Source organism: Schistocerca serialis, chromosome 6, assembly GCF_023864345.2.
Source record: "Schistocerca serialis cubense isolate TAMUIC-IGC-003099 chromosome 6, iqSchSeri2.2, whole genome shotgun sequence".
NCBI lineage: Eukaryota > Metazoa > Arthropoda > Insecta > Orthoptera > Acrididae > Schistocerca > Schistocerca serialis.
The window spans coordinates 668,757,346-668,829,434 of record NC_064643.1 but is presented as its reverse complement, the minus strand read 5'-3'; the positions used below and the strand labels follow the sequence as shown (position 1 = coordinate 668,829,434).

Sequence of the window (72,089 nt, the reverse complement as noted above, 5' to 3'; positions counted from 1 at the left end):
TTCCCTTGCCGGTCTAGGAATGGTAGAACGATGGGTTCGATGACGGTTTGGATGTACCGTGCACTATTCAGTGTCCCCTCGACGATCACCAGTGGTGTACTGCCAGTGTAGGAGATCGCTCCCCACACCATGATGCCGGGTGTTGGCCCTGTGTGCCTCGGTCGTATGCAGTCCTGATTGTGGCGCTCACCTGCACGGCGCCAAACATGCATACAACCAGCATTGGCACCAAGGCAGAAGCGACTCTCAGTGCTGAAGGCGACACGTCTCCATTCGTCCCTCCATTCACGCCTGTCGCGACACCACTGGAGGCGGGCTGCACGATGTTGGGGCGTGAGCGGAAGACGGCCTAACGGTGTGCGGGACCGTAGCCCAGCTTCATGGAGACGGTTGCGAATGGTCCTCGCCGATACCCCAGGAGCAACAGTGTCCCTAATTTGCTGGGAAGTGGCGGTGCGGTCCCCTACGGCACTGCGTAGGATCCTACGCTCTTGGCGTGCATCTGCGCGTCGCTGCGGTCCGGTCCCAGGTCGACGGGCACGTGCACCTTCCGCCGACCACTGGCGACAACATCGATGTACTGTGGAGACCTCACGCCCCACATGTTGAGCAATTCGGCGGTACGTCCACCCGGCCACCCGCATGCCCACTATACGCCCTCGCTGAAAGTCCATCAACTGCACATACGGTTCACGTCCACGCTGTCGCGGCATGCTACCAGTGTTAAAGACTGCGATGGAGCTCCGTATGCCACGGCAAACTGGCTGACACTGACGGCGGCGGTGCACAAATGCTGCACAGCTAGCGCCATTCGACGGCCAACACCGCGGTTCCTGGTGTGTCCGCTGTGTCGTGCGTGTGATCATTGCTTGTACAGCCCTCTCGCAGTGTTCGGAGCAAGTATGGTGGGTCTGACACACCGGTGTCAATGTGTTCTTCTTTCCATTTCCAGGAGTGTATTTTGGGGTAACTCCACAAACCGAGAAAAAGTTTTTTGTATACAGAAGGGTATAATAAGAGTAATGTGTAGTGTAAATCCAAGTACATCATGTCAAAGCCTATTCAAAGACTAACCACAGCTTCTCTGTATATTTATTCATTAATGAAGTTTGTTGTAAACAGTACTTCTCTATTTCTAACTATCTGCTTAGTACACAGTATCAATACTACGAATAAGAACAGTACACATGAAGATTTAAAATCATTCAGAAAGAAGTCCACTATTCATCAACGCATATTTTCAGTCAGTTACCAGCAACCATTAAAAGTCTAACTTCGTACAAAGCAAAATTTAAACAAAATTTATAAGAATTTTTGGTGGCCACTTTCATCCAAGAATTTCTCAACAAGTGCAGTGGCCATATTAATGAAAATTTATTGTACTTTAATTTGTAGCAGTACTTGGTCGTAACAGCCAAGTAACTACCTAATGTGTGAATGATGGATGCATGGAAATAAGATGTAAGTCTTAAGTCTGTAAATAGTGGAAGTTTAATTTTAAATCTTGTGCATAATTTAACTGTTCCTAACTGATGATCATGGAATGAATAATTTACTTTAATTTTTGACAATACTTGGTTGAAATAGCCAAGTAACTAGCTACTGTGTGAATGAAGGATTTAATGAAAGCAGATGTAAGTATTAAACATGTAAATATTGGAAGTTTAATTTTAATTCATGTTCATAAGTTTACTGTTAATGACTGAGGATCATTAAAATTAATGAAACTTAAATTTGTAATTACATTTTCGTAATGAGTTTATCTGACTTGTTCCACAACTGGGAGGATCCTCTCTTTTGTAGGTTTATGAAATGAATAATTATCTGATCTAATATAAATCTATACAGCTATGTAATCAAGTGACTGATAAAAAATTGAACTTTCTGGCTAATTAAAAATCGTAAAGTTTTCCACTTCTTTAACATTGTAGCAGTAATAGAAACATATTCTGGGTCCCTCTCAGGTCCTAAGAACTTTGTAACGACTTGCTTGAATGATACTCAATCTTTCTTTATCGTTTAAGGTCAATGTGGATTCAAAGTTAATATCAGACATCAGTTTTCTAATGTCAGGTCCGACAAAGACGCCTTCTTTTAGTTTAGCTTCTGAAAAGTGTGGAAATTTTTGGGAAAGATATTTGAAACATGGTCCATCTCTCGGCAAAGCCTTTGCAAACAGTTTCATTAGGCCTAACTTTAAATGTAGAGGTGGTAGGAGTATGTTTTTTTTATCTACATTGATTTTGGGTAGAATGTTCTTATCACCAGGTTTTAAAGACTCCCTCACAGGCCAGTTCCTTCTACATCAGAGCTGATTCCTGGCCCTACTATCCCATTTACAAATGAAACATGGAAATTGTGTAAAAACACCTTGCCACATATTATCTAACCATGAGCAGAATAACCTACTTTATTTGGCATTATTTCATAGCTTTCTTTCATATGTACAGAATGTCCAACAGGTATAGATGCATACATGTACCATTATGTAATAAAACAGCCTTTAGACTACTTTCAGAATAATCAATAAACAACCTCCAGTCTTCCTTATTGTATTCAATATCAAACTCATTCATCAGACCATGAATGTCTGAGCAGTACACTAAATCACCTTCTTATTGAAAAGACTTGGAAAAATGCTGCTCTCTCTTTCTATACATGTATATGATGGTTCCAAATGCCAATAAGTTCATTTGTTTTAATCAGAGCCAAGCAATTCAGCTTTTTAATTTGTTAAGCCTAGATTCCTAACCAAATCGTTAAGCCAGTTCCGAGTAAACAATTTCGGTTCTAGACTTTCTGTATTAAAATGAAATTCTCGATCATCTGGCTCATCTAAATCACACTGTACATCAGAAAATACTTGCTCTGAAATAGAATTTAAATCATCTGGTGGTTAAGGAACTGGCAAATTTACACCATGCCCTACAGGTAGGATGGTGGACGGAAGGTTAGGGTACCCTACTACCTTCTTGTTTTTCGAATTATGACCAATAACATCAACACTGCAAGTGTAGCAATCATCAGAGCGATTTCTTGGCTCCCTCCATGTCATAGGAACAGCAAATCTAAAGGCTTTTTTTCTCCTTTTTGGACCATTTTCTCAGATCTTCAACACACCGACAACATACCTTATGCAGTGCACACAATTTATCTTGGTCACCAAGTTTAGATCCCAATCATGATAGGCAAACCTTTTTCACAAAGCCTGTAATATTTCTTTGGAGTTTTTTAATCACAAATTCACCACAGAAATAACAAAAACTGTCAGCAGAGTTTTTACAACCACGTTAGACACTGTACAGAGCACATGTACAGGAAATGGGAAAGCGAGTTTGGGTTGACAGTAAACAAAACGCCATCTCTTAACACAAACATAGAATCAACCTTTCTTTGCCAGCAAATATTTTTCAGCACTGCTACCAACGTCATCTACATTCATTACACATCCGTTTTAAATTGCTTTAGCTATATAAAAGCTTTAAAATTTTTTACGAAATTGCTTAATTTAATATATTTAACTGTAAAACGTGAAGAAATGGTTTGTGATACGGTTTTTAAGTATCACATTCGGATTTCCCACCCTAAAATCATATGAATGAAGTATTTTGAGCTAAAAGTTTATTCATCGTTGGCCTGTGTCATCTCCACCACGCAAATCCGACTGAGGTGAGGCCCAAATTCGTTCACCTTGCTATATACATTCTCAGGCACCATGTCTCTAACAATATGGCCATGTTGTTCTTTCTAAGTATATTATTAACTTAGTAGTAAATTTATTTGGCATGATTTCTCCTGCTGACAACCTCAAAGATTGCTTCCTAGTTCTGCAGTATGTAGTACATTCATCGTTCGTTGAAGGACTGGTTTTCATTCATTGTGCGGGAATCAAATTTCCATCCATGATTTGGACATTAGAACTGACAGAAGGCAGTGTACTGCCATAACTGTGCACACGTTCAAGCTTGTAGTTAATAAATTATACAACTATGAATAATAATTCGGAAATGTAATTGGTGGAAAAATCTGTTAACTGATGCAGGAATTTATTACAATAAGAATGGCATGAACTGCATCATGATCGGATTGTGTGAAGTGAAGGTATTTTAACTTTAATTTAGAGATACTGTCAGAATTGGCTCAGAGCTTGCTGGAGTGCTGGGGGTCGTACAGCATGTTCAGATGCAGGCATGGTATGTTTCCCCGGTATCACCAGTTTTTGTGGCGGAACCGCCAGCAGGCCTGAAAAATGTGGGAGCAGATGCAGGGACACAGAGGAGGAGCCAAACATATATGTTAAGAGGCAGTTATTGGGGGCAGACATCTTTTCACTTCGATCCCTATGTACAAGGTTTTCAGCAGACCAACCAGGAAGGTTAAATAGTCCTAACTACATTTTATGGTGGTGGACAGAAGAGAAGTTGACATGTTAACACAAGAAATCTTTAGATCATGTCTCCATGCACGTAATTCGAAGAGAATGGTGTAACTGCAACCGGAAGTATTATTGTGCTAAATGTAATGTCTGATGTCACTACCACAAAGTCTCGTAGCAGTGGGTAGACGCATCATTTTAAGTGGAGATGCGGTCAGGCTGTTAAACAGGACAGTCGTGCGACGAGTTTCACTTCATCTTGATGGCATGATAACTTTTCTTTTGACATATACTACGCCAGTATCGTCATCTAAATGATGTCACACTGACAGTTGACTTTAATAATGTGCTTGGAGTATATTCCTACTGGTGACGAACTGTCGAGGCTTTGACGTGGATAGTTAATGCACAAATCGACACAGATGCCCTGTGTGAAGGTAAGTGACCACAGAGTAAAGATAAGCTCTTATCTACTCAAATATATTGGTGTAATAGGCGCTGATGACCCTGTGGTAGCGACTAGTAGTACATGTTATTGAGTGACTGGGAGAATACCAGATTGTCTAATTGTGGTTGTCCTAACGATCCTGGCGAGCTGTGAGAAGTCACGCGTGGCAAAAGTGTTCATTACATCTTCCTAACATACGATAGCTGTTGTGTGTTGTTTATAAAATTAGCTATTACGAGAGTGGAGTTCCTTGTGTTGAATTTGTATCACTGATAGCGGAAAACTCGCGTTTGGGCAACTTTTGTGGATTATAGCAGGCACCATCTTCGAATTGGTTTCGATATAATGGCGAATGTACACCCACATAAATTGAGGACACTAGAATTCCACAACATAATTTATTCCTACCAGAACTGTTTTCTCTATGTTCGAAACTTTAATCAAAAGCCTAACTGTACTTGTGTTAAAAGATTCATTAATTACTTGTATTCAAAATCCCAAAGTGTGGTTGACTTGAAAGATTTGTTAAGAATTCACTTGTTGGACTGCAGAACACTGGCAACTGCACTAGAGATTAAGACAGGTGAGTTCCATGGCTCCTGGTCACCAAGAATGCAGCAGTTTCAGATAGGTCAAGCACTCCTATAAAATGCCGCCTACTCTAACAGAAAGTTACATCCAACAGTACATTGTCAAGTAGGGCTTTGTCGTTCCATGTTCTCTCAGGGTTTTGCCAATCGAATTTTGTTGTGTTCTGCATCATGGCAATGGTCCGGTTTACAGTGAAAATTAACCTGCCAGGTAGGGGATATCACAAATTAGACCAAATTATGCATGTACATCTGGGAGTAGGTATGGAATACGGCCGAATGAATTGTGAAAGTCTGTGTCAAAATGGTGTACATAGGTGCCCAATAATTTTTAAGGAATTAGGCATAAGCAACTCTTAGGTGAAACAGCTGTGTTAAAGATGCAACCTACTTTTCACCCACAGGTGTAGTGTTGTGATACGTCAAACAGTTTAGTGAGCACATATATGATCAACTGTCACTTATAAAACTTATGCTGCAGATGGCTGCATGGTGCTTTGGGACCATATGAAAAACTTCATTGAGAGTGCAGTAGGGTTCAAGTAGCCGATCAGCAGGTTCTATGCAGTATGGTAATACAGTTGGCGGTTTAGCGGCAGACGACCCACCAACAACCACAACAAAAGCTAACTCTCATATTCTTTAGCAACAGTAGGGTACGGTAGTAACTCTTGAGCGCAAAATGTGAGATCAAATTAAAGACCAGTTACGGGATTATGAGCTGACTGCTATGGGTACTGTTAAGAAGTAGTTGCATAGTAGAGAAATTTTTAATTCAGATACACTCCTGGAAATTGAAATAAGAACACCGTGAATTCATTGTCCCAGGAAGAGGAAACTTTATTGACACATTCCTGGGGACAGATACATCACATGATCACACTGACAGAACCACAGGCACATAGACACAGGCAACAGAGCATTCACAATGTCGGCACTAGTACAGTGTATATCCACCTTTCGCAGCAATGCAGGCTGCTATTCTCCCATGGAGACGATCGTAGAGATGCTGGATGTAGTCCTGTGGAACGGCTTGCCATGCCATTTCCACCTGGTGCCTCAGTTGGACCAGCGTTCGTGCTGGACGTGCAGACCGCGTGAGACAACGCTTCATCCAGTCCCAAACATGCTCAAAGGGGGACAGATCCGGAGATCTTGCTGGCCATGGTAGTTGACTTACAACTTCTAGAGCACGTTGGGTGGCACGGGATACATGCGGACGTGCATTGTCCTGTTGGAACAGCAAGTTCCCTTGCCGGTCTAGGAATGGTAGAACGATGGGTTCGATGACGGTTTGGATGTACCGCGCACTATTTAGTGTCCCCTCGACGATCACCAGTGGTGTACGGCCAGTGTAGGAGATCGCTCCCCACACCATGATGCCGGGTGTTGGCCCTGTGTGCCTCGGTCGTATGCAGTCCTGATTGTGGCGCTCACCTGCACGGCGCCAAACACGCATACGACCATCATTGGCACCAAGGCAGAAGCGACTCTCATCGCTGAAGACGACACGTCTCCATTCGTGCCTCCATTCACGCCTGTCGCGACACCACTGGAGGCGGGCTGCACGATGTTGGGGCGTGAGCGGAAGACGGCCTAACGGTGTGCGGGACCGTAGCCCAGCTTCATGGAGACGGTTGCGAATGGTCCTCGCCGATACCCCAGGAGCAACAGTGTCCCTAATTTGCTGGGAAGTGGCGGTGCGGTCCCCTACGGCACTGCGTAGGATCCTACGGTCTTGGCGTGCATCCGTGCGTCGCTGCGGTCCGGTCGCTGGTCGACGGGCACGTGCACCTTCCGCCGACCAATGGCGACAACATCGATGTACTGTGGAGACCTCACGCCCCACGTGTTGAGCAATTCGGCGGTACGTCCACCCGGCCTCCCGCATGCCCACTATACGCCCTCGCTCAAAGTCCGTCAACTGCACATACGGTTCACGTCCACGCTGTCGCGGCATGCTACCAGTGTTAAAGACTGCGATGGAGCTCCGTATGCCACGGCAAACTGGCTGACACTGACGGCGGCGGTGCACAAATGCTGCGCAGCTAGCGCCATTCGACGGCCAACACCGCGTTTCCTGGTGTGTCCGCTGTGCCGTGCGTGTGATCATTGCTTGTACAGCCCTCTCGCAGTGTCCGGAGCAAGTATGGTGGGTCTGACACACCGGTGTCAATGTGTTCTTTTTTCCATTTCCAGGAGTGTATATACTACGACCAACTGTGAACGTTGTGGGCACTTACCTTATAGCTAGTATGTCCACATTTAGCTCGGATAAATGTGGGGGAGCATTGTGGCATGTAAGGAATGAAGCCTTGGGATGTCGCTGGAGGGAGTTGGCTCCACACTTGCACACCCACATCATCAAATCCTCTCAAATTCAGAGAAGTGCGATCAGATCGGATGCCACTTTCAGTCATATGCCAGATGTGTTCCATCAGGATCAGAGTTTGCGAGTTGGGGGGCCAACAGGTCCATCGGAATTCGACACTGTGTTCCTCTACCCACTTCATTGCATACCTGGCCTTGTGACATGGGGCATTATCTTTCTGAAAAATTCCACTGCACTTGGGAAATATGACCACTGGATGGGGTGTACGTCGTCTGAAACCAGTGTCAGATAATCCTGGACTATCAGGGTGCCTTGAACGAGACCCAATGAGTCACGGATGCCCACGTGAATGTTCCCCAGAGCTCAATAGAGCTACCACCAGCTTGTTTCTGCCCCACAGCGTAGGTGTCAAGGAGCTGTTTTCCCGTCGGCATGATGATCAAGTTACCAGGATTAATGATACCATTTAATACTCTGCCACTGTGCCAGCGTCCGGTACTGATGGTCACTTGCTCACTTCAGTCATTGTTACCGACGTCATGGTGTTAACATTGCCACATGCAATGTTCGTCGCCTGCGGACGCCCTGTGTTAAGAGTATTCGGTGCACTGCGTGTTCAGACGTACTTACGCTCTGGCCAGCATTAAAGACTGACGTTAGTTCCTCCACAGTTTTCCGCCAGTAATGTTTTACCAGTCTTGCCAGCCTACATCCTCCAACATCTGTAGTTGGAGTGGCAGCCGAACCCCACTACGTCAGGATGTAGTTTCACCTTGGTTTCGCCACGTGTTGAAGACACTCGCCTAGCGCTCTTCGAACACCCGACAAGTTATGCAGTTTCCGATACGCTCGCACCGAGCGTCTGAGACATCATAAGCTGCCCTTGGTCAAACTCAGACATTGTATACACGGACAGCAGTTTCACTGATACTACATACAGCGTCTGTATTCCTGACCAGCAGTCATTCCTCACCATGTGATGCCGCTATCGCCTGGACTATATATCGATAGCAAGTCGCTGGGCTTTATAACCATTATGTTCCAGCTGACCAGTTTATTCAAGGAGAGTATAGACTGGCAAGGAGAAGGAAGTAGAATCTCCAAGTATTGTAGATTTAACACAGTGAAAGTGTAACCGCTTTAAATTAATTTCAGTGATCCATTGAAGTGGCAAGCACTAGTGACACTCAAGTAATGACAGACGAAGTAGTGAAGCAGTTTGGACTAGAGGTAAAGCCTGATGGGAAAAATGGAACTCACTGACGAAATTAACTAAGTAATGAAAACTGATATCAAGGAAGTAACTGACAATGTACAACCAGTAATTGTCAAATGATGAGATGAAGTACAGAAGTGAAGCACGATACTGATAAACGGTTTACAAAACACTTTCGGTTATCCAATTGAAAAATACAGCTACTGGGGTCGAATCAGATATGGTTACAATATGCAGTAACTGTGATGAACGTCACAAAACAGTGTCAAAAACCTCTAAAATGTTAGAAGAGAATGGGGCTACTTATGACACATTTACAGAAGCAATAGAGTTAAGGAAGATAGAGTATGAAACTAAGATTAACGACAGTGTGAGTGCATAAGTAAGGAAAAGTGTGATAATTTAAGGACATGTGGATAAGACGATTCAAGCTCAGGCTGCAGATCGAACAGAGCGTTAATCATTTCAAAGAGAACTTGTTGAGCAGTGGATGCACAAAATTTCAAAAACGGACAAGCGGTCCTAAGTTGTTAGGAATACTTAGCCAGCTTTCATCTAGTGCTTCAGCAGGTGCAGCGGTCATTCATTGCTCGAAATTTAATTTCTTCGATGCACATGGAAATTTAAACAATAAATAGTCCATACAAGAATTCTTGAATGTGTTGCTCATTTCCTGATCACAGTAAGAAAAAAATTCTTCTGTGTAAGGGTATTTACGAGGTTTAGCCGTTAGATGGTCTAAGGAGGTGCCTAGGACGTGTACTGATGTATCAGAATTTTAGGATAGGCTTTTAAGGTAGTACTGGTACATAGAAGTGAAGGGGAATTTTTAGTGGATTTCAGGAGGCGTGGAACCTATGAAAGATGGAGATTTTATTTTAGTGGAAGAGAATGAAATATGTTGACTCTGGTATGGCCATTCTATTGTTCACCACTTGCAAAAAATGTAATTAGCCATACTGCAGCGGCAACAAGTGACAATTGAGAGAGATGTGGTAGGTTCCTGGAACTGGTTGAATCCTTGTATATCAGATACAGTGGTCAACAAAACATTCCAGCCTAACGAGACGATGCGTGGCAGGTACAGATTAAGCATGGCAGCTGGCGCTCTAGTAACACAAGTAGACGTCGACAGAATATGGAACCATTTGAAGGAGGGTTGGAAGAGGGTTATCAGGCTGTTCTTGATGACTATTTAAACGAAGCGATGTCTCAGTAAGGGGTCCATTAAAGTTAGAACACTCGGAGGTCCCATTAGGCATCGAGTATTTGGCAAGGACTCACATTATGGAAGAAGACTGTACACAAGTCAGGTCAACCTGCAGCAGCAGCACGTGAAATTGACGGCAAGGTGCAGATGTTGGTTATGGTAGTAGACACTGTATCAAATCTGCTGCTGCAATTAGCAGGTCATGTCTGCAACTGGTCCAAAGAAGTGGGGAGACGTAGTGTTAACAAGTGTTGCCATGAAACAAAAGAAAAGAGTGCCGGAGAAATGTATAAGGCTTTGCTAACACAAACAGCTTGCATAATTCTGTAAAACAGCGCGAGTGTGTTTGGAATCGTAAGGCTATCTAAAGATCAAACACTGAGGCCACTGGAAACGGGAAGCCATAAAAGGTTACTAAATCAGAAGGTATCCGATTTATGGCGGTCTAAAGGCTGATATACAAAACTAGCATTAAGAAGTATATGAAATGGTACCAGAAGCACAAATAGAAAATTCCGAATTGCGGAGTACACAAGGCGACGTTACGCTTAAATCTGTGTTCGACGAAAATTCCGAATTTGAATTGTTTTTTAAAGTAGGCAAGTACTAATTTAGCTGTTACACTCAGGTTGAGTGGGCGAATTCCCAGCGCATATGTCATCTGTCATTTCACAACAGGCTGCTCAACGAATTCCATTGCTTGCCATTAGAAACAGTGAATCAAAAACTGATCTAAGTAGCCTAGATTTTGACCTAAGGGCCAAAGTTAACGATCTGATAGTGCAAGAAGAGCCGGATCCCCTTGCAGCTGATGTAGAATCTGCAGTTGTGACAAGTATAGTTCTATGGAAACTAAATTATTAAAAAACAGTTATTCTGAGATTTCTGTCACTGCGCATGAATATTTTGCTGTTTTCCAAATAAAAATAAATGGCACGTCAGATTTCTCGGGCTACTGGAAAATTATCCAAGGCTATTCGCCATGCCGCGCGGGATTAGCCGAGCGGTCTGGGCGCTGCAGTCATTGACTGTGCGGCTGGTCCCGGTGGAGGTTCGAGTCCTCCTCGGGCATGGATGTGTGTTTGTTCTTAGGCTAATTTAGGATAAGTAGTGTGTAAGCTTTGGGACTGATGATCTTATCAGTTAAGTCCCGTAAGATATGACACACATTTGAACATTTTTTGCTATTCGTCATGAGATCATCTTAGCAGTGCGAAATGTGGATGTTTCAAGTGCATCACACATTCCTAATAATGCCTAAGCTCAGTGTAAGCTTCCTTGTTTGCATCGATTTCCTGAATGCGTATAGCTGAGAAAAAAGCATTTATAATAGGTTCCAAGAAGATATGTAGTGAGGTTAAGGTAGTAGATGTATTTTTCTTGCAGGAAAAGATACCAGGTTTGAGAACCAATGAACATAAGAGAAGGACCCTGTGTAATTATGACAAAGAGATGCGAAGCAGGAAGTTGTACGGATTGAGAGTCCAAACAGCAGCATTGTGTCGGCTTTATGGTAGTGGGAGCGAACTTTGAACAGGATAGGGACTATAAGTTGTGCTAAACACGAAGTGTAGGGGCCTGGCAGCCTTTGAGAAACTCCGCAACACTACACCTTTGCACACCTCAGCTGGCTAGAGCCATGCTTCCTTTCTGATTCTAATCTCTTCTGTGATCTGTTTTCTGCCTTTTGATCTTTGTAACCGATTCTGACTTAAGGCAAAAATAAGAGACAAGGGCGATGTGATCAGTTTGTTAGTGTAAGACACCTTGATATACCCCAAATATCTCTAAGAGTAAAGAGGTGGGCAACAATTGGTTGCCTGAATGCTGAAGTACAGCACCATAAATCTAGCTAAAGTAATATACGAACTGCACAAACAGAATAAGTGAATGTACGAAAAAGTTTGAGCATATTAGATACGTGATGGTACTGTAGTGATGTGAGAAATATGTGAACGCTGAAGTAGGAAGCGAGGTGTTGCAAAGGTGTAATCACTGTAATCATTATGAACTTAGAAGTTAAAAGTGCCTAAGCTGTCTAATAAATGGCTTCTACATTGTGTGAAGCAACTAGGTAACAGAAAGTGAATATGACAATAGGCCAGACGACATTAGATTTAGTAGCTGCATAAAGAACTGTGCGATTTTTATTAAGATACCTTGCATACCAGAGTATTGGACAAGTTGCAAGGATAGAGGAGTTAATAATTCGGGTTACAATGTGTGTTGCGCCGGCCAGAGTGGCCGAGCGGTTAAAGACGCTACATTCTGGAACCGCACGGCCGCTACGGTCGCAGGTTCGAATCCTGCCTCGGGCATGGATGTGTGTGATGTCCTTAGGTCGGTTAGGTTTAAGTAGTTCTAAGTTCTAGGGGACTTATGACCACAGCAGTTGAGTCCCATAGTGCTCAGAGCCATTTGAACCATTTTTGAACAATGTGTGTTGCCAAAGGCTGAGTGGCCATGAGTGCCATTGTAGTAAGAGGAGTACAATCGTAACGAACTGCATGAGTGCCAGTGGAATAATTACGAGTACAATAGTAACGAAGTGAAGAAATCGTGGTCATGGATACGGCGTAAATTAGACCCTTTGTGCAAATAATACGAATGATGTATAAAAACCTTGCAACTTTTTCCAGATAAGGAGGAAGGTGAGCATTAAGGTTTAGGTTGCCAAATAAGTTTAGACGATGTGTCTGTGTCAAGATTATTGAACTTGGTGAAAGGTTAAGAAGATAGGTGGTGGTCAGATATCATGCCAAAAGTGATTCAGACATAGTAATGCCCATAACTCGGAAATAGAGTCAACAAGCAGGAATTGCCGTGGCAGGCCGCGACTGGGTGTCAACGCATAGATCACCATTGTCCTCCCATATCGCGTAAGTATGGTAGACCTCAACGTGAATAAACAGACATCCTCTCTAATTACGTTCACTGTGAAAAGTGTTGGTGCATGTGAGGAAACGAACAGAAATTAATTTACGAAAACGGAAAAATTAAACGATGATATCCAGATGTCATGCATCAGATGTAGATTTTGAAGGTAATTAGACGAATCGAGTCTGAAAACTGGTTGCAGTGAATAAGCGCTTTGACTGGATGTCGAGGGATAACATTTGTATTTAACGGCAAAATGAAAGCGCAAATTGCACAAGTGATGAAAAAGCCAGAATGGCTTTATGCTATCATAGCACTGTACTCACCCAATCTGATACTTAAGAAATTATACGATTAAGACCAATTATTAGTGGGAAAGAATTATCAGAAGATGCCGGATTTTGTCACAATAAGAAAGGCTGAAAGCAGCATAATTATCAGAGGTTTTAGAGTGGAGATATTTAATTTTTAACTAAGAGAGCTATTCAGAATTGACTCAGACTTGGCCTGAGCACGGGTAGGCCGTATAGCGCGTTCGGATGTAGGCGCGGCCGGCGGCCCCCAGATCGCATGTCATCATGGTGGGCGCTGCCAACAGCAAGGCCAAGAAAGGGAAGGGCCAGGTGCCAGGATGTAGAGGAAGGGCCAAATGTGCAAGGTGAGACGTTCTCGTGGATGGACCACCCTTGACACCAGTCCTTGTGGATGAGACCATCAGCAGACCCAGCCGGAAGGCTAAACAGTCCACCATACATTTTATGGTGGCAGCTGCATTTATCCAAGTACTGGTTAGAGCTTGTCTCCAGGTATATGAATTGGAGAGACTCATGTAACTGCAAGCTGAAGTACAGGGTGTTCCACAAAAACCCAGTACGCTTCGCGCCCAAGATTCAAGCACCTAGGAAGTAACTAAAAAAACAAATAATAGTAACCTTAAAGAACATATAGTTATCTGTTCGTAAGACGTGCGGGTAGATGTGGCCAAAGGAATCCAGGGATCACTGACTTCGTTTGATGACGTTACCAGCAACACACTATAACTCCGCTGGTGTGATGTTAAATTCTCCAGTAATGTACCATTTAAAATCGTCTGCTGCGCGAGGATTCTCACACGTTGCTGTTTAGTATGCCGTATAAATAAAAATCGCATGATCTTAAGTCTGTAGGTTTACACTGTAACGTATATGAGACTTATCGTAAAAGTATCCCAGTACTCTGTCAAAGATTTTATAAAACAATATGTGAAAAATATCATTTTCAACGTAATATTGGCCTTAGCGCAGTCAGGCTTATAGACGGTGCACATACCTATTTTGAAATTCAGCGTTTCGTAAAATGATCCTATTAGCCGTCAATAAACGTAACGGTGCGTTTCCAGAAAGTGAATAGAAACAAAAACTGCGCCGTAATTTGAACCACATCAGTCAAACTCATGTAGAATATTTTCCAATGTGTCACCGGAATTAATACTCTTACGTGAAAACGTATCTCGCACTCTAATAGCACATCAAATAAACCTGAAATAAACAATAGCGGCTCTTTAGAGAGGATTCATTTCATGTAATATTCGAAGATAAAACAACAGTTACTCAATCGTCTCTTATTTTCACGTAGCCCATTCGCCACAGCTCTGCTTGACTGAAGAATGTACACTTTTTCCCTCTGTTTGCAAATGATTTCATGTACACCAGCCTGTGTCAAAGGTTGCAGTTTGTCTAGACTTCAGCGTTTTGCAATACCTGTATGAAATGCTGCCAATATATGGAATTTAGCACCAGGCTTTGTAATTAGAGAGTAACTGCTCTGGCCCAGTGTGCAGGTGGTTAGATTTTATTCATTTTCTTTTTCGTAGGAATATTATCCATCAGGCCGGAACTACAGCCATTATTTGAAGAGATTTGTTTGCTGCTTTGTAGTTCTGTTTGAAAGACTCCTCTGGATATTAGAACAGATATTAGACGATGTGCCACTGGACTGAAAGTAGCGTGTTTGTGGATGCTGGAAGCTTGCAAGGTTTAAAGTATCTGTAGCTCTGTTTTTTCTTTAAATGCTAAATACGTGTTCTCTTGCAGTAATATCTGTATTAATGTCCAAGAAATTTACAGAAAAGTCTCCCAGCTGGATTGTAAAGTTAATTTTCTTATGTTATGAGTTTACAAACTGTGGTATTATATCTAATTGTCTAGCGGTACTGGCTCACAAATCTTTCTCATCAATAGCTACAACTCAATCCTGGTAGATAATATACTACAAAAAAGAAAATGAATAAAATTTCGCCACTTCTTTACGCTGGCCAACAGCACTCGCCGTAATTACAAACGCTAATGCAAAATTCCATACATTGGAATCATTTCACACAATCATGAAAAGTCTCGCAATTACAGACCTATATTTTGTAATACCGATATCGTATTAAACATTCCATTCAACAATAAAGAGAGACTGCAACCCTTCGCACAGTGTACTGTACATAAAGTCAATTGAAAACTACGAAAAAGCGTATATTGGTCAGTCAGGAAGAGCTGCAGCAATTAGCCTATGTGATCAATAGAGAAACCGGAGATTAAGGATGAAAGATTCGAACTTTGCTGATCGTCTTTCAGCAGACGACTATTCGTATGATGTAGAGCACGGAGCTTTACCTTCTGTAAAGAAAAGCAGAAATATTACCGTTCTGGAAACACTGGAAGTCAACAAACACATGACATAGAATGCCAGTCTAGTGCTAAATGATCTGACTGAATTTCCATTTTTCCCTTTGTTAAATTAAGTTTTCGTTAGATGTACTACATTCAGACTATAAATTCTCTTATTTATCATAATTTGTTGCATGTACCTCCACAAAAAAACTATGTATACTCCAATTTTTATTTAATATAATCATTATAATATTTCTTACGTGAAAGCTGTATTATTTTTGTACTCGCGTCTTCCGTGCAAGTAATATCTATATAAGTCGCACGACATGTCTGTCTGTAATTCCGACATTCAGTTGCCCCTGAAAATGGTGTGAGAAGCCGAAAGCAGTTTCGTGACCAAGACCTGTTTTCCTTTTTAGTCTCATAACGGGCTTTTACTTAAATTTCAACGAGTGATCTGTGAGCGACCTAAATCTCTGAAGTCAGCTGGCTCTAAATGTAAATTAATGCAGACGAGCAGGAAAATCAAATCTGTAACTTTGTGGTGCAGCATTTGTTGTGTCCTGCATGTAACGTGGCCAGTGAACATCAACAAAAGCAAAACGGGGATAATGGAATGTAGTGGAATTAAATCAGGTGATGCTGATGGAATTAGATTAGGAAATGAGACACTTAAAGAAGTCGATCAGTTTTGTTATTTGGGGAGCAAAATAACTGATTATGATCGAAGTAGAGAGGATATAAAATGCAGACTGGCAATAACAAGGAATGCGTTTCTGAAGAAGAGAAGTTTGTTAACATCGAGTATAGATTTAAGTGTCAGGAAGCCTTTCCTGAAAGTACTTATATAGAGCGTAGGCATGTATAGAAGTGAAAAATGGACGATAAATAGTTTAGACAAGAAGAGAATAGAAGCTTTCTAAATATGGTGCTACAGAAGAATGCTGAAGATTAGATGGATAGAGCGCGTAACTAACGAAGAGGTACTGAATAAAATTGAGGAGATGAGGAATTTGTGGCTCAACTTGACTACAAGAAGCGATCGGTTGGTAGGACATGTACTGTCACGTAAGGGGATCACCAATTTAGCATTGGAGGGCAGCGGGCGGGGGAGGGGGTAAAACTCTTAGAGGGAGACCAAGAGATGAATACACTAAACAGATTCAGAAGGATGTAGGTTGCAGTAGGTATTTGGAGATGAAGAAGCTTGCACAGGATAGAGTAGCAATGAGAGCTGCATCTGACTGGTCTCTGAATTGAAGATCAGAACAACAACAACGTTACAAAGCGATATGAAGTGGAAAGGTCATGTGAAGATTACTGAAGGGACGGCGAATGGTCGACTTCAGTTTATTGAGAGGATGTAAAGTGATCCATCTGTACATGAGACCGCATATACGGCGCTAATGTGACCTATTCATAAGTACTGCTCGAGTGTCTGGGATCTGCACCAGGTGTTACTGAAGAATAACACCTATGCAGTTCAGAGGTGGGCTGCTAGATTTGCAACTGACATGTTCGAACAACACGCAAGTATTACGGATATTCTTTGGGGACTGAAATGGGATGGTGATGCTCTTTGTGAGGAACACTACTGAAAAACATTTTGAACAACAGCATTTCATGCTGACTGCTAAACGAGTCCGCTGCTGCCAGCACACACCCATCGTGTGGGCCAAGACGGTAAGAGAAAGTAGGGCTCCTACGGACTCGTAGATAGTAGTTTTCTCCTCGCTGTATTTTTGGTTTGAACAGGAAAGGAAATGGTACCCTGTGCCACCCACTGTGCTGTGGCATGTGGAATATTCATGTACATGTATATGTAGACTATTCCCTAAATATATGAAATACACCCCTGGAAAAAGAGTTGCATAGTGAAATTAACAGAGTCTACCCTAAAATAAATTTCATCATTGAGACCAAAGTATATAAGAGACTACATTTCCTATACATCAACATACAGATAAACTACATTTCCTATACATCAACATACAGATAAACTACATTTCCTATACATCAACATACAGATAATCAACTGCCAACTTATTTTATAGAATGCATAGGAAACAGAATAACAACAGAACAGTTATTCACAACCAGTCCCCTTGCCTTCTGACACACAAACGGTCAAGTATGACATACAGGCAACACAGACATGAGATAACGCCCCTAGATACAGTCAACAATAGACGACGGCTGAAAAAACTAAATCAGTTAACAAAAGACAGTGGACACTTCTCACAAAAAATAAAAGAACTAACCAAAAAATATATAAAATACGACGATGTTTGTTTTGTGGGGTTCTCAACTTCGCGGTCATCAGCGCCTGCACAAAGTCCCAATTTTTACAAAGTCCAACTTGTGCACAGACCAATCTAGCCACTGACACGAATGATGATGATGAAATGATGCAGACAACAAAAACACCCAGTCCCCAGGGAAATAAAGTCCACAAGCGGGAATCGTACACGGGACCCGGTGATCAAGAAACCGAGAGACTAGCCACTACACCACAAGCTGCCAACGACAAAATAAGAAGAGAGTACTAGTTACAATAAAGAGGCTAAGACTTGAGCGCACGACAAACACAGAGACCACAAGAGGACAAGAACGGCTTCCTATAAGCTGTGAATCGAAAACGCTTACACACAGTAGTACATGGAGTTAGAATGTTGCTATCATTAATAAGTGGCATACATTTGGAGAGCATCTGGTATACGGTAACTAATACTTAACTAAAATGGAAACTTATTTGAAGATTACCAAAGAAAGTAGCAATGTGTACCAAAAATTCAAAACAGGGGAAAATATCCTTATGCAAAAATCATTAATTCGCGAAAATAAAATTTCAACGAGTACATAACACCATGCCCCAAAGGACTGCCACATTTAACGAATTAATACTGAAATACTTCATCAACGAAAACCAAGTAATACAAAATCCTCTGTTGACCTTAAGCACCTGCTTCCAAATCCCCTGCCCCCTCTCTAAAAAATGGCTCTGAGCACTATGGGACTCAACTGCTGTGGTCATTAGTCCGCTAGAACTTAGAACTACTTAAACCTAACTAACCTAAGGATAGCACACACATCCATGCCCGAGGCAGGATTCGAACCTGCGACCGTATCGGTCACGCGGTTCCAGACTGTAGCGCCGAGAACCACTTGGCCACTCCGGCCGGCCACCCACTCTCCCAATATGTCTCTGTCTCTCTCTCTCTCTCTCTCTCTCTCTCACACACACACACACACACACACACACACACACACACACACACACACATACACACATATAAAATATGATTCAACTCATACTCCTATCAAACTGTCAGAATTAGCCCCTCGACGGGCTATAAGAGAACATTTTTCTATTAGTGAGGTAAAATAAGTTTTCCGGAATTTCGTATTAGAAGGAAACCTATCGCACCTAGATGAGCCTGAAGTGAAAAACAGTGTGCATAATTACAACTCGCAGAGAGAAACTACGAAGCTATGCCATACAGTACAATACATCCGCTAAAGTAAGTCTCACTTACATGTTTTTTTCACGATTGTTTTGCTGGTAACACGTTGTAAAGCCACCAATTGCAGTTTAGGACGTCTCAAGTTGCCATGTCAACAACAACACAAAAATGAATTGCAAGTTTTGTTTTGTTTTTTTTCTTTTTTAAAACTAAAATAGAGAACTGATCAAAAGTTTGCGTAAAATGTTACACATGTAAAACGTTACACGCTACGACCCGTTGGTGTTCAAAAAAATGGTTCAAGAGGCTCTGAGCACTATTGGACTCAACTGCTGTGGTCATCAGTCCCGTAGAACTTAGAACTAATTAAACCTAACTAACCTAAGGACATCACACACATCCATGCCCGAGGCAGGATTCGAACCTGCGACCGCAGCAGCTGCGCGGCTCAGGACTGGATCGCCTAGAACCGCACGACCATGTTTGGGTAAAGAATAAGAAAGACCAAAAAAATTAGTTCGTCACAAGGAGTAGTTTTAAAAATAAAATTGATGTGGTCCCAAATAAGTTTTTACCATAGTTAAGAAACTATTTACATGAATGTTTCTCCACAGGGCATCTCCAAGATCCATGTGACAACTTGTCTCACAATGACGGAGACAAGCAGTTCTTTCCTGACGTGAAATTCAAATACCGTAGGGGGAGTTCTGTGACATCTGTTGTGGACTTTGACCTAGAAGAGTTGGCTGAACGTCATACCAGGGGAGGAGCTGAGTCAGCAGGTACATGATATCCTGTAATGTCAACCAAAGATTTGCCTCCTCAGCAAAAATTCTGTCTCACCAGCAGAAATTGTAATTTGTTGTCAATAATTTGGTATCACATTTACACATACACACACGCACACACAACGAGTGATTATATCGAGCGCCACACTATAATTTCCACATCTACAATAACTAACAAAATTAATGCCTGAAACATGGCACTTTTCTCTTCATTTAAGTGCACTAAAGCTGTTTTCGTGCCTAAACTGTTACAAAACACATTTGGCTAAAACTGTCATTTTAAGCAGGAAATTGGTATTTCATCTTAGGCCCTGACCGTACATAGCATTACGTAAAACACATGCTTGCTAAAGTACTATAATAAGTAGGGAAGTTTGATAGCTGACAAAAAGTCTTACGCGGGCTGAACTACTGTTCTATAACTGTCAGCTTCTGTAAGAGTGCAATTAATGTCTAACTTGCCGTTGGTGCTGAAAAGACCACTGTGTATTTTCAGATTACATTATGACATTATGCAAATTCACACCTGAATTGTCAGAAAACGAATGTGAATCAAATAGTATGCTAAGTATGCGGCTGAAATTTCATTTTAAGTCTAAATAAGAATATGTCCAACAGCGACTCTCATCAAAACTTTAAAAATACAACACACGTGTTGGCTAGAATATTGTGCAAGCAGCAACCAGTGACAGTTGACACAAACAAATATTCTGTATGAATAGTTGTTATACGTCAGCTACTAAAAGAATGGAGTGTCATAATAGTATTGCTTTACAAGAGTATCAGATGAAGTACATCATTCCCATGAGGCGGCTACCATACAAGTTGTCTCCACCCTGAACAAAGTCGTTAGGGGCCACTATTGGGGAAATGCTGCATGAAGGAGTTATTAGCCATCTAAATCCCCATACTCCTCATCAATATTCGTGTTGTCGAAACCGCAGGGCGGGGGTGTTCCGTTGTTCATTATCGGGTCCTTAACAAAAAAGTAATCCTTCACTCTATGCCCCTTCCTGATTTTATTTCGTACTTCTCATGGTTGCAAATGGGCAAATATCTTCTCCACCTTTGACCTATGCCAGTCCTGTTACCAAATGCAACTGACCGAGGAGTCCAAACCCATCAGGTCATTCGCTACTGATCGGGCACTTTACGAGTATGATATGATTGACTGCGGGCTACTTATGGGGGCTGCGGTCCTGTCAGCTGTCCTGTGTATGGTGTTCTCTGATCTTAAATTTGAGTGTTTGTACCATTACCTTGGTGATTTAGTAATTTTTACTGAGAATTTGCAGCATCACATTTCTCATGTCGGAGTAGTACTTTAACGGTTGCGAAGGACGGGTTGTACGGTCAAACGTTCGAAGATATAATATTCCCAGCCTGAGATATCGTTCCAGGGCCGTATTGTTTTGCCCGCATCTCGTGGTCGTGCGGTAGCGTTCTCGCTTCCCACGCCCGGGTCCCCGGGTTCGATTCCCGGCGGGGTCAGGGATTTTCTCTGCCTCGTGATGGCTGGGTGTTGTGTGCTGTCCTTAGGTTAGTTAGGTTTAAGTAGTTCTAAGTTCTAGGGGACTGATGACCGTAGCAGTTAAGTCCCATAGTGCTCAGAATCATTTGAACCATTTGAACCAAGCCGTATTGTTTGTAGGCTGGGGTTTAGGATCAGAGTCGCAATGTGAAAGCGTCTGCTCCTTTTAATCGGAATGGTCAATTATTTCCAAAAATTCGTGGAAAATTTTTCCTAACTAGCGGCACCATTCAAATTTCTCCCAAAGAAAGGAAAAAACTTCTTGTGGTATCCTTCCCAACAAGCGTCTTTTGAGGCCTTAAAGAAAGCTCTATCCACCACTCCTGTGTTGGCAATGGCTGATTTCAGCAAGGAATTTATTGTCCAACAAGACGCATTCTTGTGGAAGTTGCGGGCATCAGTTTGCAGGAAGAAGCCTATAGCTTATGATTCACATAATCTATCGCCATTATAGCCCAAGTATTCAGTATACGAGCCAGAAGCCTTAGCAGTCCTGTTCGCCTCTGAAAAATTTAAGTTGCGTTTGGAACACCAACCATCTTTGTTAGGAAGCGATAGTAAAACTCTCAGTTGGGGGTTGGCAGGGCGAAGGAGAGTACGGCAAATTGCTAGATGGGCAGTACGTATTTCTGCATTTCAGTTTGGTTCGGAAAAGACTGTGGCTGAAGGACTCAGGCCAGTGTTTCAGAAGGACTCGGAAGAGCAACTGAATGATGTGAGGTTACTCCGGAGTCGCTTGTTAACCAAGGTTGCACCATTCTGAGCGGGATATCGCTTCTTTTTAAGGACATTGTCATGCATCAGGATGGAGACCCAGAGCTTAGTAGCACTAAGGAAAGGATAACGAAAGGTGAAAGAGTCAGGCCTTACTGCTTAAATGGAAATTTATTGTGATGCATTGGTCGTGGGAAAGGGGGTGCAAAATTGTGTTGCGAGATGACCTGGTTTCCTTAGTCTTTAAGTATTATCATGATACTCCAGCGGGAGGTCAATTTTGAGTGTTGAAAAGTCTCATAAAAATTAGGGAAAACTTTGTTTGGAAGGAGATGAATAAACAGATCAAAGAGAGTTGTGGTAGATTGTAGAACATGTGGGATCAGTAAACCGGTCTTGAATACGTGACAAGACCTTTTGTCGTCCGATGTTCCGACTGAACGTATAGAAAAATTTTATGTTGATTATGTGAGACCTCTCCCACATTCCAGAGAGGGCAACCGGTAGGTCTTCGTTCGTGAAGATACGTTCAGGCGTTAGACGAAATGTTACCAGCCAAACGCCTATAAAGAGTTTGCAGAGTATATCTGGTGCCTTTGGGCATGGTCGCATAATGATTAGTGATAACGGTGCTTCCATTACATCGGCCACATTCAGCAATTTTTTCTTCGAAATAGGGTGGCTCATAGGACAACCCCTCCCAGTAATCGGAACCCTTCTCTGACTGAGTGGGTGAATCGCAATTTGAGGGCAGCCTTGAGCGGATTCCATCATAGTGATCATACCAGGTAGGATATATCCTTACCTTGGTTAAGGTATGCCTTCAATACCGCCATGCACGACGCCCACAAGGCCACACCACCCAGTTCCACGTTTGCTTTCAGACCTATTCGCCACTAGCAAATTTGTGATCTCTCAATGATTTGCATACGGAGAGGGTGGCCTCAACTTGGATTCATGCTACCTGGAAATGCACCCGCAATAATTTGAGGGTAGCCTATGGAAAGATGGAAAATCGATATAATGTAGGAAGACGGCTGATATCGCCCAGACGTGGGAATCAGGTGTAGGCGAAGAATGTGGGTGAAGAACTTTGGGACAATCCGTGGGGCAGATAAAGTCATCGTAACGCTTTTGCCCAGATTTGTAGGATCTGCGCGGATTTTGCGCTCTGTCACACTGGTTACCTTGATGGTAAAGAATCCGCAAAATAGGGTTTTTAGAACCCATATATCTCCAGTTAAACCATGTCCGAAAGAGGATGGGACAAAATGAGAATGTGCGCTTCTGTTGATGGAACTAGTGTGTTCTGTCGCAATTGCTGCTCGGTGTAGTAGCTGCATGAAGTGCCATGCCCCAGTTGTTTAGGCCACCATGTTTCTTTTCCTTGATGAAGATCACACCTTGATATTTAGAAGGTAATATCAACTTCTGTCTCGATACTTACTATTGTGGGATGGAGTGCAGATTTGTGTTCGGATTTCAACCTGGATCCGCTTCAGTTTGGCGCTGGAGGATTTTCAGACATTAAGTCGTCGCGAGTTGCGGCGACTTGAATTCCCACGCCACCTCGTGGGGACATGGCGTGGCACGGCGCCTAGAGCGGAGCGAGTGTGGCTCCGTCTGCTTACAGCCAGTCTTTGCAGACCACATCACGACCTCTCTTGTGATTCAGCCGTTCGTCGGCAATGAAGAGCCAGGGTCGATGAGTCGACCCTCCGGCAGCACGCCGCTCGCCGCACCGCAGCATTAAGCGTTTGGTGGGTATCGGTGTCAGTGCCGCTGTCATTGAACTTTGTTTTTATACTTGGTTAAGAAAGACTTCTTGCTGGTACTGAAAACAGTCAGGCGGTGCTGAAAGACATAGCCAATGTATTTTAGTGGGAGCTGGATCTGGTTTTTGTACCGGTGCTATCTCATGCAAGAAAATTTATTCTTTTAGTAGACAGTCACCTAGTGTGGGCTGCCTTGGGTGTACAACTTTTATGGCAGTCTTATTCATGAATGGAGTGTTAAATATTTCGTGATTTAAGGCGGTGCATTCTCAAAATCACTTATCTGTGTCCTAGTTAGGGCTTTCAGCTTATTCAGTTCAACTGACCTAAATTATTGGAATCAGCTCTTTGAAATTATGTGTCATTATTAATATCATTATCATTTGTTGTGTCAAGTATTATGTTACCTATTTCTTTTACTTGTAATCTTGGGATTCTTTGTTTAAAATTGTAATAAACGGAAGTTGTTGAATAGAGTGTCACACCCACTACCTCCTAGCCCTTCCAGTCACTAGTTCTGTTACAATATATTTCTGCAAAATCATTAGAAATCGCCCCAAATAACGATATGTTATATCACAAGTGTAGCATACTTCCACATAAATGGTCCTTTTACATTCAAATGGTAACAATTTGTCCGATCACCGCCATGTTTACCGAACGCTTGTGAGTAGCATATATCGTGTATAAAGTAGTTTCAATGCCTAGCGTGTTCTTCATTGGGGATGTAAATGATATTGGAAGAAAGTATCGATATACAGATTTACAGAAACAAAATAATATTTGTTTATTATTTTGCACTTTTTGTACAATCAAAGCACTTGATTTACTCATAGTACATGCCCACCCTTAAGTCTTTTATCACTAACACTGCATCTTGATGGAGTAATTGTTTCTGGAATTCTTTATAAAACGTTTGTGTGCCTTCGGAAAGCCAAATTTACTAACGTTTCATGACATTTCTCATTTTGTATGGAATTTTCGCATTCAGTTCTCCACTTTTTTCTGTTGAGTTTCTGTAAGTTGACTTCTACTTCGTGTGAATCTAGTCTTTTACTCCCCCAGGTTCCTTACACAAATCAGGTCTTAGATTAGTTACACAGTGAACCAAAGATCCACATTATTCTTTGAAATAAGTATTTTCCGGTAAATATTTGCTTCAAATTTGATCTGAGAACTATGTACTTTGTACTAGCACTTGCTGTGGTTGTTCTACTTTTTTTACAGCTTTCAAATCTCCAAACGTGCGATTTTCTTCATATATAAGAATGTTCCGAAAGTCAAATTTATCGTCATCTAACACAACCTTCATTTCATTTTTCATTTTCTCTTTATCATTAGAAAATGCATATAGACCTTCCGAATCGGAAGTCTACGATTTATCGTCTCTGTAAATGATAATCTATCTCCTTTTAAATGGGAAACACACAGTACTCACTACACAGTTTTTTCACTTGATATTTCTCTTCCTTGCTTTGATGATCCAATCGTATTTCGTCTCTAACCTACGCTGTACGAGACTTGTAATCCATTGCATGTTCTGACGTTTCTTTTACCCTCCTTACTGTTGCTTCCACATATAATGTTTCTGTGCTTGGGCATACTGAACTCACAACACATTTTACTTAATTGGTATTTAAAATAATAATAATACATTTTCCTTGAATGTTTTCACTATTGCTTCTGGAATGTACAGACACTTAGGACTTCTTTTTTCGGTACTGTGGCCTAATGAATGGTATTGTGTTCAGATAATCTAATTATCGTTACCCATTCTTCCCTGGGTCCGATTACTTTCGTAAGTTTGTGTTGCAGGCGTTCCAGATCTGGTGTCCTTCAATGCTGTGACCTTAACGTGCCATACTGTTTACCTCTTGCCTGACCGTCCACAACTAATGTTCCCTCGTACTTACGTAATTCTGTTGTCAGGTAACGTGCCCTTGGCTCTGACTGTGATAGATGTCCTTCTGATTCTGTTACTAACGGAATGTCATGCCCATTCACTCTTAGTTGTCTCGTGTGGTAATCGATGATGGCTCTCTGCTTTTGTAGAAAATCTCTTCCTAATAGTCCGTCATATGGAACATCTGTTCCCTTGCTTAATACATGGAATGTCTGCTTACCCAACCCTTTTCTGTTTAGTCTTAAATTCAATTCCGCTGTGCCCATTGTGTTCATTGTACCTTCCGTAACCCCTTCCAATCTTCTTATTTCTCTATACTTCACAAGTATTTCCAAGGTTATTGCTTCTTCCTTGAGCAGACTTATATGAGCACCTGCGTCGATTTAAATCCTTAACCTCGTATCAAATTCTTTCCAGTAAATTGTAATTATTTTATTTTATACCTCGCAGTCTACTACCAGCATGTTCGTCCATTTAACAGTGGTTGCGTGCAAGTGCTTTGCATGTCACCTGCTTCGTTTCCTTGCCATTCTCCTGGTTGCCTTCTGCAGTTTTCTCCACCTTTAAACATTGTATGCCCGTATTTATTACTGGGTGTTCGACAATCTTTCGTCCTGTGTCCTCTTCTTCTACATGTTTTGCATATAATTATCATCTCACATGTTGCATCAATATTCGCTGGTTTATCACAGTGATAACAATAATTTTGAGATTTACGGGCTTCTTCTGCTTTGTTGGGTGGTGTTACCCATCTGACTTGCGTATTACTACGACAATGTTTTGATACAGGTCCTATTTTTCTACATTTGCCACATTTCATTAGTATTAGCGGTTTCTTCCTGCTATCTTGACAACTCTTTCACTTCGATGCCTGATTCTCTTCTTTCATTGACATAATAGCACTCTCTTCTTGTCGGGCTATTTCTACTACTTTCCCAAACTTCACATTTTCTCCTCTACTGTGCTGAATAGTTAGAATTCTCTTGTTTGCTAACCCTTGTATGAAACATGAACACCCTAGTGCATGTACTAATTCTACAGCCACCTTTTGCTGTTCTCTATCCCTTACCCTAGTTACAGCAACCCTGAAAGATTTCGACAGTTCATCTATCCTATTATCCCATGAGGCAATTGATTCCACTGCATACTGAGTTGCTTTAAGCATATTACATGCATAAAAATCAATAGTTCCCTTATCTGAATAATTTACTTCTAACACACTTCTTACTTCCGCCCACGGTTTTGTATTCTCCCGAACGATTAACTTTGATCTCACATCCCCAATGATTTTAGATTTTACATATTGAACGTAGTAATTTTGCATCCTCAATTTGAACTACTTTGACAGCAGCATTGATGTTTTCTATCAACTCTTGCAATTCTCTCTTACTCCCATCGAACTTTTTAGGAATCAATATTAGCGCATCCTTAGCACTTACACCTATATTATCGCTGCTAGAAGTCGTCATCCTGTTACAATTTCAAAGGAACTTATTATTAATTCGTCGCGTTGGCTAGCTTGTTTTGTTGGCTGGATCTTCTTGTCCTTTTGTTGATCTGCTGTATTTGCGCGTCACAACTCATGTCGTCTGCCGGGCTCTGCAGAATCTTGGGCACTGCTACTCGTAAATGGCTTCTTCATCTTGTCGTGAGATTCTGGGACACCACTACAGTTGCCTATGTTCCTGCTTCTAACGTTCAACTATCCACTTAATTCTTCATGCATCAATTCTTACCCGTCAACGAATTAATTAGCTATCAATTGTCTGCCAAACCACCCCATACCTGGCAACATATATTTTATGTCATGTCCCAGCACAGTTTTGTAATGCAATAGGAACGTTCATGACAATCTGAGGGTTGTTTGGGTGTCCACCTTTGTTATCGGAGAGGAGAGGTAGAAAGCACTCTGAGGGGGAACTGGATGGTAATTGGTTGGAGTGGTAATATTTTACGATTAATGGCAGGATGGGTATGCTGAAGTGTTCGGTATTTATTGAAGTAATTCATTTATTATCTCTTTGATAAGCTATAAAAGAGGTGCCAATTCTTAACCCCTTCTTTAATAAATGTCAGACTCAATTTATACTTATCAACAGGCCACTCGCCTATGCTTACAAGAGACAATTACTATACCATAAATAGTTCTTGTTAATTACGAAACTACAAATGCTATCTATTTCTTGAGACAAAGACAAATCGTCTATGTTCAAAGCTATTCCCCAAAATAGATAATGATTACTTACCTTTATGTTGATGTGCGTGTCACCAGATCTGATTACCGACTTCTCGCTGAGAATATTACTTCTGCACACTTCTGCTGTAGCTGCATGGCGTAGCTACACGGTGGCTCCTCAAAGCGGCCACTCGCTAGTCGATCATACTACTGCTCCCTCAATCCTCTCTCAGAATTTCTGGCTAGTATACCATTCTAAGTCGCGGCTGACCTTCTATAATATCCGTTTGGGATATTTCGAATAGCTGGCTCCTTCGACGCGTAAACACTTTAATGTTCGATTTCTCGTATAGGTTTCCACTCGATGTTGCATTTTATGTATAGTGGAAAGGTTCCTTCCGCGTCAGGGCTTGTGCCTCTTTGCACAGTCTCAAATAGATCCATCATGTCTTTAATCCGTAATCAAACTTGCTACTTGATGTCCCTACTTTACGTAACATATAGTAAACTTCTGTTGATGTCTCACTGTGGTTCAAATAGTGTCTTAATGTACGTGTATCGATCTTATGCGTCTTATCTTTCTTCCCTTCACTAATATCCTCCACTATGGTTTCTCAATCTTTAAACACTGATACACCTAATTTCATGAAGTTAGAATTGTTCTCCATTCATTTGATCTGACAAGTACTGCTTATTAAATTTTTTCTTGGGACTTGACAATAGCTTAAAAAATTCCAATTCCCGTGAATTAAACTGCCAACTTTTGCTAATATTACAAATGAGATGAACAGTTAAATATCAGCAGGTTAAGCATGTAAATGAGACTATTCGGAAGCAGTAACCACTTCATCACGTACTACTAGATATTGTGGATCCACTGTAATACTAACATAAATGGCGTTAGAAAGCTTAACTGAAATGTATGTTTAACTTAACCATATTGTCTCATTTTTAAAAGAAACGTTTTTGCACATCTCAGTTTTGTGTTGTCATATCTTTTGAAGCGTATGTCGTGAAGTGACATTATTTTGCGGCTACTGTGATCGGTATATGTGAATTCCGTTCTCAAAATTTGTTGCGAGTAGAGTTAATATTACCGAAATAGGAACTGAAACGTCTCACCTGATGCCGAAGAATTCATGAATCAACAGCGAAGACGTTGTAAGTGAAACCTTTTCTCCCTTCATCATTTTGCTGTGGGTCTCAGCGAGAAAGAGTTTGTTAGAAGGTGCTAAGTGCTTTCACTTTCAAATACTGAATGAAGACAACGTGCATACGTTGCGCGTCGTGAGCAACGCTGCCTTCGGAGACAAATGGTTCAAATGGCTCCGAGCACTATGGGACTTAACATCTGTGGTCATCAGTCCCGCAGAACTTAGAACTACTTAAACTTAACTAACCTAAGGATATTACACAACACCCAGTCATCACGAGGCAGAGAAAATCTCTGACCCCGCCGGGAATCGAACCCGGGAACCCGGGCCTTCGGAGACATTCACATCTTCTAACACAGTAATACTTGCTTTACCGTTTTAAAATGTTAGAATAAAATTACACATCTTAATGAGCAAATTATGTTATCATTTTAAATTTTCAGATTATGTCAACAATTACAGAAATTACTGGAAATAAAAATTCTGTAGGTTGTGCAAGCCGTTATATAGGCAACGTGCTACGGGAACCGCCAACTGTAAACCATGAACTACAATAGCCCTCTAGTAACACAGATTCTTCTCTGCTGCTTGGATGCATGACCCTTTAAGCTGACTGTGCGATAGCTTTCGCTTTATCTGCCGTTGGTATCTTCGACATTATGAGGATAATACTTTTCTGAACATGTCATAGTGTGTTTCCAGACTCCTATATAACACACTCCGCGGTACCTCAGTTTTATTTTTACGCTTCCCGTCTAAATTTCGAGTTTTTACTGTACAATTTAACAATATTGTTCTCTATGAACTGTAGTGCGGTAACGATGTGTTTTCGCTCTTTGGATGTACATTTATCTTCCTTTTTACAAAGACGAAGGCGATACCGGAGGGAATACTTTTCCTCTAGCAGTTCGTTAGGCTTTTGAGACAAACTCCGCCATACAGAATAAGCAAGCCATTCAAGAGGCATTTGAATAGTACTGTGAATAAAGAAACTGAATTCAAATGTTCAGCGATTGTTTGTTTCCCGTATTGAACTTACTCCAATATGGTTAAAGAATATTACACGAGAGACAATTCGCTTTTATTTATAAAGCATCTTCCGTCATTATTCCACAAACAGGATACACACGTTTGTACATTTTTGATTGTTTTACGCTGAAAACAGTGTTTTGTTTACTTGCACACGAACTTTATAAACAAAAGGCTGTTTTTAACTTAAAACAACCAAAAACGAACAAACATATGTATCCAGTTTGCAGAATAACCGCGGAAGATGCTTTATAAATAAAATCGAACTGGTGTAATTCTCTTTAACAAAATTGCAGTAAGCTCAAGACCGAAAACTAACAATAACTGAATTTAACTGCTGCTGCGTAATATGCGCATGCAAAAAAAAAAAACATAATAAGAAGTCATATATGTTTCAAACTGTAACGTGAGTGCATGTTTTCCGCTATGTTAATTGCTGGATGCAATAATTATATTGGCAGAGTAATTTGCCAAATATCGATGGGAATAAAGAATCATGTGGTCCCATATTTCTATCACCCCATGCAAAGAGGCAACACATTCATTTCATTAACTGTGAGTTGTGGGACTCATAGCATTATATTATTCAAGCCGTATGATATTCTTTCATGATACATATATTCAGTGTTGCTACCAAGGAGAAATAAGAAGTAACAACCCTAAGTTTCATTCCTGCTTAGTTGTCATTTTCCCCTTACTAAATCAGAAGTTCTGACGAAATGGTATCTATTTCTTCGGCCTTTTTTGATGACTAGTATTCCAAACCTCTATTAAATTCTGACTAATCCTGTCCCTTATGTATTCCATGTCAACTCCAAATATTGATTCCCATTTCTCCTTCACTCACGTTATCAGATAAGTCCTCTTCCTCATAGCAGCCTTATATCTACTCAACAATCAGAAGTGAAGAATATAAGTAACTTAGAAATGAAATAAACAGGAAATGCAGGGAAGCTAATGTGAACTGACTATGGGTAAAAGCGCAGAAAGGGAAACAGAAATGGGCGTTGAAGGAATGATTACAGAAGTGAAAAAACCAATTATGAAACCAAAAGTAAGGGCAGGCACATCTAGAACGCAATGGGGATTCCACTCTTTAATGCAAAGCGTGTCAGCTACGTGATCTTGTCACTGTAATCTAAGATAAGTATCTGACTGAGAATATGGCAGTAAGTATCAGGGGCCTCCTGCTTAGCTGGGTGGCAACGTGCTCGCCTCCCATGTATGTGGGCCCATGTTCGATTCCCGGCCGGGTTGGAGACTTTCTCTTTTAGGGGCTGGGTGTTGTGTAGTCTTCATCATCATTTCATTCTCATCACCGGCGCGCAAGTCGCCCAGTGTGGCGTCCACTGATATAAGACTTGTAGTTGGCGGACCAGCTACCCTGGATAGGGGCTTTCTGGACAACGATGCCATATGCACATTTAATTTTTTTGAAGTATCAGTAGCAGGACTTCACGCATTTTATATTTGGTTGCAAGAAAGCATCAAATGAAATTCTAACAAATTTCCCCAATCATCACCTGAGACCTTGATTACCAAGCAAATTTCCCCACTCATCACTTGAGACCTTGATGACTAAGCATGCATACATACCTTAGCACAGCACCAATCTTGTCTTATCACGGCGTCACTTCCGCTTATGCTTCCAATATTTAGAAGTTCTCGTGGAGAGGTTGTTTTCATTTTAATGATTATATGATTACAGTGGTATGCAGGGTATTTTGTAAACATACACATAGACGCACATTGTCTGCTTCTGGTGTTAAAGTACTGTTTAAGATCCTGTCACGGACACCTTACCTTATATACACATGGCCACCTTCTTGTCTCAAATACAGTTTTTTTTTTTTTTTTCACTGTAGCGTATTTACCAGATTACTTGGGTTGACGTGAGGAACATAAATGTTCTCAAACGTTAGACGAACCAAATGTTTCAAGCTTTGGCAGCTCATAAGCATGGGATGCCCACAGTAAGTGCTATTAAAGCGTATAAAGTTCCTAGAACCAATCTCCTGTATCAAATTTCTGGAAAATATGTAGTCCAGAGAAAGGTGGGTTCCTCATGCATAATCGATGAATGTGAAGCGCAATTACTTCATTGAATCTTAGAATGTCAAAAAATTAATAGCTAGCACTAGATGTCGTCTGACGGAATGTGTCAATTAACTAGTTCCAAGTTTGAATGTTGATGCTCCATACAAAAGTGGGAAGGTCCAAAAGAGGTGGAAAATATTTTTTGCAGACACACGCACACATTACACAAATAATTCCAGAGACAATGACTCCATAAAGATAAAACGCCAGAGAGAGAGAGCACGTACCATGTGTTGTGGCATCAAGAGCGTATCATTAAATATCATTAAGAGATTGATACTACTACAACCTGTACTGCTATTACTACTAGTGGTGTGTTTGGTGAAAATTCCCGGATGTATGTAAAAAGCAAAATGTGTAAATGTGTATGCAAAAATCAATAAACCATTTTTGTAACAAAACTTGTTTCTTTATTAACTTCCTGCTTTCCTACCGAATAAATATCAAGCCCGGCTTACAATTTTCGATAAATACACTATATGGATCCCATGTGTGTTTTCTGAATATGGCGATGTATAGATTAATTCTTCAGAATTTAACCGTAAAATGCTGTTACAAATTTAACATGTCGAAGTATGAGGAAATCTCTTACAATTTTGCTGCAACGTGTTAATGTACGTGGGTGAAGTGTCATGTAGCCTCCACTGCATAACAGTGCCCACTAACATCAGCAGACGATGGGCTGCTAGATCATCGTAGTATTAAGTCGCTGTTATGTTTCACTAACTTTTAAAATCAGTTGAAAGCATAGAAAAACTCATTGCTTACTCACCAAAAAGTGTATTTGTGCTTCTCAGAGTGCAGTTTTATCAAAGAGTCTTCAAGGTTTTTTTGTACAATTGCATATTACTTTGCAACACAGCTCAAATTATCTCACTGGTAAGAGCGCTTTAAGCAGTAAGTAACATAAAAAGTAGTCTCCATGAGTGTTTTGTAATGGAATGAAACAAATCTTTATGTATTTTGGTTCCTTCAACGCGTGGTTCAATGCTTAAACCAACACCATCCACAAGTACAGCTTAACTTGCAAGATTTGTCAGCAGTGCTATTATGTGAGTCATGGCTATTTTTTTGTAATTTTACGGAAAAATAAGGTCATGATTGTAGGGTTATGTGTGGCTGGTGCTCTACTTTTTTTGTTTTGATAATTAATTTTATTTTTGTGCCAAGGTCGTATTTTGCTCTCTTTGTGGACTCTTGTTCCACCACTCTCTTTGGCCATGATGTTTTGAGTAGAAACATTTAGAGTATCATACATTAGAAGTTTGTCATTGCGTATTACGAAAATACGTAATTTAAGTGATGTAATACATTAACGATATTGCCAAAGAACATAATTTTTAGTGCAGTTTATTATGTTTAAGTCGCCGAAAAACGTTACGTTCATGGATCAGATCAAATGTAACAAAAAATCACTGTTGACTAATCGATAACATCGACCACATATTTCGAGTGTGGAACACGATATATCACTTTGTTCCCCACTAAAATTTTGTTTGATTTGTGAACCATTGTTGACAAACTTATAAAAATGCTAGGTAATGAAAATTCGATACCTGCACCACTTATAACATAGCCTCAGGTAGTCTTAAGATGGTTTTTAAATACAATTTAGACATTAAATTAGCATTTGGGAACATAATTTCAGAGTTCACTGTTACGTCTTAGGTGTTAAATTAAATGTGGTAATATCTTTGTGGCACTTAGCTCTCCCATTACGTACACTTACGAAAGACATCAGTGGAATGTCTGTATTTGGCAGTGTCTGTATAGTTCGATGCAATGTTTCCCCGGATGTACGTGCGTGTCCAAAGGAAGGGACTCTGCTGACGGTAGATAGCCATATTAACGCGTGAAATGTATTCGCAGATTGTGAATATGTTACCACGAAAGCTATACACGCTACTGAAAATATATGAATATTAGTTCCGGATCAGGACTTGAAAGCCGATATCCCACCTGTTGCGACCGGTAACCGTAGCCAGTTCTGCTACCCACCCATTCTTCCACGACCGATCATCCTATTCATAGGTACCCTGGTCTACTTCCGATAGTGCTCGCACAGTTATATGATTCCCGCAAAGAGAGAGAATTATTTACTTTTCTCGTTAGGTTGCCTCAGCTTTAGCATGAATTGCATTAGTGCAGTGTGTGTAAATGACATTGCACTGCACTCTACAGACATTGTCGAATATAGGCACTGTACTAGTGTTAATAAACCTCTCAGTGTCCAGAAACAACATAATTGTCTGAGCAATACAGGAAACAGACACTGGGATAGATTGAGATTTCGGTCTATACTGGAAGGGTGCTAAGACCGCCATTGTGGTTAAGACGGCCAGTTGCAGCAACCAGAAAATCCGGTTTCGAGTCTGCAGTCTGGCACAAATTTTCATGCGTATCCTGTGAATTGTATAGCTAGTATGGCACTGGGTCACTGTTTGCGAATTCATTTCATTTCTGATTTTTCAGACTGTCAGATTGTGGGTGTCAGTTATCATTGGCTGCCTGCTTTTTTTACTCAACACATATTTTGTGTGGTTATAGGATTCATAAGGTTCATTTCTGAGCGTAGTCATACTTAGGTGTAAAACAACATTTCAGCATGTAATTTTTAGGCACTTATGTTTTGCAACAGCATGGACATGGAATTTGCATTGTGGCATATACTTTTAGAGCTTTCAGTCATATTTCTAGCGTTATATTTGATGAACATTTTAGATGTGGAAACATCATTTTTGTATCAAAGAAAACCGAACACATCGGTTGGTTACGAGAGAACCTAATGGTGGTCCAGACCCTAACCAACGATGTACCACATATATCAACGCCATCTCAGGTGGAACAGCACTGTGTGGTATGTGTCCAGCATCTGTAAACAGATGTTCTATAGTCTGCATATGTGATCATGCATCTGCGAGCAATATATATGTGGACGTGGCCTTTTGGACAAGATGCTGTGTGATTTTAAATATTTTAGCGGTGACAGACGTTTATAATGTGGCGAGGTTTATCCACTTGACACCTTGTGCCTGAGGCCAGCGTAAAATGAACATGGTTTACTACAAAAAATGTTTAAGATCTAAAGATGGGAGCTAATGCCGTGGAAACTGGTTGTCTTGAATATAAAGAATGCTTTTAAATAGCTTTTAACTAGAGAAAGTTACTTGCAGCAGAATGTAGACTACTAATGTGCCACATTTCGACTATGCTTTGAAACCCGTGCCAGTCTGAGAGTCTTGCACCACACCGCCAACATTGTTCAGGAAATGATGGAGCTTTTCGACAAACACAAGACAACCGAATACTCTCGCTGTCACAACAGAATGTTCAGCAGCGACGATAAAGACATGACACTGTAGCTGTAACATCGGAATAGTTGTTCAATGCTGCAAACCACACAGCGTTTTTGCTTAGGACACAGTTCGTACTACTTCGATACTTTCCCGACGTCTTGGCTTCATCCGCATCCCGGCGACTTGGGGATTTCTTGCCCAGTACTGCCCCACTCTACGACAATTGCGGAGCCTGCACGCTCTGCCATCGTAGCTTTCGATCGATTGGCTGAGCTAAAACCTGAAAATCTCGTGATTCACTGCACATATCATGTTGCTGATTTTACTACAATTATTCTTATTAAAGTCCCCTATACAGCTAGATACGCGTATACTTGCGCAGTTCTTTCATTATTTTAATTTAAACAATAAAGGATGAAGAGTAGCCGGCCGAAGTGGCCGTGCGGTTGAAGGCGCTGCAGTCTGGAACCGCAAGACCGCTACTGTCGTAGGCTCGAATCCTGCCTCGGGCATGGATGTTTGTGATGTCCTTAGGTTAGTTAGGTTTAACTAGTTCTAAGTTCTAGGGGACTAATGACCTCAGCAGTTGAGTCCCATAGTGCTCAGAGCCATTTGAACCATTTGATGAAGAGTATGATGGGCATGGACAGTGAACAGACATATACTGCCACGTCTGACCCCGTCCACACTGTTTTTAATATCTCCATTAATTTTAAAATAACTGTAGTATCAATTGCTCCTTTTGTAGTTACTCAATCACATAAATAAATTTCGTTTTCATGCACATTGTCGCACCCTATAGACATCTCTACTCGTTACAACCTTTTTACTCTGGCCTTTCCACTTCCTTTACCAGTCGACGTAGCCAATAACTCCATCGTAACCTTAATACCTATACATCGATCTACAATCATTCAATTTCTTTATGGCGAAATATTCAGTGCACTTTAAGCACTAGCGCTACACGTGGGACGGAGGAGGACAGTGCTACACTTCACATCTGTGAAGACGTAGGCACCTGCCTCGTGTCCCAACTGCTACCTCTTCGCTCCTTTCCTCAATGATGGGCTATTATTACAATTCTCAGACTTTAGCCCGCACAGTAATGCCTGAAGGCCAATTGCCTTACTGCGTAACAAGGCTGACGTTCGTCGTAGACCCATATTCCAGCGTTAGAGGTATTTCATTTCGAACAAATAATTCCTGAATATCTTTCCTATTGGTATCTTTCCGTTATTACACATGCTGATTTCCTTTGACTCACGGCTACCACTCGTGATTCCATGGATTGTTCTGTGCCAGTATAACTTAACAATTTTTTTCAGTAGACTAAATATCACACAGCTAACAACGGGGAATTAGTAATTGTAGTATTAATCTGTGCGAAGGCTCGCTGCTGATTTTCTCCCCATACGAAATTTCTATTCTTCTGCTGAAGATCGTTAAGGGGCCTGCAAGATAGGTGAAATGGACAATGAATTTACGGAAGAAATTTGTCATTCCAATGAAGCGAGCAAGATCTTTCTTAAACTGGGGAGGGGGTAAATCCCGTAAGGCCTGAGTTCTATACTGTCGATGCTCACGTCTTTTTGCAGATACCAGATGGCCTAAGAAACAAAATCTATTGTTTACACAAGGTGATGTTAGATGGTTTGACGGTGAGGTCAACCGAACGCAACCTTAGGAAAACCTGGTCCAAGTGAATGAGGTGCTCCCCAAAGGTGAGACTGTATATAACTACGTCATCTAAATATAGATACAAGCGAACCTCAAGTTCCCTAAAATCACATCCAACAAACGGAACAACGTAGCCGCACTAGTGGCCAACGCAAAAGGGATCCGGCTGAACTCAAATAACTTCCATGTCATAGGGTTGGATGACTTGGCCAGGGGGATCTGGTAATATGCCTGATTGAGATATAAGACGGTGAACACATTGGCACCTGCAAACCAGGTAAAGCAATTGTGGAAATCGAGGAAGGGAACTGACCCCAACACGACCGTTTCTTTAAGCTTCCGGTAATCAACTACCATACGAAAATCGCTACCCTGGTCTTTGGGCACTAGAAATGCAGGCGAAGCATAGGGCGAAGTTGATGGTCTAATCACCCCCTCTTGTAGCGTCTTATCGATTTTGGCCATCAAAATCTTCATCTTCGGTGGAGACAGCCTATAAGGGGCCTGACGGACGGGCACACTATCCGTTAATTGGATGTCACACTTAAGAATTTCAGTGTCCCCCAACTTGTCCGATAAGACCTCAGGATAGCGCTCCAAGACCTGGTTGAGAGCCTGCACTTGATGCGCTGTAAGACAACCCGAGTCAACCTGCACATTACACACATAGCTCACATTCCCTGCACAAGACTACTGGCACGAACACAAAGAGAGACGGTGGGGAGGCGCAAACTCAAAATAAAAGACACTCTCGGCATAATCGAATACCAAACCGGCATGCTGGATGAAATCACACGCTAGCGATAAAGGGACCCTCAGATTCTTAACTATGAAAAATCTATGAGACCATGAGAATTTATCGGCGTGCAACTACCCTGCATATCCCCTACTGGAAGTAACTCTCGGCCATCGGTAAATCATCTCTGAACCGGAGACTGTGGGGACGAAAACCTGCACAAATGTCTATAATCTATGTATCAGTCATAATCAGCTAAGGATACGGAATTACCCGATTCCAACAACGCACACACTGGTTCCTGTCCTACCCTAGCACAGACAAAAGGCAGCCCCGGAACATGCGTCGCCTGAATGGCTTTACAATTCACTGGCCGGTTAGTAAACTCATTCACTTTTCTCATCCTCTGGCGTGAGCAATTTAACGAGGGTTCCTAAGTACTGGACAATCCCGTAGTAAATGGTCAACCGTATGGCAACGGTAACAACGTCGAATTACTGAATTACTACTAATATTAATAGAGTTACTACACGTTGGTGCCTCAGATATTACTTTCCCTTGTGCGGCGGAACGCTGTTCATCCACCCAAGAAATAGCATGAATAGAATCAACCCTATGTTGATTAAAACTGTGTGCCGGACCGAGACTCGAACTCGGGACCTCTGTCGTTCTGTGGCAAGTGCTCTACCATCTGAGCCACGTAAGCACTACTGAGGCCCCGTCCTCACGGCTTTACTTCTGCCAGTACCTCGTGTGGTAGAGCAATGGCCCGCGAAAGGCAAAGGTCACAATTTCGAGTCTCGCTCCGGCACAGAGTTTTAGTCTGCCAGGAAGTTTCATATGAGCGCACACTCCACTGCGGAGAGAAAATCTCATTCTGGAAAGTCAAATTTTCTTCGTTACACTTAACACGTGTGACCTCACTCACAATTTCAGACTCAGAATTAGTAAAACCTCCCCCGCTTAAAGCAAGCGCTACGGAGCGTGACTGCGAACCTCCGTCAACACCAAGCAACTTATGACGGAGAGCACCCGTTGCATCATTGAGAACGACTGAAGCGATATCCGATAAACAATTACAGTAAAAGGCTAGATGCGTCTGCTCGAAACAAATCTGTTTATGCGTCGGCTGAGTAGACGCCAGAAATTCAGTTGGCCGACCTACATCACTTAAAGCTGTTTCGATATTCGACAAAAAGTCAACTACCTCGCTCACGATGTCTATCGGTAGGACGATGGGATTGTCGACCGTTGCACGAAGCCTGGCCACCAAATCATACACATTTCCGTCTAGCGGCAGCATACGCACTTTGAGGTCGTACATCATCTGCACTTTCCGTACGTAACTTATGCCTGGGCAAGCTCGGAGACCTATGTTACGTAACTTCCTGAAACAGGCAGACACAATAATGACAATTTTACAACTTACTAAGCCACGACTACCAACCAGAGGAGAGGATAGGAAAACCAAACATCCCCTCCCCCAAAATCTCATTCTCCACTACAAAGTGGTACGTGGGTTCCCTGTTGGTACTACACTTACCCACCATATCTTAGACATCATAATGGAGAAAGCGGGATGGAATCATGGTTGGTAGTTACAATTTGTAATTAAGTCGGTTTATTGACATTACGCCTTTTATGGAATTTGACAATTACGTATTGCGGACAAGCCACTAGATAAAGCCGTGCAAATACAGCTAGAAACCCATCGTACTCAGAACTCAAATGACAGTCCCTTAAGAGAAAGTTATAAAAAACTTAATGTGCCATGCATTTATAGAAACCTTAAGTATAGCAATTATCAGTTACTTCACATAGCCACTCCATCAGGCTCCTTAAAACCAGTTATTACCTTAGGATGGCCACACTTAAAACATTCTTAGTATTTCAGTCCGTTAAAAAATGGTTCAAATGGCTCTTAGCACTATTCGACTTAACTTCTGAGGTCATCAGTCGCCTAAAACTTAGAACTAATTAAGCCTAACTAACCTAAGGACATCACACACATCCATGCCCGAGGCAGGATTCGAACCTGCGACCGTAGCGGTCGCTCGGTTCCAGACTGTAGCGCCTAGAACCGCACGGCCACTCCGGCCGGCTTCAATCCGTTAAAGAAGCACTTGCTAAAAGGTCAACTACAAACTTAACGTTGCCGGGCACTAATACCACTTGCTTTATTTTCCCTTATTAAAAAAACAGAGTAACTGACAAACTTCAGAAATTCAAACTCCCATATAGGATTTCCCTCAGAATTCATATAATGGAAACAGTTACCAATAAAGGTTGACAGTGCCAAGCTAATATCCAATTGCGTAACATGATAGAACCACTTACATAGAAAACTACAGCAGAAACACTGCGCTTTAAAAATGAATGTTTACGTGCTGAGATGTGTTAATAAAAGCCTACTAGAATAAGCTGCGCAAGGAACTCAGTAGATGCTATGCAATTTAAAGTTTAGCCAGTTGCCAGTCGCTAATATTTAAGGAAACAGGTTCGTATAAGAACAGGTTACATACAATATGTATTTATATATCTACCTGCTTAACCCGCCCTGGCGGAAGGAAGATAAATACTGGACTTTGTAAGGCGGTATGTGAACCACTCCCAGTAGTGATTCAAATGGCTCTGAGCACTATGCGACTCAACTTCTGAGGTCATCAGTCGCCTAGAACTTAGAACTAATTAAACCTAACTAACCTAAGGACATCACACACATCCATGCCCGAGGCAGGATTCGAACCTGCGACCGTAGCGGTCACGCGGTTCCAGACTGAAGCGCTTTTAACCGCACGGCCAACCCGGCCGGCTCCCGGTAGTGACCAGGTCCTTAAACACTGCCAGCCCTAGACCTCGGATGACGTTTCACTCCCCGCCAAGGCGCTGGTACAATCAAAGGCTTTGCGCGGAACACAAAGACATACCAGTAATTCGGAAACATAGAAAGACACGGCAGAACCTTTGACTCGATATTACGGTAAGCTTTTAAAGGAACACGTTACACTACTGATAAATTCACAACTTTGACCTTAAGCATTTTACACATGGACTACTGTATTAATAGAGTGCAGGCTTTGAAAACGCCAACGTAAAATCATTTGATTATAAGAAACACAGAGCACTAGTAAAACTTCTGAGAAAGCTTTCTGACAACGGCCACCATTTAACTGGGTCAACTGCACTCTTCCACCCCATCTTTAAGTTCGACTATGAAAGTCTCACCATAATACTAAAATTTAAATGCCTGTTGTGGCGTCGGTCAACAAAACACTCATTTCACGTACACAATGCGAAGGAGCGGGTTCTACAGCTTCACCGATTCACTTCAAATTTTGTTCTCACTGAAGTCACAGAACTTGTATCTCCAAGGTGCCCATGTCGCCAAAACGCCGGACCAACTTCACACCACAGAATACAACGGTCATCACGTCCTTTGGGTAGCCGTTGACACTCGTTTCCCAGCCAATGTCTCGAGATCTCGAGGGTTACCCGTCGAAGGCTAATAGGCTCCTTGCCTCGCCAGTAAACCCGGAAGATAAGACACGGGAAAAGCAAAGATAGCTTAGCTCAGCCACAATCGATTTCAACGAAACATGATCAAAATAACACTGGCGCCAGCTCTCTGCGGCTCTGATACCATTAGACCTGTACTGTAACGGTATTCAGGTTCAGGAAGATTATGGCCTCTAACAAATGGACGCATTACTGGTACACAAAACGGTATTCTTGAGGGGACAAGGGCTTAGTAACCTTTCAGATGAGGCTAAACCAGTTTCCCACATGGCATTACTTTTTATACTTCCCAGTTCAATGTTAACGTTAAATCGTGCTTGCTATGGGGTAAAGGCGTTTCAGAAGACATAAGGGCTTATACTACGGCTCCTGTATGCAGTGCCACCACGTTAGTGAGGTGTCACACGGGTAGCATCTAACGTTAACATAGTCGGGCTTTATTTGCTTGGATATATCCCCAAACTGCAACACTTTATTTTATTAGTATTTATACAGTATGTTCAGGATAAAACTGTTTCAGTAACACAATAGTTTTCCTGCGGAGGCTGCTATATCATCAAATATATGCCTTATAATCTAGTAAATTCATAGTATATTGGTCAGGTTCTATATACCCCAGTTTGTTTGATGTAGGTCTACTTCAGTTACAACAAATACGCAAAGCTAAAAAAGTGACCGTGGAACCTATACGATACATTACCCCAAGAGACAAAACATTTTACACTCACAGTAAAGACCAGAATGTCTGAAACACAACTGCAACGCTCAGAAAGTTCGGAAATTGATTACAAGCATGGCCCGACTTACCGACAGTTCTGTGAGAGAGGATGTAATAAAGTGCCATAAGCTCTGTTCATACGCAATCCCAATGAGCATGTCTGCAGACATTTTCACCATCACAGTATAGCTTCAAAGCACCAGTTAAATCCACTACCTATGCGACTGTACGTATCCAGACCTTGAAAACGTAAACAGAACAATTGCAAGGCTTATTCTGCAGCAGAGGTGAAACTGCAATTTGACACAAATGCTACCGCCGCCAACACGCAAGGAACTCACCTCACAGAAAAATTTTCCATGCTGTTTATAAGATTTTTAGCCCACTGTGGCAGAGAAGCCACTTTAGTAATATTTACACTTCTGAAAATATTTTGTGCTACACTGGTTGCTCCAGAGGACACTCTTTTGCAACACTACTTGGAATAATTTGACTATTATCTTATTGCGTTAAAAACGTACTTCATTTAAGGATTAGTTTTCTTTTCTTCACCTCAGGGATTGGAACTGATCAACCAGCTTGCTACTAAGGGGTGTCTGCACCGGAAAACCGCGTCATATTCCAGTCCCGTTGTATCCTTGCGCCAAGGTTTCAGAAAGTTACCGACGCCATGCTCCGAGCCCTCAGTGTGGTCACTTGCACGTTATCGGACACTGAGCCGCCTATCACACAACAGTTTTAGCATTTGGCTGCTGCATGCTACAGGAAACTGCGAGTTTGCTTGATTAAAATTTAAAATCTTCTGACGCAGAGTTCCGGTCACGATGCGGTTTGTACCAAGTGATCATAAACAAAAGAAATGATACAACAGTTATTTCATTAGATTGTGGCAGGGTGGCACTGAAACCGGTTTCGAATATTTCTAAAAAGTAAAAAACCCGTCATGGTTGAGAAAATATTTAAAGCCATTTGCCGATGGATTCGATATCCAGTTACTGTTGGGCCCTTTTTCCATTTCATATGCCTGTATGACGGGTGGGTTTCATATCCAGCTACTTTTCCGCAATCTAATGATCCCCTAACAGAGTGAGACGCGTCATTAACATTAAATAATTTTGCAACCAGGTCTGTTTTTTTCCCTTAAATAGCTCAGATACATGTTACGTTGAGTGCTTCATTCTTATTACAATCGACCGACGTGTTGATGGAACTTACGAAATCGTAAAGGAGCGTGCGTGGTCAGTGGGATAGTATGTCTCTGCTTCGTCTAACTCCTCATCCATTGGTTTAAGAATCCAGGACTCTGGAAAATCAATAACCGGGATCCGTTTTCTGACCCAGCTTATTACAATATCTATACAGGTGCTCTCAGATAAAAATCTGGTAGATTTATATTTTGTTTATTGCCTACCCTGTCTTTTATTACCTTATAGTTGCCATTTCCAATTAATATCACCAGATTACAATAAAACTAAATACCTTACTTAAATGCTAGACCTGAACACAAAAACAATTATAATCTGCTACTTCGCATTGATACAACATTATTTAAACTCCAGAATGAGATTATCACTCTGCAGCAGAGTGTGCGCTGATACGAAACTTCCAGAGAGACTGAAACTGTGTGCCGGACCGAGACTCGAAATCGGAAAATTTGCCTTCTAGAGGCAAGTGCTCCACCGACAGAGCCACCCAAGCACGACTCATGATCCCTCTTAACAGCCGTATTTCTGCCAGTATCTCATTTCTTACCTTCGAAACTTCACAGAAGCTCTTCAGCGATCCTTGCAGAACTATCACTTCTGGAGGAAAGGATATTAGGAAAACATGGCTTAGCCACAGCATGGGCGATATTTCAAGAATGAGACTTTCACTCTGCAGCGGACTGTGCGCTGATACGAACCTTCCTGGCGGATTAAAACTGGTTGTGAGTAGTGTTTGGGTAGCTCAGTTGATTGAGCACTTGACCGCTAATGGCGAAATTCCCAAGTTCGAATTTTAGTCCGGAACACAGTTTTAACCTACCAGGAAGTTCCATTCTTTAAGCTGTTCATAATCAGTTTTCGCTTCTACCCACTGAGATAAACGTGTTAACCCTAACACACACAGTACTTCTTCACAAGACTGGTTTAAACGTTTATAGCTATGGCTGTGGCAATTAGAGACGGTTGGGCGTTACTCTTGATTCTCCATCTGTGCTACTTCCTTCAGTATTGAGTTCGGCTGAAACATGTAGTGGAGTGTGATATTGTTTGATGTATTGAAGTTAAGACGTTTTGCCTCTTCAATATTGCCACCACTGCTACCTCAGTTTTGCTTAAAAATATTCTTCACAACTCGCTTCTAGCTCAGAACAACTGTCAGTAGCCGGCCGGAGTGGCCGTGCGGTTAAAGGCGCTGCAGTCTGGAACCGCAAGACCGCTAGGATTGCAGGTTCGAATCCTGCCTCGGGCATGGATGTTTGTGATGTCCTTAGGTTAGTTAGGTTTAACTAGTTCTAAGTTCTAGGGGACTAATGACCGCAGCAGTTGAGTCCCATAGTGCTCAGAGCCATTTGAACCATTTGAACCAACTGTCAGTAGCTCGTACTGTAATCCACCTACTGCTAAGATTCATGTCTTAACAGATGGCTTGTCATCCTGTCCTCCTTATCAGTGTTTTCCACAAGTTCCTTTCCTCTCAGATTCCGCACAGCGCCATTTCATTCCTTACCTTATCAGGCAACCAAATTTTCAGCATTCGTCTGTAGCACAACATCCCAAATCCTTCGATTCTCTGCAGTTCCGGTTTTCCCACAGTCCATGATTCACTACCATAAAATACTGTACTCCAGGCGTACATTCTTAGAAATTTCTTCCTCAAATTGAGCCTAATATTTCATATTAGTAGATTTCTCATGGCCAGGAATGCCCTTTTTGCCATTGCGAGTCGGCTTGCGTCCTCCTCGCTCCGTCCGTCATTGGTTATTTTACTGCCTAGGTAGCAGAATTCCTTAACTTCATTTACTTCGTGACCGTCAGACCTGATGTTAAGTTTCTCGCTGTTCTAATTTCTATTACTTCTCATTACCTTCGTGTTTTTTCGATGTGTTCTCAATCCGTGCTCTGTACACATTAGATTGTTCATTCCGTTCAGCAGATCATTTAATTCTTCTTCACTTTCACTCAGGATAGCAATGTCTTCAGCGAATCGTATCATTGATATCCCTTCACCTTCAATTTCAGTTACACTCCTGAACCTTTCTTTTGTTTCCGTCATTGCTTCCTCGATGTACAGCTTGAACAGTAGGGGCGAAAGGCTACATCCTTGTCTTACACACCTTTTAATACGAGCACTTCATTGTTGGTCGTCCACTCTTATTATTCCCTCTTGGCTGCAGTGCATACTGTACGTGACCCGTCTCTCCCTATAGCTTACCCCTCCTTTTTTGGAGGCCCGCATCTCGTGGTCGTGCGGTAGCGTTCTCGCTTCCTACGCCCGGGTTCCCGGGTTCGATTCCCGGCGGGGTCATGGATTTTCTCTGTCTCGTGATGGCTGGGTGTTGTGTGATGTCCTTAGGTTAGTTAGGTAAGAGTAGTTCTAAGTTCTAGGGGACTGATGACCATAGATGTTAAGTCCCATAGTGCTCAGAGCCAGCTACTTTTTTCAGAATATCGAACATCTTGCACCATTTTACACTGTGGAACGATTTTTCTAGGTGGACAAATCCTATGAACGTGTCTTGATATTTCTTTAGTCTTGCTTGAATTTTTGACCACAACATCAGACATCCTCTCTCGTGCCTTTACCTTTCCTAAGCCCAAACTGATCGTCTTCTAGCGCATCCTCAATTTTATTTTCCATTCTTCTGTATATTATCGTTAAAGCAACGTCGATATGTGAGCTGTTAAGCTGATTGCGCAATAATACCCGCACTTGTCAGCTCTTGCCGTCTTTGAAGTTGTGAGGATGATGCTTTTCCGAAAGTCGGATGGTATGTCGCCAGACTTATACATTCCACACACCAACGTGAATAGTCGTTTTATTGCCACTTCCCACAATGATTTTAGAAATACTGATGGATTGTTATCCTTCCCTTCTCTCTTATTCAATCTTAAGTCCTCCAAAGCTCTTTTATATTCTGAACCTTGCACTGGATCCCCTATCTGTTCTATATCGACTCCTGTTTCTTCTTCTATCATATCAGACAAATTTTTCCCCTCATATAGGCTTTCAATGCATTCACACCTATCTGCTCTCTCCTCTGCATTTAACAGTGAAATTCCCGTTGCCCTCTTAATGTTATCGTGTTATCGTCCGTGCTTTATTGCCACCGATGGTTGTTTTGATTTTCCTGTATGCTGAGTCTGTCTTTCCGACAGTCATTTCTTTTTCGATGTCTTCACACTTTTTCTGCAGCCATTTCGTAATAGCTTCCCTGTAATTTCTGTTTATTTCATGCCTCAGCGACTTGTGTTTCGGTATTCCTCCGTTTCCCGGAACATTTTTGTACTTCCTCCTTTCATTGATCCGTTGAAGTATTTCTCCTATTACCCATAGTATCTTAGCAGTTATCTTCTATGTAACTATGCTTTCATTCCCAGCTTCTTTGATGGCCCTTTTTACAGATGTCCATTCCTCTTCAACTTTACTGCCTGCTGAGCTATTCCTTATTGCTGTATCTGTAGCCTTAGGGAACTTTAACCGTATCTCGTCATTCATTCGTACTTCCATATCCTACTTCTTAGCGTATCGATTTTTCCTGACTAATGTCTGAAACTGCAGCCTGCTCTTCATCACCACTATAATGTAATCTGAGTCAACATCTGCTCCTGGACACAACTTACAATTCAGTATCTGATTTCGGAAACTCTCTCTGAGCATGATTCTTACACTGAAATCTTTCTTTATCACCCGACCTATTCCTAGTATACCTCCTCCTCTTGTGATTCTTGAACAGAGTATTCGCTATTACTAGTTGAAACATGTTACAAAACTCAGTCTTTCTCCTCTCTCATTCCTTCTCCGAAGCCCATATTCCGCTGTAACCTTTTCTTATACTCCTTCCCCTACAACGGCATTCCAGTCCCCCATGTCTATTAGGTTTTCATCGCTCTTTACATACTGTATCACCCTTTCAATATCCTCATACACTTTCTCTATTTCTTCATCTTCAGCCTGCGACGTCAGCATGTATACCTCAACTGTCGTTGTCGGTGCCGGTTTTCTGTCGATTCTAATAAGATTATACCTGGCACTGAACTATTTACAGTAACACACTCTCCACCCAACCTTCCTGTTCATAACGTATCCTACTCCCGCTATACCATTTCCTGCTGCTGCTGACATTACCCTATACTCATCTGATCAGAAACCCTTGTCTTCCTTACACTTCACTTCACTCAACTCTACTATATCTTGATTGGGCCATTGCATTTCACCTTTAGGATTTTCTAGTTTCCCTACCACGTTCAAGCTTCTAACATTCCACACCCTGACTCGTAGAACAATATCCTTTCGTTAATTATTCAATCTTTTTCTCATTGTAACCTTCCCCTTGGCAGTCTCCTGATAGAGGTCCGAATGGGAGACTGCTCCGCAATCTTTTACCAATGGAGAGGTCATCATGCCACTTCTTCAGTTACAGGCCACATGTCCTGTGGATACACGTCACGTGACTTTAATGCAGTCGTTTCCATTGCCTTCTGCATCCTCATGCCGTTGATCATCGCTGATTCTTCCGCCTTTAGAGGCAGTTTCCCACCCCTAGGACAAGAGAGTGCCCTGAACCTCTGTCCACTCCTCCGCCCTGTTTGCCAAGGCCGTTGGCAGGATGAGGGTGACTTTCTGTGCCAGAGGTCTTCGGCCACCAATGCTGATTATTAATCTAAATATAAGCAGCGGCGGGGTTCTAACTCGAGACCAAATTCGTTTTAATTGTGAATGAAAGGCGTTACCCGCAGGCTACCTGTGCTACTATGATTGAACAGGTTTATTATCACCTGTAAGTCGCACAGGTTCCTATTCACGAAGAAAACTTTTCATCCGTTCTTTGTTAACAAGCGCAATTTTCAAATTTTCTTCATCCAAAATGCAAGTGTTGAAACTCCTGAATCTTCCGAAATGACAGTTTCCATATGGATTGTGCTTCACACTATTCGGTCTGTGTCCCTACACAGTATTTCATTTCATTATCCATTATCAATGGTGGTTCATATTTGAAATACCCACCGAATATAACTTTGTAGATAACATCATTTACCTCCAGGTGTAACTTTGCTCTTTCTAATTCCTTTGCCTGTATTTCGGAAACATTTCCAGGTTTTCTCTGTTCCAAGATCCGACTTTTGCGTGATAAATTGTTATTACATTATTTTCCTGCTGCATTAGATTCCTACTGATTAAACAGTAATGTCCAATATTTCAGCCACTCAAAACGCATCGCAAATGTCATGCTGTATCGAACTACAACAACCGAGCTCACGGTTCCAAAGTCCAGCGGCAATAACATGCTCAGTGCTCACTTTTTAAGCAAACTGCATCACCTCCATGGCCTAGATCACTAGAAATCCCCATCAGCTACATTATCTGGCCAGCCAGTGGATCGACTGCCCTCGGGTGCGCCTGCCTCACTTCCTGAAGCTCAGCTGTGGAATCATTATTTCGTACTTCGTTGTCTCCCAAACCTCTGATCTTAAATGCCCAACTTCCTCTACATGTTGAGCCAGCAGGCCTCATTGTCGTGGGTCGATACCGTGCCGAGACATTATTTATTTTAACATGTTGTGTGGGATGCGCATTTTGTTATGTTCCACCCGCTCACCATGGCTCCCATTCAGTTGCACGCTGTGTCATTTTCCCGTGCTGCTAACACCACAGATAATGCGCACGTGCCTACCGCATTCTTGCCTTAGCAGCACCATCTTGATTCCACCATCACGGTCGTGTAGCCGGTCCACCTTATCCACGAATGTGACATAATTCTCGTAATTGTCTCGTGATGTTGCAATGAACTCTACATGAATGCAGACCAGAAATATATGCGCAATAGCCACTGCAAACAACTTTTTAGCCGTCACTGTGTGCACATACTTAACCGTTTCAGACAATATTTGCAGAGACCTTTCATATTTCAGTGATCGCACTAGTATCTAACACCACTCCAGAATTTCCGACGACCAACATACTCCTCCAAAGAATTTGTCATGCCGCTCTTTCACATTTTCACAAACATTTGTAATGTTATTTGCTCAGAAATCCGCATCGAATTTCAAATTTCCTCGTACAAAAGAGATTTGTTCGTGTGCCGATCATAATACCAGCAATACGTCCATAAATACCTCTATGAATAACTTTAAATGCACATTAGCGTAGGGCCCAAAATAATTAAATTTGCCTATATAGAAGGATAACCATTTCTGCTGACGTACCAAGCGACCGCCATGTTATACATATAAAACATCTTTGAAATTTCCTGGTCGGTTTTGACTAATACAGTATCAACGACAATTTTCTACTTTTGAAATGACTCACTTGTTTTGTGCTCTGTTTCCAACGTGCGATTCATCTCTGTTGCATGAATACTATCACTTATACCAGTCAATTCTTTACACACAGCCTCCTCATGTATGACTTGCTGTAGCTGTACTGGCTCCATGAAAGTGCGATTGACGGATTCATTGGCTTTGGAGCTCTTCGCTACCTGTAGCTGGGAGTCCGTTGTGCATATTCCACGGTTTTTGCACACAGTCTTAAGTTCAGCGTCTACCTGCGAAACAACGTTTTTCAGCTGCACCGTAAAATGCTTGCCCAATCTCATCTCGCACTGGCTACATTGATTTTCAGTGTCTTGTTTCATCTCCGATTCCAGTTTAGACATTTTTTTAGGGACATGACTATGTACCCGCTTCATTTCCATTTCTTGCTTGGAATGTACCTTAAAGGTCTTCGTTTTTACATTTGTTACCGGTTCATTCTCTGTTTTATAAACAGTTTTTAGGCTACAATGTTCTTTACTAATTTCAAATTTACGAGGGTGAGTCAAATGAAAACTTAAATATATTTTTAAATATTATTTACTGTGCGGAAGTAGCACAAAGCTGTATCACGTTTCAACATGATCTCCCCTACGCTCAATGCAAGTCGTCCAGCGCTTACAAAGTACATAAATTCCTTTAGAAAAAAATTCTTTTGGTAGTTCGCGCAACCACTCGTGCACCGGGTGGCGTACCTCTTCATTAGAGCGGAACTTCTTTCCTCCAATTGCGTCTTTGACTGGTCTAAACATATGGAAATCACTTGGGGCTAGATCTGGTGAGTATGATGGATGAGAAAGACCTCAAAATGTAGGTCTGTGATTGTTACAACTGTTGTACGAACAATGTGGGGCCTTGCATTGTCATGTTGCAAAAGGATACGTGCTGACAGCAATCCAAGTCGCTTTGATTTGATTGCAGACCGCAGATAGTTTTTAGGAGGTCTTGGTATGATGCGCTGGTGACAGTGGTCCCTCTATGCATGTAATGCTCCAAAATGACACCTTTTTCGTCCCCGAAAAAAAATCAGCCAAATCTTCCGTGCTGATGGTTCTGTTCGAAACCTCTTTGGTTATGGTGATGAAGAATGGCGCCATTCCTTGCTCGCTCTTCGTTTCCAGTTGGTGGAAGTGAACCCAGGTTTCGTCCCCAATAACTATTCTTGCAAGCTCTTCAAAAGCATCAACACATCGTTCTCTCGTTTCAGCATTCAGCTGCCGTTGCACCCGTCTTGCAGACACTTTGTGAAATTGGAGCACATCATGCACAATGTGGTGTGCTGACCCACGACTAATCTGTAAACATGCTGCAATGTCATTCAGTGGCACTCGGAGGTTTTCCTTCACTATGGCTTCAACTGGTGCAATGTTCTGTGGAGTCACAACTCGTTGTGCCTGACCTGGGCGACGAGCATCTTCCAGTGCAGTCACCCCATTTGCGAACTGCCTATTCCATTCGTAGACTTGCTGCTATGACAAACATGCATCGCCGTACTGAACCTTCATTCGTCGATGAATTTCAATAGGTATCACACCTTCACTGTGCAAAAAAACCGAATAACAGAACGCTATTCTTCCCTGGTGCAAGTCGTAAGTGGGGCGGCCATCTTTATACAGATACTGCGACGGTATGAATGCACCTGCACTATGCTGCCACCTACAAGCCATTCTGTGCGCTGTTTGTAGCACGCTTACCAGCTTACAGGATAACGGGGCGAAATTTCGATTTATTATTACAAATTTAACGTTTTCATTTGACTCACGCTCGTAAAACAAGAATTTCAAAAAATGGTTCAAATGGCTCTGAGCACTATGGGACTCAACTGCTGTGGTCATAAGTCCCCTAGAACTTAGAACTACTTAAACCTAACTAACCTAAGGACACCACACACATCCATGCCCGAGGCAGGATTCGAACCTGCGACCTAGTGGTCGTGCGGTTCCAGACTGTAGCGCCTTTAACCGCTCGGCCACTCCGGCCGGCAACAAGAATTTCAGTTCATTAAATTTATTTGCAGTTGCGATTATGGACAGCCACCATCTGTAGAAAGGAATGACGACAGTGAAAATTCGTGGCGGATCGGGACGCTGACCCGGATTTCCCGCTTATAGCGATCGGTTGCCGTACCATTCGGCTATCCGTGCATGACTCACGGCCAGACCAAAACTTCCGTTAGTCAACAATCACGCGTGTACAACTTGTACTCATACATCCGTTATGCGTATTCCCGTACAGGTAAGACATTTTACTGTCGATACAGCACAAGCGAATTTCTTGTAAATTATCTCACCTGTACATGTAAGTACAGGCTGTCGACGCATGGTTGACGACGTGTGGAAGTCGGTCCCTCATGAATTGTCAGTGTCGTCATTCAGTTCTACAGATGATGATAATCCATATTCGCAATTTCGAATAAATTTAACGCATTCCGTAATGGTATTAGTCGCCGCAGTGCCTGTTGCTTTGGACATGCGTCCACTTCCAATGAAACTTCGCATCGTAATTCAGAATAACACAGGCATCGCAGTATTTGTGTTTAACATCTAAGTCAGTGGCAATATCAAAACGTTTCGCTCAGCAGGTGTAACGCCTGGAGAAAACTATTCGGATTCTGATTCTGTTCAAATGGCTCTAAGCCCTATTGGACTGAACATCTGAAGTCATCAGTCCCCTAGACTTAGAACTACTTAAACCTAAATAAATTAAGAACACCACACACAACCATGCCCGAGGCAGGACTCTAACCTGCGACCGTAGGAGCCACGTGGTTCCGAACTGAAGCGCCTAGAGCCGCTCGACCACAGCGGCCGGCTCTGATTCTGCCTTTACGCGAATATCATCAGGGCTAGAGGGTACACAGTCATACAGGTCGAGTACAGTTGCTTCCCCTTAAACGTGTCCTGTTGAAACCACACTTGGAGATTGTCCCACCGTTTCATTTCATAGTTGTACTCACACCAACGACATATCAAGTCTGAAAACTCCAGCAGTATTAAATTCTCGCTTAATTTATCCCATATCAATAATAATACCCTCTACTTCACTCTGTTAAATAGAATCTGTTGGGTACTTACTACTATCGGCCACTTGTTCTCAGTTGTTACAAGCCTACTCTATAGTTGTTGAATACTTTTAGAACTTTGCTTGTCACGTCTTTGTCGCCCTTTGCAGATCCCACCACGACAGCCACTGTGGCTGTTGTGGTGGGTTACCATCCCGACGCGTGCCTCCACACATGCACGACGCCGCCTACGCCCTGTTGCAGTCTATGTCCGAACTCCACGCTGAAAAACTGATGACCGAAACGTGACCTGTGGCACGTGCAGAATTCTCAACGTAATTATTACACACGGTAATTACACAGCCGTTTCCTGGAAACAGATTTTCACCAATTTGTAACATTTGAAGTAGCCTTCCATGAATTTATTAGCATTTATCCATTCTACTCGGAATTCGATTTTCTTTAATTGCCACTTCGAAGTAGAGTTCTCTGCTTTCCCAGAGAGAAAATAAAATGCTAAAAACTGCTCCTGCAGTATAGGATGGAACGAAGTGCTTGTCACAGCAAACAGAGGATTAACAGAGGAACGTGTTATAGTGTTAGCACAGAGATATTTTTATACTGTTTAATCAAAACTCATCTACATACACTCCACCTATTCACCTTGCCTGACCTTATCTGTTATGTAGTCTTTCGTATGCAGCGCTCCCCTCTGTGTGATCTGATTAAGATTTGCAGTAACACAACATAACCCTCGTAGAGGTTAGTATACCTTGAAACAAATAACAAGCCAATGCTAACGTAGTAAAGTATATAAAATAATATACGATTTGGGGCCTACGTCCTCCATGTTAATTGGAGGACTATCAAAAAATTATCAAAGCAACATGTGACAGTCATCAGAATTCACGAAGCGTGTACGACAGAAGGTAATTCACGTAGACACTTCTGCTTTATCTAAAAAACCTGTCTCGTATATAATTACAATAACATTGCTTCTGGGCGTGGGACTTGAAAACGGTACTCCAAGACAGTTGTTGATCTGCTTGGGAACAAGTTACTCGACATTCTCCAAAATACATAAGAATTCACACTCACAGCCGCAGCACAGAGGTCATCAGCGACGATCTCACTGTAATAATGAGAAAGTACACAACTTGATAATAAGCATCGTCTTACAAACCTTAGAGATGACGTAATGACGCTGTATAAACTTTGTTCATTTACCCAAGTAACGTATTAGGCTATATACATTGTCAGTACCAAACATAACGTTACAAAACCAAGCGAAATCACTGCCTGCGTGACTGTATGTATTCAGAGTTTGTCAGCATGGGACCAACAATTGCAAACCCGATTTCCCGAGTAAGGTGGAAGTAACGTTCGACACAGGTCCTGGCTCAGCCGTCACACGACACGTTCTCCTCAAACAATGATCTGACACTCCTGTTTATAGATTTCTTGTCTACTGACGTCGGACGAGTTACTTTACTAATACTTGTTGTTGTTGTTACCTTCGGTCCTGAGACTGGTTTGATGCAGCTCTCCATGCTACTCTATCCTATGCAAGCTTCTTCATCTCCCAGTACTTACTGAAATCTTCATCCTTCTGAATCTGCTTAGTGTATTCATCTCTTTGTTTCCTTCTACGATTTTTATCCTCCACGCTGCCCACCAATGCTAAATTTGTGATGCCTTGATGCCTCAGAACATGTCCTACCAACCGGTCCCTTCTTCTTGTCAAGTTGTGCCACAAACTCCTCTTCTCCCCAATTCTCCTCAATACTAATACTTAGTCTGACATAAAACATTCTTGAGTTTAGTACCACGTCATAACAAAAAAAAAAAAAAAAAAAAAAACTGGGAGAAACCAATCTTGTGGCCACTGTTGCAGTAGACTTCTTTTGGGTCTACTGATGATATTTACACTTTTGATAATACTTTGCTCTACAGTGACCCCTCCAGTGGATACTCTTCAGGAATTTAGTTCAAATGTTAATTCATGTTAACCTCTTAATAATGTATTTTTCAGATTTATTTTCCAAGACTTCAGACCTTGGTTTCGGTCCTCCTGCTCCTTGCTAAGACGTGTGTGTCTCCGCAAACTGCATCAACCTTTAGATCTTTCCAGTTGTGACCTAGTACCAAAGTTTCTGAAACTTCCCATCACCGCTCTCTGAGTCCCCGCCTTGGTAACTCTCAATCCTCAGGGAGCTGAGCTGCTCACTCCGTGACAGTAGTCGCATTTGGCCGCCTTCTTCTAGAGGGAATACTGTTTCATACTCAATTAAAATTTAATTATCTAACGACACAAAGGTCAGATCACGATGCGGTTTGCACCAATCAGTCTTAAGTAAAAGAAAGCCCACGTACATGGTCATCATTGTTTCTTAGCGCAGTTGACTGCGGTATTTACTGTACTTGATAAATCGTAAATGGGTGTAGCCAGTGAGATAGCACGTCACTGCCTTGTCTGTAACTGGCGAAAAGAGCTAGGATTTTGTCTGCCTTGAAATACAGGTGAGACTTCAGAGCATGTATGTTTATGTAGGCAAATATGGCTTGAAGGCACTGGCTGCGTTACTGGATATACATGGTATGTCAGAAAACTTCCTTGCCTCCTATATACAACAGGAGATGCATGCGGTCAGCAGTTGGACGCTAGGTAGTGAAAGAAGTGTAGAGGAACGGCACCACCCTTGAATACTGCGGTATATTAGCACACTACTTGCGGTTAGAGAGTATTCATTCTTATGCGTAGGTGAAAAGTTCACTTTCGAATCCGATATAACAGAAACGAGTGACTCAAGGATCCATGCTTAAGACCGTCGTATGACAATAAAACGACAGCAGAACGCCAGTGAAATATTTACAGTACTTAGTAACTTTTATCTTCTGTTTTATGAGCATCATCATTTAAACCGTATAGTAGAATAAAAAATTCTCAGTATGTCCACAGTTTTAAATATGGCTGCGGGACCTCGGCTGTTCAGTACAAATTGTCAAATCAAGTGATCGCTGTATCAAGTAGTTATCAACAGATACCAGTCTTTGAATGCCGGCTCCTATTTTGATCAAAACCGAGGTTGGAATCTTCCTACACATCGGACTGGGTATATGAAGATTGCGTAATATATCGCCGAAATTGGTGGCTAAATAAAACAACAGTTAGGAAATTAGAGGGTTCAAAGGTGTTTGATTTGTCATTCTAAAATGTTCTCATGTTTCCAGCCCTTTCAAGTGACTAAAATTACTCGAGCTTTCCGCCAAGCACTTCTTAGCCATTGTCAAGTGGTATGACAGCCTGAGGGTTGCTGGTACAGTAGCTGCCAACTGTGACGTCACTGGAGCTCGCGGACTCGATGTATATGGCCATACCTACACTCGGCGTTCGATGTGCACGTGTACACTTCCTTAATGCTGGAACCATACTGATAGAAGCCCTTTTAGTCCTATGTCATCCATGATAAGGGAGACTGTTTTGCAGAAATGAGAGAAATAGAGCATATCGCCGTCCATTTAATTGGACCTACAGTAGGTGTACCAATCATGTTATTGTTGTGGTCTTCAGTCCTGAGACTCGTTTGATGCAGCTCTCCATGCTACTCTATCCTGTGCAAGCTTCTTCATCTCCCAGTACCTACAGCAGCCTACATCCTTCTGAATCTGCTTAGTGTATTCATCTCTTGATCTCCCTCTACGATTTTTACCCTCCACGCTGCCCTCCAGTACTAAGTTGGTGATCCCTTGATGCCTCAGAACATGTTCTACAAACTGATCCCCTCTTCTTCTCAAGTTGTGCCACAAAATCCTCATCTCCCCAATTCTATTCAGTACCTCCTCATTAGTTATGTGATCTACCCATCTAATCTTCAGCATTCTTCTGTAGCACCACATTTCGAAAGCTTCTATTCTCTTCTTGTCTAAACTATTTAACGTTCATGTTTCCCTTCCATACATGGCTACACTCCATACAAATACTTACAGAAACGACTTCCTGACACTTAAATCTATGCTCGATGCTAACAAATTTTTCTTCTTCAGAAACGCTTTCCTTGCCATTGCCAGTCTACATTTTATATCCTCTCTACTTCGACCATCATCAGTTATTTTGCTCCCCAAATAGCAAAACTCCTTTACTACTTTCAGTGTCTCATTTCCTAATCTAATTCCCTCAGCATCACCCGACTTAAATCGACTACATTCCATTATCCTTGTTTTGCTTTTGTTGAGATTCATCTTATACCCTTCTTTCAAGACACTGTTCATTCCGTTCAACTGCTCTTCCAAGTCCTTTACGGTCTCTGACAGCATTACAATGTCATCGGCGTACCTCAAAGTTTTTATTTCTTCTCCATGGATTTTAATACCTACTCCGAACTTTTGTTTCCTTTACTTCTTGCTCAATATACAGACTGAACAACATCGGGGAGAGGCTACAACCCTGTCTCACTCCCTTCCTAACCATTCCTTCCCTTTCATACCCCTCGACTCTTATAACTGCCATCTGGTTTCTGTACAAATTGTAAATAGCCTTTCGCTCCCTGTATTTTACCCCTGCCACATTCAGAATTTGAAAGAGAGTATTCCAGTCAACATTGTCAAATCATGCAGCACTAAAAATTGGCACTCCACTTTCGTGACGAGCAATCGTATGAAGCCAGTGTGGATTTGGCACGGACCAGTAGTGCCCGTTCCGGAGATTCACATGACATGACAATGATTTGTGAAGGAAGCTTCACGCGTAAACAACATATCAAGAAGAAAATCTGAATGACAGTGATACCGCTGTGTAAACCGAAAATTTCAATGCGGGTTCAATGTCATTTACGTACAGTTTTTAGTGGAATGAGACGCCTATGAAAATGGCGTGCAATCTGTCCCACACTCACTTCTGAATTGTGTACTATAGAGGCGAGAACAGCAGAGTCATTGTCATTCTTAGCCGCTGTGTACGTTGACACTTTCTGGGTATCAAGCTACCTGATTCCAAGCGTCTTATGGAGATGTTAGGGCAACGGACTTGCCGCAGTGGATACACCGGTTCCCGTGATATCACCGAAGTTAAGCGCTGTCGGGCGTGGTCGGCACTTGGACTGGTGACCATCCAGCCGCCATGCGCTGTTGCCAATTTTCGGGGTGCACTCAGCGTCGTGATGCCAATTGAGGAGCTACTCGGCCGAATAGTAGCGGCTCCGGTCAAAGAAAACCATCATAACGACCGGGAGAGCGGTGTGCTGACCACACGCCCCTCCGATCCGCATCCTCCTTGAAGATGACACGGCGGTTGGATGGTCCCGGTAGGCCACTCGTGGCCTGAAGACGGAGTGCTTTTGTGGAGATGTTAGAAACAGACGATCTGAAGGATGCGTCGATCCTGATTGCATTCGACGTACAACACGACAGCTGTCGTTGCATTTCTGGGACATTCGCCGTAAATTAACGTTATATTAGGCTTTTCTTTATTATTGAAGATCGACATATCGACGAGACGACTGTATATGTCACAAGCTACATCAAAGGAGGGAAAGCACTATACGCGAAACAGGTCACAGCGTACTTTCTTTTTCGGCACCAACAGCATTACAGCAGGCCCGAGCTGGAGATAGTAATAGATAGAACGGTATAGGTAGGATGTATTTATTTATACCCGTGGTCTAGGGTACGACTTCCATAGTACTAGAGAGACCTGTAAAGGGCAAAAACTAGGGAACAGATAACGTTTCAGTCGCAAAACCATACATGTGGAAGTGTTTGTTGTTCTTTATGGATTACACATTCATTCCTATTGTGTTGGCACATGAAATAAGCTCAACCCTGGCAATAGCCAACTGTTTTTTGGAATTTTGCTTCATTTCGGAAATATATGATGAAGTGGCAGAGTTAAGTGACCGGGCCAAATATCTCACGAAATAAGCATCAAACGACAAAACTACAAAGAATGAAACTCGTCCAGCTTGAAGAGGGAAACCAGATGGCGCTATGGTTGGCCCGCTAGATGGCGCTGTCACAGGTAAAACAGATATCAACTGCGTTTTTTTTTAAAATAGGAACCCCAATTTTTATTACATACTTGTGTAGTACGTAAAGAAATATGAATGTTTTAGTTGGACCACTTTTCTCGCTTTGTGATAGATGTATGCTGCTCGGTATTCTGGACTACATCATCCAAGTGTCCGGACCGTTAGCCGGATACTTACGTTATTTCAGGAAACAGGAAGTGTTCAGCCGCATATGAAACGTCAATCATTACATGCAACAAATGATGATGATAGAGTAGGTGTTTTAGCTGCTGTCGCGGATAATCCGCACATCAGTAACAGACAAATTGCGCGAGAATAGGGCATCTCGAAAACGTCGGTGTTGACAATGCTACATCAACATCTATTGCACCCGTACCATATTTCAATGCAGAAGCAATTGCATGGTGACGACTTTGAACGTCATGTACAGTTCTGCCACTGGGCACAAGGGAAATTGCGTGACGTTGACAGATTTTTTTTGCGCGCGTACAATTTAGCGACGAAGCGTCATTCACCAACAGCGGTAACGTAAACCGGCATAATATGCACTATTGGGCAACGGAAAATCCACGATGGTTGCGACAAGTGGAACAACAGTGACCTTGACGGGTTAATGTATGGTGCGGCATTATGGTAGGAAGGGTAATAGACCCCCATTTTATCGATGCCATTCTAAATGGTGCAATGTATGCTGACTTCCTACGTAACGTTCTACCGATGTTGCTACAAGATGCTCGACTGCATGATAGAATGGCGATGTACTTCCAACATGATGGATGTGCGACACATAGCTAGCGTGGGGTTGAAGCGGTATTGAATAGCATATATCATGATAGATGGATTGGTCGTCGAAGCAACATGCCATGGCCCGTTCGTTCACCGGATCTGATGTCCACGGATTTCCTTTTGTGGGAAAGTTGAGGGATATTTGCTGTCGTGATCCACCGACCACGCCTGACAACGTGCGCCAGCGGATTGTCAATGCATGTGCGAACATTGCGAAAGGCGAACTACTCGCTATTGAGAGGAATGTCGTTACCCGTATTGCCAAATGCATTGAGGTTGACGGACATCGTTTTGATCATTTATTGCATTAATGTGGTATTTACAAATAATCACGCTGTAACAACATGCGTTCTCAGAAATGATAAGTTCACAAAGGTACATGTATCACATTGGAACAACCGAAATAAAATGTTCAAACGTACCTACGTTCTGTATTTTAATTTAAAAAACCTACCTGCTACCAACTGTTCGTCTACCACTGCGAGCCATATGTTTGTGACTATTACAGCGACATCTATCACAAAGTGAACAAACTGATCCCACTAAAACATTCATATTTCTTTACGTACTACATGAATATGCAATAAAAATGGGTATTTCTATTTAAAAAGCGCAGTTGATATCCGTTTGACCCATGGCAGCGTCATCTAGCGGGCCAGCCATAGCGCCATCTGGTTTCCCCCTTCAAGCTAGACAAGTTTGGTTCTTTGTAGTTTTTTCGTTTGACGCTTATTTCATGAGATATTTGGCCCGGTCACGATCAATGGACCACCAAGTATATAGACTCAAGTGCCAAAGAAAGCGCCTGGTATAAGCATGCGTATTCGAATACAGAGAATACGGCAACGCCTAATTAATACAACAAGTGTCTGGCGCAGTTGTTAGATCTGTTCCTGCTGGTGCAATGGTAGGTTATCAAGATTTAGGTGAGTTTGAATGTTGTGTTATAGTCGACGCACGTGCGATCGGACACAGCATTCCTGAGGTAGCAATGAAGTGGGGAATTTCCCGTACGACCATTTCACGAGTGTACCTTGAATATCAGGAATACGGTATAACATCAAAACTCCTGTAACAACGGGACCAACGTCGTCTGAAGAGAATCGTTCAACGTGACAGAAGTGCAACCCTTCCACAAATTGCTGTAAGTTTGTGTGCTGGGTCACTTACAGTAGTCAACGTGAGAAATAATCAACGAAACATAATCGATATGGGCTTTCGGATCCGAAGGTCCACTCGTGTACCCTTGATGTCTGCACGACAAAAACCTTTACGCCTCACCTTGGCCCGTTAAGACCGACATTGGACTGTTGGTGACTGGTCGGACGAGTCTCGTTTCAAAGTGTATCAAGCGGATGGACTTGAACAGGTATGGAGACAACCTCACGAATCCATGGAACCCTCAAGTAAGCAGATGACTGTTCACGCTGGCGAAGGCTCTGCGGTAGTGTGGGGTGTGTGCAGTTGGAGTGATTTGAGATTTCTGATACATCTAGATACAATTTTGACAGGTGACACGAACGTTATAATCCTGTCTGATCACTTTCATCCATTCAGGTCCATTATGCATTAGGACGGATTTGGGCAATTCCAGCAGGACAGTGCGACAACCCAAACGTCCGGAATTATTACACAGTAGCTTCAGGAACACTCTTTTGAGCTTAAACACTGCCGCTGGTCTCCAGGCGCCCGAGACATGAACATTATTTAGCATATCTTGGATGTTTTGCAACGTGCTGTTCACTCTTACGGATTTATGAACAGGCCTGCAGGATTCAAGTGTCAGTTCCCTACAGCACTACCTCAACGTTAGTCGAGAACATGCCATGTTGTGTAGCGGCACTTCTGCGTGCTCGCAGGGGCCCTACTCGATATTAAGCTGGTGCACCAGTTCCTTTGGCTGTTCAATATACACTCCTGGAAATTGAAATAAGAACACCGTGAATTCATTGTCCCAGGAAGGGGAAACTTTATTGACACATTCCTGGGGTCAGATACATCACATGATCACACTGACAGAACCACAGGCACATAGACACAGGCAACAGAGCATGCACAATGTCGGCACTAGTACAGTGTATATCCACCTTCCGCAGCAATGCAGGCTGCTATTCTCCCATGGAGACGATCGTAGAGATGCTGGATGTAGTCCTGTGGAACGGCTTGCCATGCCATTTCCACCTGGCGCCTCAGTTGGACCAGCGTTCGTGCTGGACCTGTAGACCGCGTGAGACGACGCTTCATCCAGTCCCAAACATGCTCAATGGGGGACACATCCGGAGATCTTGCTGGCCAGGGTAGTTGACTTACACATTCTAGAGCACGTTGGGTGGCACGGGATACATGCGGACGTGCATTGTCCTGTTGGAACAGCAAGTTCCCTTGCCGGTCTAGGAATGGTAGAACGATGGGTTCGATGACGGTTTGGATGTACCGTGCACTATTCAGTGTCCCCTCGACGATCACCAGTGGTGTACGGCCAGTGTAGGGGATCGCTCCCCACACCATGATGCCGGGTGTTGGCCCTGTGTGCCTCGGTCGTATGCAGTCCTGATTGTGGCGCTCACCTGCACGGCGCCAAACACGCATACGACCATCATTGGCACCAAGGCAGAAGCGACTCTCATCGCTGAAGACGACACGTCTCCATTCGTCCCCCCATTCACGCCTGTCGCGACACCACTGGAGGCGGGCTGCACGATGTTGGGGCGTGAGCGGAAGACGGCCTAACGGTGTGCGGGACCGTAGCCCAGCTTCTTGGAGACGGTTGCGAATGGTCCTCGCCGATACCCCAGGAACAACAGTGTCCCTAATTTGCTGGGAAGTGGCGGTGCGGTCCCCTACGGCACTGCGTAGGATCCTACGGTCTTGGCGTGCATCCGTGCGTCGCTGCGGTCCGGTCCCAGGTCGACGGGCACGTGCACCTTCCGCCGACCACTGGCGACAACATCGATGTACTGTGGAGACTTCACGCCCCACGTGTTGAGCAATTCGGCGGTACGTCCACCCGGCCTCCCGCATGCCCACTATACGCCCTCGCTCAAAGTCCGTCAACTGCACATACGGTTCACGTCCACGCTGTCGCGGCATGCTACCAGTGTTAAAGACTGCGATGGAGCTCCGTATGCCACGGCAAACTGGCTGACACTGACGGCGGCGGTGCACAAATGCTGCGCAGCTAGCGCCATTCGACGGCCAACAGCGCGGTTCCTGGTGTGTCCGCTGTGCCGTGCGTGTGATCATTGCTTGTACAGCCCTGTCGCAGTGTCCGGAGCAAGTATGGTGGGTCTGACACACCGGTGTCAATGTGTTCTTTTTTCCATTTCCAGGAGTGTATATTAGAAAAAGTTATGAATCACCCCAGTTACCAGAGCTACTGAAGGTAGACGTTGAGAGTGGATATTGTATCACAGACACAGTCCCTTTGATTGTTCAGAGATGTCACTATACCCCCCAAATATGTAAACAACCATGCATGAGCAGCACCTATTAGGTGGCGGGGGTCCGATAACCGATCAGTTACAGTCATTCCACCAGGAAGGAGGTACACAGCTCGTGTAGTCTGTGGTTCAACCATGCCTAGATGGTCACTACTTCTGTTCGATCGCGTCCACATTGTTACTTTGTGTCATGAAGGGCTCCCAACAAAGGAAGTGTCCAGGAGTCTCGGAGTGAACCAAAGCGATGTTGTTCGGACATGGAAGAGATACAGAGAGACAGGAACTGTCGATGACATTCCTCGCTCGGGCCGCCCAAGAGCTACAACTGTAGTGGATGACCGCTACCCACAGATTATTGCTCGGCGGAACCCTGACAGCAACGCCACCATGTTGAATAATGCTTTTCGTGCAGCCAAAGGATGTCGTGTTACGACTCAAACTGTGCTCAATAGGGTGCATGATGCGCAACTTCACTCCCGACGTCCGTGGCCAGGTCCATCTTTGCAACCACTACACCATGCAGAGCGGTACAGATGAGCCCAACAAGATGCAGAATGGACCGCTCTGAATTTTGTATCACGTTCTCTTCACCGATGATTGTTGCATTTTCCTTCAACCAGACAATCGGAGATGTGTTTGGAGGAAACCCGGTCAGGCTAAACGCCTTAGACACACTGTCCAGCGAGTGCAGCAAGGTGGAGGTTACCTGCTGTTTTCTGGTGGTATTATCTGGGGCGACGTACGCTACTGGTGGTCACGGAAGTCGTCGTAATGGCTGTACGATACGTGAGTGCCATACTCCGAAGGATAGTTTAACCATATCGGCAGCGTACTTCCGAGGCATTCATCTTGATTGACGAAATTTCGCACCCCCAACGTGCATATCTTGTGATTGACTTCCTTCAGGATAACGACATGCACCCTATGGAACATTTCTGGTATACACTGAAAGGGGATGTTTATGGACGACGTGACCCATCAACCACTCTCAATGGTCTACGCTGAATCGCCGTTGAGCTGTGGGACAATCTGGATCATTAGTACCTTGATGAACTTGTGGATAGCATGCCACGACGAATGCAGCCATGTATCAATGCAAGTGGACGTGCTACTGGGTCTTAGAGGTAACGGTGTGTACAGCAATCTGGACCACATCCTCTGAAGGTCTATCTGTATGGTGGTACAAAATGTAATGCGTAACCACACATGAGTAATAAAATGGGCGGAAATGATGTTTACGTTGATGTCTGTTCCAATTTTGTTTATATATATATATATATATATATATATATATATATATATATATGGGTGCATAGATCCTGACCCATCAGTACCCAGAACAACCACCTCTGGCCGTAATAACGGCCTTGATACGCCTGGGCATTGAGTCAAAGAGAGCTTAGATGGCGTGTATAGGTACAGCTGCCCATGCAGCTTCAACACGATACCACAGTTCATCAATAATAGTGACTGGCGTATTGTGAGCTAGTTGCTCGGCCACCATTGAACAGACGCTTTCAATTGGGGAGAGATCTGGAGATTGTGCTGGCCTGGGCAACAGTTGAACATTTTCTGTATCCAGAAAGGCCCGTACAGGACCTGAAACATGCGGTCGTCCATTATCCTGCTGGAATGTAGGGTTTCGCAGGGATCGAATGAAGGGTAGAGCCACGAGTCGTGACACATCTGAAATGTAGCGTCCACTGTTCAAAGTACCGTCAATGCGAACAAGAGGTGACCGAGACGTGTAACCAATGGCACCCCAAACCATCACGCCGGGTGATAGGCCAGTATGGCGATGACGAATACACGTTTCCAATGTTCGTTCACCGCGATGTCGCCAAACACGGATGCGACCATCATGATGCTGTAAGCAGAACCGGGATTCATACGAAAAAATGACGTTTTGCCATTCGTGCGCCCAGGTTCGTCGTTGAGTACATCGTCGCAGGCGCTCCTGTCTGTGATGGAGCGTCAAGAGCAACCTTAGCCATGGTCTCCGAGCTGATAGTCCATACTGCTGCAAGCGTCGTCGAACTGTTCTGCAGATGGTTGTTGTCTTGCAAACGTCCCCATCTGTTGACTCAGGGATCTAGACGTGGCTGCACGATCCGTTACAGCCATGCGGATAAGATACCTGTCATCTCGACTGCTAGTGATACGAGGCCGTTGGGATCAAGCACGGCGTTCCGTATTACCCTTCTGAATCCACCAGTTCCATTTTCTGCTAACAGTCATTAGATCTCGACCGACGCGAGCGGCAATGTCGCGATACGATAAACCGCAATCGCGATAGGCTACAATCCGACCTTTATCAAAGTCGGAAACGTGATGGTACGCATTTCTCCTCCTTACACGAGGCATCACAACAACGTTTCACCAGGCAACGCCGGTCAACTGCTGTTTGTGTATGAGAAATCGGTTGGAAACTTTCCTCATGTCAGCACGTTGTAGGTGTCGCCACCGGCGCCAACCTTGTGTGACTGCTCTGAAAAGCCAATCATTTGCATATCACAGCATCTTCTTCCTGTCGGTTAAATTTCGCACCCGTAGGACGTCACTTTCGTGGTGTAGCAATTTTAATGGCCAGTAGTGTATATTTATGATGATCTAGCAGTCTGAGGAAACGTGTCGACACTCTGTAGAGCCTGTTGGGTTGAAACAGCGGAATGTGGAATGTGGGCGAGTGCTATACTGCTGGAAAGCACCCCTGAAATGTAGAACACGAAGGGCAGCACAGAAGGTGGCATCAGAACACTATCATGGAATTTTGCAGTCAGGGTGGATGAAATAACCACCAGAGTGCTCTTGATGTCATGCGAGCTCGCAGACCAGATATAGATCCAGTGAGTGTGGAATGCACGCAAAGAGCTTGGATACAGGTCCACAGCTTATAACACTACAGTTTGATATACCATAACCTTAAAGTTAGAGGCAGTTCGTATAGTGAAATTATTTTTATACAAGCAGTTATGGTATGAAACACCAGAGCAGTGTTACCCTCTGAGAGGAATTCCGTTATGTTGACCGTGTTGTACCTAACCGAGGTGGCTTATCGGAAGTGAAAGTCAGAATTACGTAAATATTTAATCAGTAACAAGCAATATTTTACCTATCTACACTGTTCAAAGAATAAAGAAAACGGTCGCCAGCCTAATTAGGCATGAGAATGAGTGACATTCTTGTTCAAAAATCTAGGTATGAGCAACTTTAACGGACAAACACAACATATACCTTTCCACACGCGATTGCAATGAACTCTGGCACCTGAATACAGTATGTTCAAGTTAAGGTTGGAGATAACAGATCAGAACAAACTGTTTGCGTAAATATAACAGGTAACAAAATACGCTATTATCTTGAGGACTTAGCCAAACTGAATGGTCAAATAACGTTACTCTCAATATTCAGTGTAGAATCGTAAATTGGACATAGGTTTAGTATTACTTTTCAAACAAATTCCTATCTGACATGAAATATGGATGTGGTTCGCAAAAAATGTAGTTACTGTGTATAGATTAAGTCTCTCACTACTAACACCTTTCTACTTAGAATGAAAATTAAATGGAGTTCACTAACAAATTACTTCTCACTGTCTTTTGAATGAAGAAGTTACTATTTCTATAGACAATGGCCTTTCTATTAATCTTTATCTAGCATGAGCACAATAGACAAACTGTTCACCCAGTTACACCATTAATATGAAATTTTAATACACAAGATGAACCCAATATTATACAGATTTCACTAGAATAGCAAGAGTAATTGAAACTGTCTACAATTAAGTAACTTTTTGCATTTTAACTACTTTCAATGGAGAGGGGCCCTTAATCTTGACCACTGTAGCAGAGCAAACTAAACATACTTTCAATACACGAAATAAAGAAGCCCTTAACAAGCATGAACGTTTAACTTTCGACATTATCAATTCCCAACTTTTGCTGCATTGAAGCACAAAATTGAGATATTTGTAAGATCCTCTCAACAAACAATATTAAATTTAGCACACTCTATTGCCATATTAATTTTAATATGCTTTCAATAAAGGACACTCGGTAATCGCTTTAGTTCAATCGGAGAGTAACATGAGAGGTGTAATGATAATGGAAATATCAAGGTTGGTACATGAATTCAGTTATAAATTACCTTATATCTGAGCACACTAACACATCCAATAAGCTGATCCTTCACTGTACATTACTATAGTTCTTCCGTTCTAATACAGTGATTGCGCAATGTGGTGGCGAGTACATGTTGGTAGGTAGATTTGCAGGTAGAATTGCTGGACTCCGTCATTTCTTGGTGGCGATGATAGATACTAATTTCAGAATAGTTCTAGCTCTTTAACCATCCATCCGAAGCATTGGAAAGCGTCAGGAAAAGCCTGTCTCGGAACCAGCACAATACACAACTTTTACATGAGCAGTTGATAGTTTGGTATCTCGTACCCGTCTGGCTCTTAATTCCACCTTTTTATCCATGCCAACCACATTTTGCGCGCACTACAAAGCTCCGTTCCATGGGGGAACCACAACGCATTTTACATACAAAGTAATTTAGGGGAACCACGACGCCTTTTACATACAAAGTAACTAAGAATCCTGAGAGAAGATCAGCAGTTTACATAACAGCAACCAAACATATTACACAAAACAAAATATTTCAACATATTAGTAGTTCTACACAAAACTTTTTAGATAAAATTATTTAATTTTAAAAATAACCAAAGAGAATATATGACAAAGACAAAACATAATTTGCTCATATTGTATATATTACGGAGTTTACATTTCTTACACTCTAAAAGACATCAAAGTTTTTACAAAGAAAGCAACATACCATCTTCTGTTATCGATTCAATCAAACACATTTACAGAAGCTCAACGATGTAACATTAAATAAAACAAAACGCAAAATAAATCAGTAGAGCATTAGACTTATGGTGTTACAAACTGACCTCCTTCTAACCAACACACGGCCATTACTGGCACCGAGTCGGAACCAGCTTTCATTAGAAACTACAGCTCTCGTTTCACACCACAGAAGTCGTAAATAGAGGTGTTTAGGATTCAGTGGAATGGACGCTGCAAGGCGTCTGGCTAGGTGCCACCTGCTGCACAAATTGCTGCTGCAGCTGTACCCGATAAGCTAGAGAAACACTATGGTCTTCCCTGCCAGTAGTGCCACGTGGCCGTCCGAATCTCGGTCTTCTTGCGACCGTATGTGGGAGACCGTGGATTCCAGTGACCACCGCTCTCAGCAATCGTGTACAGTGGCTTACATTCCTGTCAAGTCTTTCGGCAGTGTTACAGAAGATACATCCAGCGTCTTCTAATACCATTACGCGGCCTCGTCCGCACTCAGTGAGGTGTTGATAACGGCGTCTTATGTCGGCTTAATGGCATTCTTGTAGAAAAACAAGTCACCAAGTCCCATCTCGAAAGGTATCTAACGGTCACGACCGTTGCAGCGTGTATGCAAAGCAAACCTGAATGACATCCTGTTAGCCAGTCGCTGTGGCCAAGCTGCTCTAGGTGCATCAGTACACAACTGTGCTGCTGCTACGGTAGCAGGTTCGAATCCTGCCTCGGACATGGATGTGTGTGAAGTCCTTAGGTTGGTTAGGCTTAAGAAGTTCTAAGATCTAGGGCACTGATGACCTTAGAAGTTAAGTCCCATAGTGCTCAGAGCTATTTGAATATCCTCTTAGTGGCACTACTAGCGCCACTCTCTTTTAGCTCTAGAAATACGTCAAACAATTTTAGGTTATGACGCACAACTTCTTCTTGGTGTTGCGAGTTTTTACGTCAGAGTGCTTTTTTTTTTCTTTTTCCAAGAATCAGTGATTGTCCCAGCATTACCTCTGGGTACCTGCACTTAACTGCGCCACAATCGTGACTCCAGGAAATAGCCTTTCTCATTGCTCAGAAGAATGAGCTCTTACTGTCTTTTCTTAAAGTATGAAACGAACGAATTGTGAGCAACTCTTCTTATTTTTTATCGTACTGTAACTGATCTGGAGAAAAAATGTCGTGCTAGCCTTCCTTACCACTTAGCTCTTACTTACTTACTTACTTAGCAATATGTTACTTCTTTACATCTACATCTTATCTACATTTAAGTGCTTGGCAGAAGGTCCATCGAACCACAATCATACTATCTCTCTACCATTCCACTCCCGAACAGCGCACGGGAAAAACGAACACCTAAACCTTTCTATTCGAGCTCTGATTTCTCTTATTTCATTTTGATGATCATTCCTATCTGTGTAGCTTGGCCTCATCAAAATATTTTGGCATTCGGAAGAGAAAGTTGGTGACTGAAATTTTGTAAACAGATCTCGCCGCGACGAAAAACGTCTTTGCTTTAATGACTTCCATCCCAACTCGCGTATCATATCTGCCACACTCTCTCCTCTATTACGCGATAATACAAAACGAGCTGCCCTTTTTTGCACCCTTTAGATATCCTCTGTCAATCCCACCTGTTAGGGATCCCACACCGCGCAGCAACAGAGGACGAACGAGTGTAATGTAAGCTGTCTCCTTGGTGGACTTGTTGCATCTTCTAAGTGTCCTGCCAATGAAACGCAGCGTTTGGCTCGCCTTCCCCACAATATTATCTATGCGGTCTTTCCAACTGAAGCTGTTCGTAATTTTTACACCCACGTACTTAGTTGAATTGACAGCTTTGAGAATTGTACTATTTATCGAGTAATCGAATTCCAACGGATTTCTTTTGGAACTCATGTGGATCACCTCACACTTTTCGTTATTTAGAGTCAACTGCCACCTGCCACACCATACAGCAATCTTATCTAAATCGCTTTGCAAATGATACTGGTCTTCGGATTAAGTCACCAAGTCCCATCTAAAAAGGAATCTAACTCTCACGACCGTTGCAGCGTGTATGTGAAGCATACTTTAATGACATCCTCTTAGCCGGCCGCTGTGGCCGAGCGGTTCCAGGCATCTCAGTCCGGAACCTCGCTGCTGCTACGGTCGCAAGTTCGAATCCTGCCTCGGACATGGGTGTGTGTGACCTCCTTAGGTTAGTTAGGCTTAAGTAGTCCTAAGTCTAGACGGTAAATTACAGCATCATCTGCGAACAACCTAAGAGAACTGAAGCTTCAGATTAAAAATTCTTTAATAATGTAATAAATAGAACATTAATAATCTTAGTAACAGCTTACATAATATTTCGGACTTCATATTTGCACTTTTGGAATGATTAACGTGGTTGTTCTTTGATTGTGTGCCGGCAAGAGATTATTGTCGTCCAGAGCCATCAGCCACAGATTCACAAATCGGGGGAGGGTATTTCGCGCGCGATTGGATCGGCCGTCCGATACGGTGGCGGGACTGCTGTGGCGGTGGTCCGTCGTGCGGAAACAATTAACGTAGCCTGCAGGGACAGCGCGGCGGCGGCTGCTGATCTGCGGCCGCTACCGGTTACCTGTTCGCCGCCGCTGCCTGCCACCACCGGTCGATACGTCATGGCGGCCGCTCCGCGCCTCGGATTACCGAATCTGTACTGGCTGACGGCACCTGCCTGGTCCATTCGCGGGATTACATCGGGCGTCCTGGGATATCTCGCGCACCGTACCGCAGCCAATAACGGGAGGACGCGGCGCGCGTTGCAAGGTACCATTGTGTTCCCACCAATGGTTGTTGCTTGCTTCTGAGGCTAAACCACGCGTATAGGCAACTTCTCGGAATACGACGTTTCCAGAAACGTTTAGTTCAAAATTATGGCCTCTGTTCGTGTCAGCCATCGTATTACTCATTTCCCTACATACTGTCGGTTAGATGAGCGATCAAAACTGAAAGTTATTTGAACTGAGCAGCAGAATTTTTGTTTTGTTTTGTAAATGACTACAAGGTTCGGTACTAGATACTATAATCGGGGTATCCTGTTCGCACCTTGTGGAAAATAAAAAGCTTGTTTACTAGTCTGCAAAGTCATGACGCGTACACCTATATCTACATCTACATCTACATGGATAATCTACAAATCACATTGAAGTGCCTGACCGAGGGTTCATCTAACCACCTTCACAATTCTCTATTATTCCAATCTGGTATAGCTCGCGGAAAGAATGAACACCTATATCTTTCCGTACGAGCTCTGATTTCCCTTATTTTATCGCTGTGATCATTTCTCCCTATGTAGGTCGGTGTCAACAAAATATTCTTGCAATCGACGGAGAAATTTGGTGATTGGAATTTCGTGAGAAGATTCCGTCGCAACGAAGAACGCCTTTCTTTTTATAATTGCCAGCCCAAATCCTGTATCATTTCTGTGACACTTTCTCCCATATTTTGCGATACTACAAAACGTGCTTCCTTTCTTTGAACTCTTTCGATGTACTCCGTCAGTCCTATCTGGAAAGGAACCTGCACCGCGCAGCAGTATTCTAAAAGAGGACGGACAAGCGTAGTGTGGGCAGTCTCCTTAGTAGATCTGTTACATTTTCTAACCGTCCTGCCAATAAAACGCAGTCTTTGGTTAGTCTTCCCCACAACATTTTCTATGTGTTCATTCGTATTTAAGGTGTTCGTGGTTCTAATACCTAGGTATTTAGCCGAAGTTACGGCTTTTAGATTAGACTGATTTATCGTATAACTGAAGTTTAACGAGTTCCTTTTAGCACTCATGTGGATGACCTCACACTTTTCGTTATTTAGGGTCAACTGCCACTTTTCGCGCCATTCAGATATCATTTCTAAATCGTTTTGCAGTTTGTTTTGATCTTCTGATGACTTTATTAGTCTATAAACAGCGTTATCAACCGAAGACGGCTGCTCAGATTGTCTCCAAAATCGTTTTTATAGATAAGGAACAGCAAAGGGCCTATAACGGTACGTTGGGGAACGCCAGAAATCACTTCTGTTGTACTCGATGACTTTTCATCAATTGCTACGAACTGTGACCTCTCTGACAGGACGTACCAAATCCAGTCACATAATTGTGACGATATTCTATAAGCACGCAATTTCTCTACGAGTCGCTTGTGTGGTACAGTGTCAAAAGCCTTCCGGAAGTCCTGAAATACGGAATCTAT

The 72,089-nt window shown here is 42.6% G+C and overlaps 1 non-coding gene across 1 annotated transcript; it reads right to left on the bottom strand.

Moving 5' to 3' along the window:
• Positions 1 to 51,671: 51,671 nt before the first annotated feature.
• On the bottom strand, positions 51,672 to 51,754 carry Trnas-gga (transfer RNA serine (anticodon GGA)). The gene is given in 2 exon segments: positions 51,672 to 51,705; positions 51,715 to 51,754. It is a non-coding gene; the product is annotated as a tRNA-Ser (tRNA).
• Positions 51,755 to 72,089: the final 20,335 nt, after the last annotated feature.